This window comes from Manihot esculenta, chromosome 2, assembly GCF_001659605.2.
Source record: "Manihot esculenta cultivar AM560-2 chromosome 2, M.esculenta_v8, whole genome shotgun sequence".
NCBI classification, from domain to species: Eukaryota; Viridiplantae; Streptophyta; class Magnoliopsida; order Malpighiales; family Euphorbiaceae; genus Manihot; species Manihot esculenta.
The window spans coordinates 11545011-11614023 of record NC_035162.2 but is presented as its reverse complement, the minus strand read 5'-3'; the positions used below and the strand labels follow the sequence as shown (position 1 = coordinate 11614023).

The 69013-nt window shown below is 33.3% G+C and overlaps 13 protein-coding genes across 20 annotated transcripts in view; 9 read left to right on the top strand and 4 right to left on the bottom strand.

The window, feature by feature from the left end:
- The window catches only part of LOC110609812 (probable pectin methyltransferase QUA2), a 6495-nt gene extending 4995 nt beyond the window's left edge, over positions 1–1500 (bottom strand). The window contains exons 1-2 of one of the 4 annotated variants that reach the window (XR_006350034.1): positions 1135–1500; positions 1–409 (exon numbers count right to left, since the gene is read on the bottom strand). The exon at positions 1–409 is cut by the window's left edge and continues 312 nt beyond it. Coding sequence is in view for 3 of the 4 variants with exons in the window: in XM_021749632.2 (XP_021605324.1) it covers positions 1–401 (401 nt within the window). In the remaining variant the exon portion in view is untranslated. Of the gene's footprint in view, positions 417–1134 lie in introns of all 4 variants that reach the window. The other 3 variants (XM_021749632.2, XM_043954235.1, XM_021749633.2) reach the window with 3 other exon arrangements.
- Positions 1501–12914: 11414 nt separating this feature from the next.
- On the top strand, positions 12915–17472 carry LOC110608765 (RNA-binding protein 38). 2 transcript variants are annotated; one of them, XM_021748054.2, is made up of 6 exons: positions 12915–13578; positions 13676–13799; positions 13932–14064; positions 15576–15612; positions 15708–15969; positions 17006–17472. In XM_021748054.2, exons 1-6 carry the CDS (start codon positions 13396–13398, stop codon positions 17080–17082), a joined length of 816 nt encoding a protein of 271 aa, XP_021603746.1. In that variant the 5' UTR covers positions 12915–13395; the 3' UTR covers positions 17083–17472. The 2 variants fall into 2 exon arrangements, with proteins under 2 accessions (XP_021603746.1, XP_021603745.1); XM_021748053.2 differs by having other exon boundaries at positions 12927–13578; positions 17000–17472.
- A 1274-nt stretch (positions 17473–18746) lies between these two features.
- LOC110608816 (protein TRANSPARENT TESTA 1) lies at positions 18747–20331 on the top strand. The gene is made up of 2 exons (XM_021748108.2): positions 18747–19610; positions 19713–20331. The coding sequence occupies exons 1-2, from the start codon at positions 19194–19196 to the stop codon at positions 20136–20138; spliced, it is 843 nt and encodes a 280-aa protein (XP_021603800.1). The 5' UTR covers positions 18747–19193; the 3' UTR covers positions 20139–20331.
- A 3885-nt stretch (positions 20332–24216) lies between these two features.
- Positions 24217–26015, bottom strand: LOC110610071 (7-deoxyloganetin glucosyltransferase). Its single transcript, XM_021749940.2, has 2 exons — positions 25444–26015; positions 24217–25347 (listed from the first exon to the last, which is right to left on the bottom strand). The coding sequence occupies exons 1-2, from the start codon at positions 25958–25960 to the stop codon at positions 24392–24394; spliced, it is 1473 nt and encodes a 490-aa protein (XP_021605632.1). The 5' UTR covers positions 25961–26015; the 3' UTR covers positions 24217–24391.
- A 2055-nt stretch (positions 26016–28070) lies between these two features.
- On the bottom strand, positions 28071–29421 carry LOC110603857 (protein PHOSPHATE-INDUCED 1). Its single transcript, XM_021741838.2, has one exon. The coding sequence runs from the start codon at positions 29246–29248 to the stop codon at positions 28304–28306; it is 945 nt and encodes a 314-aa protein (XP_021597530.1). The 5' UTR covers positions 29249–29421; the 3' UTR covers positions 28071–28303.
- Positions 29422–33713: 4292 nt separating this feature from the next.
- Positions 33714–34983, top strand: LOC110603856 (protein PHOSPHATE-INDUCED 1). The gene has a single exon (XM_021741823.2). The coding sequence runs from the start codon at positions 33812–33814 to the stop codon at positions 34763–34765; it is 954 nt and encodes a 317-aa protein (XP_021597515.1). The 5' UTR covers positions 33714–33811; the 3' UTR covers positions 34766–34983.
- A 1205-nt stretch (positions 34984–36188) lies between these two features.
- LOC110606915 (protein PHOSPHATE-INDUCED 1) lies at positions 36189–37514 on the top strand. Its single transcript, XM_021745925.2, has one exon. The coding sequence runs from the start codon at positions 36373–36375 to the stop codon at positions 37336–37338; it is 966 nt and encodes a 321-aa protein (XP_021601617.1). The 5' UTR covers positions 36189–36372; the 3' UTR covers positions 37339–37514.
- A 1169-nt stretch (positions 37515–38683) lies between these two features.
- LOC110605742 (protein PHOSPHATE-INDUCED 1) lies at positions 38684–39996 on the top strand. Its single transcript, XM_021744369.2, has one exon. It carries the CDS (start codon positions 38836–38838, stop codon positions 39793–39795), a length of 960 nt encoding a protein of 319 aa, XP_021600061.1. The 5' UTR covers positions 38684–38835; the 3' UTR covers positions 39796–39996.
- A 1850-nt stretch (positions 39997–41846) lies between these two features.
- LOC110606550 (protein PHOSPHATE-INDUCED 1) lies at positions 41847–43121 on the top strand. Its single transcript, XM_021745408.2, has one exon. The coding sequence runs from the start codon at positions 42000–42002 to the stop codon at positions 42957–42959; it is 960 nt and encodes a 319-aa protein (XP_021601100.1). The 5' UTR covers positions 41847–41999; the 3' UTR covers positions 42960–43121.
- Positions 43122–46801: 3680 nt separating this feature from the next.
- Positions 46802–48052, top strand: LOC110606471 (protein EXORDIUM-like 2). Its single transcript, XM_021745279.2, has one exon. The coding sequence runs from the start codon at positions 46813–46815 to the stop codon at positions 47947–47949; it is 1137 nt and encodes a 378-aa protein (XP_021600971.1). The 5' UTR covers positions 46802–46812; the 3' UTR covers positions 47950–48052.
- A 2175-nt stretch (positions 48053–50227) lies between these two features.
- LOC110609608 (F-box protein FBW2) lies at positions 50228–53021 on the top strand. Of its 3 annotated transcripts, none has more exons than XM_043954234.1 (3): positions 50228–50251; positions 51524–51840; positions 52225–53021. In XM_043954234.1, exons 1-3 carry the CDS (start codon positions 50249–50251, stop codon positions 52883–52885), a joined length of 981 nt encoding a protein of 326 aa, XP_043810169.1. In that variant the 5' UTR covers positions 50228–50248; the 3' UTR covers positions 52886–53021. The 3 variants fall into 3 exon arrangements, with proteins under 3 accessions (XP_043810169.1, XP_021605007.1, XP_021605006.1); XM_021749315.2 differs by lacking the exon at positions 50228–50251 and adding an exon at positions 50326–50713; XM_021749314.2 differs by lacking the exon at positions 50228–50251 and adding an exon at positions 50720–50946.
- A 7476-nt stretch (positions 53022–60497) lies between these two features.
- On the top strand, positions 60498–64577 carry LOC110609708 (phospho-2-dehydro-3-deoxyheptonate aldolase 1, chloroplastic). The gene is made up of 5 exons (XM_021749483.2): positions 60498–61154; positions 61361–61638; positions 62254–62530; positions 62942–63187; positions 64123–64577. Exons 1-5 carry the CDS (start codon positions 60612–60614, stop codon positions 64387–64389), a joined length of 1611 nt encoding a protein of 536 aa, XP_021605175.1. The 5' UTR covers positions 60498–60611; the 3' UTR covers positions 64390–64577.
- A 1889-nt stretch (positions 64578–66466) lies between these two features.
- Positions 66467–68694, bottom strand: LOC110606456 (40S ribosomal protein S6). Of its 2 annotated transcripts, XM_021745268.2 has the most exons (7): positions 68571–68694; positions 68383–68447; positions 67583–67640; positions 67387–67495; positions 66977–67249; positions 66603–66879; positions 66467–66537 (listed from the first exon to the last, which is right to left on the bottom strand). In XM_021745268.2, exons 1-6 carry the CDS (start codon positions 68574–68576, stop codon positions 66641–66643), a joined length of 750 nt encoding a protein of 249 aa, XP_021600960.1. In that variant the 5' UTR covers positions 68577–68694; the 3' UTR covers positions 66467–66537; positions 66603–66640. The 2 variants fall into 2 exon arrangements, with proteins under 2 accessions (XP_021600960.1, XP_021600954.1); XM_021745262.2 differs by having other exon boundaries at positions 66467–66879.
- Between the last annotated feature and the right edge of the window lie 319 nt (positions 68695–69013).

Sequence of the window (69013 nt, the reverse complement as noted above, 5' to 3'; positions counted from 1 at the left end):
AGTTGCTCCTGAAGTCGCCTATAGTTATGGAGTATTTGACCTCTTGACGAGGCTGATATTGAGATAGTCCACCATAAAGATCCCGTAAGAGCAAGAACTAAAATCACAACTAAGCTCAACTTCAAAAGTAACAATGTTAATTTGTGCCTGCTCCGTGGAGTCCCAATGCTGAATGGATCAGAAGCAAAGCCATTTTCTCTGCTTCCATATTTAGAAGGAGAATTATTATCAGCGAGAAGTACTTTGAGAGGAAACTGGAGGGATAAATAACTGTGATCCGAAGAGCGGTTCCTATCCAAATCTTCCTTTTCTGTTTTATCTTTCATTTGGGAATCCCATAAATCGTGGTTGTTCCCGGAGATCCGCATGCCGGATATGCCTCGATGCAGAGGCCTTGACATTTTCTAACCTGAAAACTCCGACAATCAAAGTAAAATTTATAATATCACCTGATAAACCCAGTAGCTTCTTCAGTGAAGCAAAGTCCAAAAAATAGAAATGGAGAAACCCATATAAGATTTTCACTAAAATGAGATAAAAAAAAAAGCGAGAGCTGGGAAATGTTCTTTAATCTATAAAATTCCTAAATAGCAGACAAAGTTAAAAACTCCGGTTTGAACCAAAACTGCCAATAGTTTACTCTAAAACTGGCTGAAACAAGAGAAAGAAGAAAATGGTATCATTACTGAAGATCATTTCTCAAGGAATGATGCTAGATCATAGTCCAGCAACACCAAAGTCGGTGACTGGAAAAAAAAAAGCAGAAAATTTTGAAAGATTTAACTTTATTTGTAATACCCAGAAGAAAGGAAAACGAGGCAATTGAGAATCAAAGAAACTAAAGAGCAAGTAAAGAGATACTTTTTCCCCCAATAAAACATTAGAATCACTTTCAATGAGGTCCTTAACCTCGAAGAAGCAGCCAAACTAAATTTCCAGTAAAATTTCACTTCATTGCAGCACCTCACACACATACAGCCCAAAACTAAAATCTATAAGAAATGAATGAAACTGATACATATCAATCAAATAGGCAACAGAAAGAGAGAAACAAAATCATTCGCAATCTGAACCAAACCAACAAAAGATAAAAGATGAGCAAAGTAGTCAAAATTAGCAAAAAAAAACAACTACCTTAAATGGGCAAAAGAGAAATGCTACTAGACTGGGGGTAGAAAGAGCTAAAGAAGATCCCCGAAAATCAGCGAGAATTGACGAATACTTTAAAGCTCGAGTCTTCAGCTTCTGTTTTAACTGGAAATCTGAATTACATGTATCCCTCTCCCTCATTCAAGTCTTTAAACCTCGTTTGGGTGATATGATAGAGTTAGGAGAGAGATTTTGTATGGATCCAATCAGGACAGAGCTCTCGTGAAACTAGAAAACTATTGTTTTTATATAAGTATTTTCTTTGGGATATGAAATTGCAAAATGCAAAGCAAATCTGTTAAATATTGGGTTATACTCCAACTCTACCTCCCAACGCGCTTCTACCCAGTTCTCATCTCCCCTCTCCCTCTCATTTATACTTTTGTAATTATTATAAATTAAAATCTAATTAAATTTTATTTCATGAATATGGAGATTTTTTTCTCAAAATAATAAATATTTATTGCTGGTCTTTCATATCATATGCTATTTTTATTAAGATAATTAATTCATTAATATATTCATATTTAATATATATGTATATTAAATAATTTTTTATAAGGAAATAAAAATAGTAACAAATGGAATTTACTATGGAAATGTGCAGATCTGAGGGACAGTACACAAACATTAAAAAATAGTAAAAAAAATTGAGATATGGATGGGCGTGTGATCGCATTTGACCTGCGCCGGAATTGACGCACTGACCTCTACCACCTATTCTTTTCATTGAAATTTCGTCTCTCTTTGCTGCTTACTATTGTTTACCACCGCAGTGGCTGTCACTCATTCCATTAATTCTATATAGATGACATGATAACGTGAGACATGGATTGATTTGCTGAACCTGAAACTAAAATGGTAAAAGAAATAGCCCCAAGATGAAGCAATCTGAAACGGAATTTAATTTCTGAAAGTTTCTCTCTCGCTCTTGTTGTAATGATTGTGTTGTTTGAGTTAACGTGCTTGCTGGTCTAAAAAGGTCTCAGTCCAAGACAGATTTTCAAACCCGTGCTATTAAATTTCACTACCAAGCTTTTATGCCAGTTTCAACTTCACTAGCACGCTGGTTATTTCATTATTTCCCTTAGTTTTGACACTTCTTTTCAAATTTTATATTTATATTAATTTTTAAAAAAAAATATATATAATCTATCCAACATATAAATTCCAACACTCAAGAATATTATTTATAAAATAAATTATATTAAAAATTTCACAATTTAAATATATATTTTATTTTGATGAAATTGAATTGATTCATATCAACTCTAATCTCAATATCCACTAATTTATTAGTTAAATAAAAATTGGTAATTTTTTTATAATTTATTATTTTAATAATCGAATTAATGTAGCATATTATAAAAATATAATTTATCTAAGTTCTCTCACTTTCTTATATATGTTTCTCATCTTCGATTCTGTCTTTCATGCATGAATATATGGGACCATATAAAGTCTTTTTTTTATTCTCTCTTTTACATTATGCATAATTTTTCAGTATATTATTCTTGATAGTAGAAAGAGAGCAAGATGAATTGGCAAGGATGCGGCCGATGGTGGAGCAATTAAAAGCTCATGAAAGAGACGCAAGCCACTGGGGAAGGTGGATCTCCTGAAGTACGTAAAAATTTTATTGTTTATAGGAGGATTCAGTGAACTCAGCAGTGAACAATAATAAAATATTGGAAGAAGATGATTAGGAATGGAAGAAGAGAGAGATGAGGAAATTAAGAGGGGAAGTCTCAAATTCGAATATTTCATATGTAAAATGTAAACCTAACAAAATATGATCATAAAAAAGATTTCAATAAAAAATTGTAAATATACAGATAATTATCTATAAATTTAAAATATCTACGGCATTGGATTCTCACTTATTTAAAATTAAGTAAAGTTAGTTAAACATCATTAATAATAATAATAAATTAGGAGGACGTAAGTAATTACTATTTCATGTATAGATCGAAAGCGCCAAACATATTCATTAAAGAATTAGTTAGATGATTATGAAATTAAAGATCTCATTAATATCACGCCATAATCATTTTTTTAATTTAATTCTCAAGACTCTCACATGCCACCCAAGTCTTTTCTTTTTTCTCCTTTTTGGTCGAGTAGGTCCACCATGCCGCGTTTCACTGTCGGTGGTGGACCGGCTACGTGGCGCGTCGTCTGTAGCTGTGGGTGCGCGTGTGGATTATTGCTCCTTACGCCGGTGGTGGTGTAAACGCGGAATTGGGAAATGAAGAGCTTCACGAGATGGATTGAATTCTGCGTCTGAGGTTTGCGTTTGCTAGATGCTGAGCTGGACACAATTTTTTGGTGACGATTATTTTTGGACTGACATGGCTAATTAGTTTTAAAATTTTGTTTTATTTTCGGTGCATACCATGGTGATAGTACGACGCCGTAGGATATGTAATTGAAAAAAAAAATGGATATATAGAACTTTCTTACCCACAGGATTTTATTAATTGAAATTCAAATTCGAGACATATCATAATTTAGCTATCGTATAGTGTATTGATTGGGCGGATGAATTTAGGTATTATTTCCAAGAAAACAATGTAGAAATGCCCATTCAGACCTTGTGTTCCTCTTTCTGTCTATTCTCATGACCCCATGCACGATATATGAAAACAAAGTCATAATGTGTTGTCGCATTGGGATGAAGTGATGTTTAGAACAGTGAAAGGATAAGGGCAAAGTGCAACAAATTAAACTCACAATCAAACAATTGGGAATCCATCAAGATAAAATTTTTACAAGGCAACGAGTGAATTGATAGGTTGCCATTAAAAAGTCTTGGTTACATTTCTTCCTTAGCAAGGTGTGTGGGCTTGATTCAATGAGAGTAGTCTCTGGAACCCACCACCAATACAAAGTTGTTATGTTACAAGCTTCAGCTTGATTCTTCTTGAGTGATTGCAACCCTACATTTTCACTTGTGCTTGTCAATATCTTGTCTGCAAACCACTGGGAACAAGCTTCCAACGCTTCTATGTAAGTCATCATCACAGTAATGTACAAGTTGATGAGTCACTGATTTATTAATATCTATATTTTCTTCTAAGAACTCATAGAATGGTTTTTTTTTTCTTTTTCCTTTCTTTCATTTTATTAAAATAAATATTTATATTTTTTTATAATAAAAAATAATATGATTCGTGTAATATATATTATTTAAATTTTAAAAAAATAGACTTTTTTTCTTTTATAAGAGAAAGTTTTTTCTTTTGAAAAAAAAAAGTTTATTTCTTTCTGATTATCATCGATATTTCCTGCCTCTCATTTGGACCGTAGAATTTCCCTACCTGTTTAGGGATTTTCTTTCTCAAATATATATAGTTTTTGTTGATTTTTTAGTAGTTGGACCTATCCACGGAGTTTTATATTAAATTACTTTTTTTTTTGGTCTATTGATTTTTTATTTTTATAAATTATTGAAAGTTTTTTAATAATACTTTAGTGTATACAATAAATTGATAAGACAATAGTTTATATATCTTCTCAATAGATATTTTTTACGGTATTTATCACATTCTCAGTGATTCTATTAAAAGTGTTAAAATCTGCTTTTATTTTAAATTGAAAGTGTCTCGATCCAATTCTTATTTTTTATAGCAACCTCTTTCCATTAAAGACTTAATTTGATTATTTGTGGTTTATTGGTTGAGAAGAGGATGCTTATGGTTGCTATTTTGTTGCTTTTGTATTTCCTTTTGAGCTTTAATAAGGGTGTTTAAGCTGGTTTCTGCTAGCTTAGTTTTGTTAGAATCATTATTTTTGGTCATCAGATGGTCAGAGCTCCAAAGCATAAGCGCTGCTATTTTGTTTGGTTACTAAATCTTGTCGTGTCATACTAGAAATCAGTCCTACGTTTCTAAGATATGAGTTTTGCTTTGTACCTTTTTATTCTTGAAATTAAGGCTAGATTTAAGGTCTGAGTATGAACTTCACTTAGTCTTTTTATGTTATTCTTAGACTTTAATATTGTTTCTGAAGTTTTAAGTGGGTCTTGCATCTTATAATTTTTTTTTTCCGTAATGAATATATATTTTTTATAAAAAAACTTTTAAAAGAATATTTTTTATATAATGGAGGAGAAATGACATCAGGATGATATCATATCATATTCAGCACATATAAAGCTTATTTCAAAAGGACCCACACATATATATCAGATAATTATAAATGCATACACGAATAGTTTACCTCCGTACTAAAAAAATAATAATAAAAAAAAAATTTCCACCACTGCATAAGCATAGGACAGTGTGTGCATTTTGTAATTCATTTTGCATGTCTGAGGTAAACTTATAAAAGCTGCCACTGTGGGGCTCGCCTGCTCCTATAATTCTCTTTTTATTTCTTCATATTCTTTTTCCTTCACTTTGCTATCCATATATATATATATATATGAAGGATTTGATCAGCAGATCGACATTTATGATCGAATCTCAATTCAAGTGCACGTATTCACACGCTCACATGATAATCAAACGAATTCATATTGAAAATTGCAAAATCCATGCTGGATCTTTGCTTCTTTGTTTGACTTCGCTGTAAGCACATTAATTAGTGGTAATAATAAAATAAAATCAAGCCAGTTGAAGGTCCAAAGAGGTCGGTGTTCTGCGGTGTGAGAATGAGAATCCACTTAAGAAGTTGCAAATTTACCAATATTAATTTTGACCTACGAAGCCTTGGATTTAACGCAAATCTACCAAACTTTACACACTAAGAGTTCGTATACGTAGTATAGTTTTATCGGTCAAACAATCAGCTACATCCATAACCAGAGTGGTCGTAGCTCTCGTTGGAACACTTCATCATGTAATATTAATATTATCTCCGTCTATTTATCGTTTAAAATTTATTTACTTAAATTAATAGTTTTAATTTTAATAAAGTTTATAATGATTTATTTAAAATATAATTTAGATGATTATAATTTTTTTTATATATTAATATTAAAAATAATTTAAATATTAATAAGGGTATATATAGAAAATAAAATTTAATAATTTGAGATAATTTTTTAAAGTAATTATGAGACGAAGATAATATTTACAACTCGTGGGCATTAGGAAGAGCTCACTCACGAAGGACAAAAATTTAAGAAGAGACATGAGAAAGACGCCAGTGGCTTAGGGATTCCTGTGTGGAAACATCACAAGGCCGCTGCCCGCTGGCTGGTCGGTTGGCTTCAACGGCAGAATTTCCCTACCTCACCAATTCACCAAATCATGTGATTGTTTCTTTTCATATTTCCCATTTGGCACTATGCTCAACCACCTTGCAGAAACATACATCATTATTTATTTATTTATTTATTTATTTTAAAAAATTGACATATAGTGCCATATTTAATGTTAATCCAATTCAAAACAACATCATTATTAAAAAAATAACTCAAACTTAGTATGCCAGTGAGGCATATTAATGAATTCTTTACCATTTTAAGTGGCCCTTGGTCCCTAATCCATGCTCCATCAATGTTCATAAAAATCAAATTACATGCTTCTCAATTCTCATGATTGGATTGCAAAGGAATCCACACCAAAAGGCTGATGGGGAATTGATCAGCTTTATTATTTATGGCCACAAAGGATCAACAAGCGGAAGAAGAGCACTAGACGACCCATGTTCCAAAGAGAAACTAAGGTGCCATTGCCTTTCAGCAATAATGGTGCAATTTTTGCAGCCATAACTCATCAGGTTAAGGCCCACAATCGCCCCTCAGCAAGAGCTTTCAGGATCCCACACTCCATGTGGGGTGCTTAAATGTGGGCACTTGCCCCTCTCCTTTGCATGATTTATTAGCCCATCCCCTTTCATTTCTACATAGTAACAATAATGGATCATGCATATGACCACTCATCATCAACCCGTTGCGTTGTCCCTTCAAATTAATCATCTCATATGCAATCTAGTCTCACAATTAAGTACTGATAATCGCCGTACTACCTACATCTAGGATGAGACCGGATCCTAAAGAAGAATACAAACTCAAAACCCATCAGGCTATTCTCACGCATACTGATCTAATACCGCAAGCTCTAGTCTAAATACGTGGGACGGGCCGGATCAACCATGAGCGTTGGTCCAAGAGAAAATAATCTAACCCGATGATATGATGTGAGGGAGAATAACTCAGCTCGGCGACATGACTTGAGGGAGAACAGCTAGCCAAATTATTTTGCAGCCTTAACAGCATGCGCGCCGGGAGAATTAAATGGTCGCATAATATAGAGGGGTGCTTTGACGCGTCCGTACGTACGGGTTTGAGTAACAGAGACGGTGGCATTGAAGTAGAGAGGCGGTTAGACGTCAAGATAAAAGGAAAATGTGATCTTCTCTAATCAAATTTACACACTTACTAAAAACTCTATTTTCTGAATTTCAGAATATCAAGTATTTAAATTTAAAACCGTTAAAATAAATTGTTAATTTTGTTAAAAATAACACCGATTTACTGTTACCCTTAAACAAATATGCTTTATCATAGTTTTTTAAGATATCTTAAGTTGCCAAAGTTATCTTCTTACTGGTCCCACTGGACTTTAAGTCTCGAACATCTAAACTTATAGCCAAGTTCAATGTGCACGAAGTTTATAAGGATGGTGGGCAGTGATTGATCCATCGTAGAAGGAAGGCTGCCCCATGCCATTATATCGTGAATAATAATTGAATCTGCATGGATAACATGTGACTAAAGATGGAGGAGTGCCCTCATTTCTTGCATCTCTCCTCTGCAAATCCTAAAAATTATATAACGAAGCGCTTGTATATATATTCAGCTTTTAAATTTTGAGATCCCATTTCAGACGGTAATAAAGTTGGCGGATATGACTGATAATTCCATTCAACCTACCTGATTAATGAACCTGACTCATCATTACACCCGTCTCTTTCAGTTGATGCAACCACAGCTTGCAATTTTCAGCGTTGGTTTTTTGGCGTTGTTCTTATCTGAGAACCAAGTAATTGTGTCTGTTCCTGGAATCCTGTACAACAAAATCAGAGAAAATTCTTGCTTTATACTCTGTAAGTCTTCTGTTGTATATATTTGCTTGTGGGGTTTGTAATAAACTCACATCTTTCAGTGAATAAATGCATAATAGATAGTACCTCTCTGAGGGAAAATGGTAGGTCAAAAACTTATAGGTCCTAATATCAGCAATTGAAAGCTTTAAGAGAATACGTACTTGAAATATGCACTTGCTAAGCAGGGGAAGTTGCTCAAATTAATAACCTTTTTGTTTTAATACGCTTGATTATAATTAAGACATGAAAACGATTCAGGGAAGGCATCTAATTAAGCAGATGACTATTACATATGTGGTTATAAGTTATATGATGTCCAAATGGTCCCAAAAATTGGTGGTAATGAAAAGGTCAGGCAGCACCAACGAGTATCAGTAGCAATGAGAAAAGCAGTCTTTTTTTTATTTATTTTTTCTTTTTTTAGAGTTATTTGAAATGATAAAAAATAAGGGTATAAAAGCAGATAATATGGTAAAGAAATTGATGGAGTTACTGGTGAAAAGAGTAAAAACAATAAGCAAGCATCTATGGCACTTGAGATGTGAAAATATTTCTAGAAAATTGGCGCATTACACGGTCCTTTCTGGAGAAGCTTCAACGAACCATGAAAACGAAGAGACAAAGCACCGACACAAATCAATGGATAAGAATAATGGGCTGTGAAAATGACAAACACGTTTTCTTTATTCATTGCTTAAAATTACAGGACGCAAATTGTACAGAAAGCTAGCTTCTTCTTCGGCCATATATACAAAATAAGCATCAAACGACAACACAGATGATCTTAAGAACATGATTGCTGTGAGAAAGGCTCCAACTTCCCGGAAAACTGTAATTTGAAACCGATGCATTCTAATGATTTTACCATAACAGTTGATCCTAGGGTATATTCCCAGCAAATCGATAAATTACTTTTTGTTGAATAATATTGACTTTGTCATAGTCACTAATATTAATTTGGATAATGAGACATTATTTTGATCGTTTTTAGAACTAAATAAACAATATAATTTTAAAAATATTTATCGAATGATGTTAATTACAAAACAAAAAGATAAAATATATATAAAAAAAAGATACGAATTATAAAGTAAGAGCTTATTTAGTTTATATTTAAAATTCTAAGTGTCTATTAACACAATTTTTAAAATTTGAAAGATTTCTTTATCTCCATTGATTTGGGTTTGTTTTATGTACGTCTCCTAACCAACTGGTCTGACTCCATTGAAATTCACATGCAGACTGAAGGGGGCGTAATCTTCATTAGGCCCATTGGACTCATTCTGAATCCTTATAGGAGTTGAGTCGCCCCTGCATAGTTCGACCAACTTTATTAGTTATTCAGAGTGTGGACTGCAGAGCATTCTCTTTCTAATCATTTGATGGGCTATCTCAAGTCTGGGCCGAACCCAATATTTGATTTGTTTCTTTTCCTTCCTTTTTTTAGGATGAGGTTTAGTTCGGCCTCTATGCTTTGCTTTGCTTTACCTTTGTAAAGTCATTGACAATGTTAATTTGAGCTTAGATATATCTAATTTTATCTTATATAAATATATAATTTACCATTTAATAGTTATTCTTTTATTTTTTTTAATCAAGAATAAAAGAGTGAGAACTCTGAATTACATAAGCATTTAGCTATTGAACTAACTCAAATTAGTCTTTTTTTTTTTTCTATTTTAAAATAACAGTAAAAGCATGCAAAACATATATACATATATATACAAAAGTGTCACTTGTGTTATTCTTTTAGCTTTAATAGAAACTAAAATTCAAAATCTTACAAAATTGATCTCAAAATTGCTCTGTACCCCTCTCTTCCTTTTTCTTTCTTTTTCTTTATAAAAGAAGAGTAAATTAAAAGTGCATAAATTATGGGTAGGTATTGCTTTCCAGACTTGCAGTATCACTAATGGGTAATGAAATGACAAGCAGAGAACAGTATTGAGCTTTGAAGTTAGGATAAAGCGAGTGGGTAAACCACAAATCTGCTTTGGTTTGGCGCTTCGATTTATTCTATTAGGCAATACCCACTAAATCTTCATCCGTGTTTGAACTAACTACAGCTGATAGTATCATTCACCCAAGGAGTTGGGAGCTAGTTAAGGTTACCTCTGAATTCTTAACAAATGCCTAATTAATATGGAGGAGTTAATACCTGAGGATGTGGATGTGGGCTCTTATTGCCTGTCCTAATCATGATTCAATATAGCTGATAAGCTCCTGAAGCCAACACACTGTCCATGAGATACAATGATGAATGATGCCATTACCCATCTGAAAGCATGCACTCTACAGTCTGCCTTGTGTACTCACAACACATCTGCACTGGTTTTTCATCGATGAGCAATAATATGAATGGGGGAAGCTGCCGGTATAGTGCTCAAGTAACGTGTAGATTAATTTTGTAGCAATGAGGGACCAGCAGATTTTGCATTTGCTTCCTCTTATTTAGCTGGATTAACATTACATGCCTAAACTAATTAAACAATCTCAAGAACTAGATAATTAAGATGGAACTTCATCAAAGCAATGAATCATTTCAACAACAGTAGTACTGCTTTTACTTTCCAAGAAAAAGGATCTCTCTCTCTTTATACTAAGTAGGAGACTTTAAGGAAAAATATATTAGAAAAAGATGGCTTTAAATTTATTTGGTGAATCCTGAATGCAACAGAAAGCGGGGTAGCAAATTAAATACAGAATTGATTGGTGGCTAGTGTTGCTCTGAAGTGTGAAGGAGGAGGAGGAGCTATAGCAAGTGGGGGTGGGTCATGTCGCAAGAGAGCGTAAAAGAAAAGGAAGAAGATGAAATCCAGCTCATGGCTCTCAAAGAGTGATAGGACCCCACGTGGAGAGGACCTGCATGCCAGTTCACGGACTTGTACACTTCTCATAAAACTAGACCTCCTTATAGCTGTCTCCTCGTCCCTAACGCTGGCAACAACCACCAAGATAATCTTTCATCCTTTCTTTTTTTTTTTTTTTTTTAAAGAAAAACAATGTCTTTCTCTCTCTCTGGGTGCATGTGTGTGCCTGTGGCCTCAAGTTCCAGGGAAAGCTACTAGAGTTTCAGCTTTTTAATAAAACTTTTAGGACATGGAGATGACAAACAGGTATGTCCAATTGGGAATGTGGGCAGCGTGGGAGAATCCTTCAACCTCATAAGTACCAAGTCCATTTACACTTTTCTCTGGACATTACAATTAATAAATATCAATTTTTGCCTTTTTTTTTTTTAATCATTGACCTTACGATGTTCCCACTGCCCAGTTCCCATGCCTCATCAACTCCATTCTTAATCATTGACCGTCTTTTCTTTTAAGGAAGATATAAATCAATTTTTGAGTTTAAAAAAATTTAATTAAAATTAAAACTGAATTGAAAATAAGGCTACCATCCAATTGAATCCTAAACTATAACCGTTGGTTCTGATCCATTAATCTTTCCATCATTCATTGCTTATAGTACAAGTTTTTATTATTAATTTTTTCAATATTAAATTCACTCATTTTGATTGAGGAGAGAATGATGGATTGGACTAAATTTTGTTTAATTCAAATGTGTTACCTTTTGAAAATTCATTTTCAATATATAACTTAATTAAATTGGGTTAGTAAATTACTTTTCCATAATTTTTATATTTTAAATCTTAAATTGGGTTAGTATACTACAAACATGTTTGTGGGTTGAAAATGATTGAGTAGACAGTAGTAATTTTGATATGGAGTTAAGGTCAGCTGCCGTGCCGGCATTGCTTGGCTGCATCTTAGATTATTAATTTAATTTAACGAAATACCTTTCACCAACTGCCATTGGTAACTTCATAACCTCATTGAGCTTGCGACTTTCGTGGATGTTATAAGCAGCTATGCTTCATTTGGCGGTTTTGAGTTTTGACTATGGGACTCTCCACTGTTAAATTTAAGAAATTTGATAGATTATTAAAATTATTTGTTATCCATGTCCCATGTGTGCATGTATATATAATTTTTACATTTTTTTTAAAAAACTAAATATTAATTTAACTTTTGTTTTCATCGAAGGCAACCATTTATTTTAATTAAATTTTGTTTTGTAGTATTCAAATATTTGTATGTGCACGAAGATAACTACTGTCGACATTATGATGGTGTGCTATTGAACAGAAAAATCAATCAATATTAGGTTTTCTTGGAACTAATTTCAATATTTAATGATTGATTAGGAATATTTTGAAGGGTATATATGAATATTACAGGCCGTCCATGATGATTATTATATTTATAAATCAAATGGTTAATTTTTTAATTTTGGAAGTTGGCTTCTTAACTGCCCTCTACTTATAGGAGGTTAGGGATAGGATTAGGAAGATGGAAGCATGTGATCATGGAGGAATAATTAAGTGCCTGATGCTATATGTGCATTATTGAATTAAGAATGATATGAGGTTGGCAAACTTAATTTATTTCTTAAATTCTATGGCATCTGATGTAAAATTTCTGATAATCACAGAGACCCCACGATGGGTGAAAATGTTGGTACAACTAATATCCAACTAGACTAGTAATTAGCAAATAAACAAACAAGTTATTAAATACTAAATACTCGTGAAAATTAAGACTAAGTATAAGGATGTCGAAACCTAAGGCAAGATCAGAAAGAGAATACAGAGAAGAAACAAAAACCAACTGATTAAACAGATGGGGTTGATGGATTATTGATTGGAGGGTGGAAGTATATTAATACAGAGACAGAGAGGACAGATTCAAGTGCTTAGTCACGCAGCTGTCATTCGATATTGCAAACCCACCCCCTCATTATCTTCCTTTGTAGACAGCAAATTAGAGTTTGCAGCTGTCGGATCTCTCTCTCTCTAAAGGCCACCACTTTTTTGCCCTTTTATTTTTAATTTAACCAACCCAAACCCATTTGTTGTCAAGAAGCTCATCAAGTAATAAACAGCATCATAGACTAGCTCCATCTATCATTTTCTTTGTCTCAAATCTCTTGTAATGATTCTTTTGTGTTGAAAAAATGGTTGATGATTGAGGACAGAAGCACGCATATAGAGCAGAAGCGCAGACAATATAATGAGGTGGAAGAGGAGAATGACAGGATTAAGAAGAGATATACTGATATGTGAATGATATATCAGGAGTTCATGCATGAACAAGGATACCCATTTTCCATTTTGATGATTTGCATGCCATGGCTTATCCACATTATCGATCTCAGTTTGGAGACACAACGTTCACAAAAGTGTTCGTTGGTGGCTTAGCTTGGGAGACCCCCACTGAAGAAATGCGTAGATACTTTGAGCAGTTTGGAGAGATTCTTGAAGCTGTTATCATCACTGATAAGAACACAGGAAAATCTAAAGGATATGGATTTGTAGGCTCATTTCCCTACTCAAACATTTTGTTTCCGGATATTTTTCTATCTTATTCTTAATTTGAAGATATTTTCTTTTGTTCATAAATATATACAGGTTACTTTTCGTGATCCTGAATCGGCCAGAAGAGCTTGTACTGATCCAAACCCTGTGATTGATGGAAGAAGAGCCAATTGCAATATTGCTTCTCTTGGACGGCCTAGACCATCACCTCCCAGAGGTCCAATCCATGTTTCCTTTCAATCTTTATATAATATAATCAAGTACTGTATTATTTTATAATGTGTTAACATACATCAGCTACGTTGCTATTTCTCTTGGTGACTTGCTGCTATTTTTGCTGTTAATTCAGGAAGACCACAAGGTGGCACTCCTTACCAGGGAAGCCCATCATATAGTGGAGCAGCAGCGCCATTGCCTCCTCCATTTCCACCACCACCACCCCCGCCTCCGCCGCCACCTCCTGTTATCTATCCACATTTCGGGTTAGTTGTTGCTTTCAGTTTCACTAAAGCTGTGATTTTCCTCATCACTTGCAGAAAATTAATGGTCCATAAAATATGGCAGGCATAGGCATAACGCTTTTTTCTAAGTTGCATTTTGTTTTTTTTTCTTTCCCATAGGGACAGTTGGTATCAGCCTGTAAACAACAAATCATATAATTGACTTTAGCGACGTGCCACCACAAAAAATAAATTGATAACCAATAATAAAGACTTCGTAATTAAGAGAGTGCAAATATGCAACACTCTCTCATCAACTCCATAAGCTTACATATACTTCAGGACAGCTACTATACAACGATGTGACCCACCTGTTCTTCACGTATGGGTTGGCTTACGTGCACATTAAATAATGAATCATACAAACTTAGAAAAAAGAGGGTACTGCACTGTGTCGAACATACTTGTATAGTCTTCGGATAAGCAGATAATTGCATATGCCATGATTAACCAGTAGAAAATTGATAGTTGCTGCATTATTTTCTAGTGAATCTGCATTCTGCAGGAATATTGAATAATTTTTTGCATGAAACTAGGAGCTTGATCACATTTCCTTGTCCTAATATAATCATCATTATATGCAAATGAAAGTCCTAGTAAAATTAAGCAAGGCGAATCAGAAGAAGGGTTCGTGCCATGCACATATGTAATTTGTGGTCCTGTGTGTTAAAACATTAATTATTTTAATGTAGACACAGAACAATGCATTTTTCTTTTATGCAATATTATATTGTAGTCTCTCTTTAGTCAAAACCAAGGCAGTACATTATCTTGGTTCCACAGGAAACACAAAACGATAGCTTTGTCGCTTCCTTCTATCATCTGTTCTCGAAGTGTTCGGTCACAGTCCCTCTTTACTTTCACAGTTAACGATACCCTCGAAATTACTATGTATAGGACAAACTCATTTGTCTTCTTTTCTTTCTGTTTTGGTAAATTTTGTTTTTTTTAAAAAAAATAGACGAGTAAAATTTAAGCTCTCATTTTTTCATTATAAAATAAATATTTAATTTGGTCATTGAATAAGTAGCATAAAAGTTTACTGAACGTTTCTTTAATTCCTTCTCTCATAATTAAATCGTACTTATATAACAAAACAATTCTTATTTAAATTTGATTTACATATATTCTAAAAGCATAACTAAATAAGATTTAATGATTTTATGTAGACTTATGATATAAATATGCATGTAAAGCAATTTCAGACAAATTTTTTGCGTGTATGATATTGGTCCAGAATATGCATGGGAAATTGGGATTGGGATTAATTTTTAGCACCCATAGCAACAATATCGTTGGTAACAGTTGGCATCATGGTAGGTCCCTATTGGTTACATCACAATAACTTCATCATCCTATACCCTTTCCTTTCCTTTTTGCAAAGAAGCAATTTTTTCAGTAACTAATTACTTTTTTCAGTCTTAAGAGAAGAAGTGTTTAATTAATTTTCTCTTATATACTCTCAATGCCATTGATTAATTCAACTTTTGCAGGTATCCACCTTACACTCCTGACTACGGGTACCAACAGGTTAATTAATTAACAACCTCATTTTCTTAGTTGGGTGTTTAATAATATATTAATATTGTATGTAAACCCTAATAATAATCAGCATCTGGCTGCAGGCTATCTATAATGCACAAGCTCAACAGCCTCAATACTATCAACAAGTGTACGGAACATCATCGTCAGCCATGGGCTCACCATACTACTATCATGGCTACTCTTTGCAACCTATAAGGGGAGCACGTTCTGCCCCCCATCCTCAACGTTTGCTAGGACCCTCATTTTTATACTATCCCACCAGCACTTTCGACCAATCCTTCTCCACATATCCTCCTCCGCCTGCTATGCAACCCACAAGGCATCCCTTTACCTCTTCTACAGGTATGCACTCTTTCTTTATCTTATCTTTTTAGATCGTTCTTTTACACGTATTAGCTTGTGAATGTCGATCTCCTAGGATAATAAGCTGTTAAAAAATTTGTTCTTTTCGTTGCATGATTGAAAGAACAACATGTTAGGATTTTTTTTAAAGGAGCAATCTTGTATTTGTATAACATAAGTGTTGATAAATGATGAATATGATTAGATGTAAAAGGTTGTATAGGGCAAGAACCAGGAAGGGGGCCACGTGGGTAAGCTCAACCATGTGGGTGAGCTGTCTGGTTATTGGTATGACCCAAATAATGGGTCAATGTTAAAGTAGTGACAGAGAAGCATATAGTATAAACAAATAGTGAGTCCATGTGGTTTCGGTGTCAAGATTATGGTTGATTCTGAAGATGAACTTCACTGCTCTTGTATACACTGGCCCACTGCGCATGTTCTGTGTATTATTAACTCAATGCTCAAGTATGCTTATATCGTAATTTCATATTTAATAATTTGTTTTACTTTTATATTCTTTTATTGAAAAAAAAATTCTATAAATTTGTGATGCTATGGGTACAATGGATACTTGAAGCTGTCACGTTATGCATTTTTCACGATTTTTATAGTTTAAGGCAATTTTGACATTAACTCGATTCATGGCTGTGGTTGATCAGTTACTGTATTTGCTTAAATTGCCAATAGAAAATTTCCTTTCTTATTGTCATGCAGAGACCTGCTATAAATCATTAGTTCTTTCATGTATTTGGTAATCTTCGCTTTTTAGGATGGAGTTAAATTCCATCAATTTTATATAGTATTTAGAGTAAATAATTATTTATCAATAAATTTTATGAATGATCAGAAGTCTTGAGATCGAATTTCAATCGAAGTTGATTATAAAAAAAAAAAAAAAAAAGATTATTTCAATGTTGACAACTTGCAGATTACCATTGTTACACATTTCTTCCAAACTTTTATCTGTTAACTCTTTCTTTTGAGTGTTTGAGTTCTTGATTCGTTATTTCCTTGACTTCCTGTTTAGCTTCAGATTCACAGCAGACTCCACAGCATCCCGCAACAGAAACAGAAGCTGGTGTGGTTACTTCGGAAACTTCAAATCCTTAGCTTAACCAAGAACTCATCATCAACATATATACACACGATTCGGTGAAAAGCTTATTTTGTAAAATCTCCATAACTTGATTGGTGGGTCTTCCTCTCACTTTATCTCTCTCCTTTATTCTCAAAACTCCCATATCTGTCGTCTTCGCAGAGATAATTCATTAATCTTCTCTCCCCAGCTGCTGCAGGAAAGATTTCGGACTAATCGACCACCTTATGCAGATCTTTCTTTTTTTTCCTTCAAAAAAGAAAAATCATCTATTATTCTTTTGTGATGTTGATTTGAGTTAATTATTCTAAATTATAAAATATAAAAATCTTAACATCTTTTTACAAAATGTGTATTACAGGGAAGTAGAGTCCCTCAATAATAAATTTAATTCGTTAAACCTATGAGGTCTCTTATTTCTGTACTGCCCTTTCTTTGTTTAGATATAAATAACTGGATCTCGATTATCTGGGTAAGTTTAAATCTATGAATTTTATCAGCTGAGTTTTAATTTATTACTATAAGATATTATTAAAAAAAATTCATAATGTAATATAGTAAAATACATAAATTGACATTTATATTTTATTTTAAATTATTAATTTGCATAATTTTATTTAAAAAAATTTTAATGCGAATAAGTTTATTTATTTATTTATTAGTATAAAAATATAGATACAGAAAGAACTTTTTTGAACTTTTAATTATTGTTTTATCATGTCTCTCTTATTGCTTTTAAAAGCATTCTTATTCACATTAATATTGTTGCCAATATTTTTATGATTATTTTCATTTTTTGTACATACTAATATTAATTATGCTAAAATTAATTTATATACAATAATTGTATTTTAAAGTTATTTTCATTTAAAAGGATGTTGATATCTTAAATATTTCAATTTCAATTTTTATATTTATTAAATATAAAATTTTTTTTCAATATTTTTTCTTCTCAATTACTAAATCTAAATCAAAATTATAATAATTTTAACTATACCCTTTTAATATTATATAAGTCTATACAAAAATTTAAAATTTTAAAAGATTAGCGCACAGGGCATTTTTGATATTTCACGACGTTATTAATGTTTTTTTTTTAAAGTCTTTTTTCGAAACCATTGCTGGATAGGCTACAGCAAGAAATGGTCGGAAGCAAATGGGCTGCTAATCAGAAGGCCTAGTTTATTTTGATTTTCTCCATTTGGGAGGTCCAATGGACCTAGGCTGTATAAATGTATGGGATAATTTCAGTTTACCCATTAATAATTATTATATTAACAAACCTAAAATTCATTTTTTTTTAATGAGAATCGGAATTAAAACTTTTCGTTAATTTACTGTTTAGGATGTTATTATTTAATTCATGAATTATGAAAAAATTTATTAATTAATTAAAGTATAATACTTAGTTTCTATGTATTAAAGAAATTTTAATTATTTTATAAAATTTAATGATTAAAATTAATGAAGTGATCGGTTAATACGCTTTTTAAAATTAATTATTAAATTTTTTTATATAAAATTACACCTGCATGTCTCCTCGACGAAATTAAATTTATTTTTTTATTGTAATTTATATTTATAATTTTATTATAATTTCTCTATTAATATAATAAAAAATTTCAAATATAGTGAGAAAGTATAAATTTTTTAAGAAAAAAATATAAAAACTTTTTAATATGGTGTGATTATAAATGAGAAGTCCACATCGAGCATGTTAACAGTTAGAAATGAATAATGACTGTCCTGTGATGCAATCCCTCTCTAGATTTCCTTCTCTAATGCTTGAGCTGTGGAGAGAGAGCCTAATACCGTAATGCATTGCCTTAGATTTGAAACTTTCTGTAGAGCAATTCTTGCCAAATTCAGCTCCCTGGGCCATAGAAATTAAGGTATTTATTTTCCACCCCAAAAATTGATAACCATGATTACAGAATAGATTTATGACGCCCTTCACAAAGGTTGTTTTCATTCAACCATGCACATTACTCTCCAGCCACCCTACCCTTCCCCTCTACTCTTATTCTCCTCGTCACCTTTCTGCTGTATCTGTAATCTATTTATATGTGTATAGACATATAAATCAGGCTTCATCTTTGTAATTTATAGCTCTTAAAAAGCATGCATGGAGTCTTCACATCTTGTATGTGATGCTGATTCCTTATTACTTTCTTCAACTCCTAGTACTGATATTAATACTAATAGACACACCGATATTGAGCCACTCGAGCTCTTTCCCAGTGCAAGTTATAGTTCTATTCAGCATACGCCATTGCTGAGCTCCTTTCTTAGCTCACCACATCCATCATTAATTGAAAACCCTAAAGCAAGCAGTACTGATGGAGACAAAGAGGAGGTTACTGTGGCCTTACACATTGGCCTTCCTGATCACTCTCATAGCTCCATCAATCCAAATGTTAAAGTACATGCAAATGTAGTCACCAAATATTGGATACCGACTCCTGAACAGATACTCATTGGCTTCACTCATTTTTCTTGCCATGTTTGCTTCAAGACCTTCAACCGCTACAACAATCTTCAGGTTCAAAATCTTTTGCTGCTTTTAGTGTTTCTTTGTTCTTATAATACATTGATTAGAAAGTTCTTGCAGTGCTCTCTCGTGATGAGTTTTAGTTAGTTTCAGATGCACATGTGGGGTCATGGATCACAATATCGTAGAGGACCTGAATCGCTCAAGGGAACTCAGCCACGAGCTATGTTAGGAATCCCATGCTACTGCTGCGCAGAAGGGTGCAAGAACAATATACAGCACCCGAAAGCGAAGCCTCTAAAAGATTTTCGAACATTGCAAACGCATTACAAGAGGAAGCATGGACTGAAACCTTTCATGTGCAGGAAATGTGGGAAATTCTTGGCTGTGAAAGGTGACTGGAGAACCCATGAGAAAAACTGTGGTAAACGTTGGCTATGCATTTGCGGTTCTGACTTTAAGCACAAAAGATCGCTCAAAGATCACATTAAAGCTTTTGGTTCAGGCCATGGCCCTTTTCCTCCATCATCATCATATGATGGGATTCAGCTATTTGATGATGGGTCTGCTCTTGCTTAAGAATTAAGATTGTGTCAACTTCATGCTAGGCTTACATTTAATTACATGTTCCCTTCAGCATAATCCAGATAAATCATCTCATGTATGACGTATTATCTCTGTTTAATCCTGCATCCTGTGTTGTGAAATTTAAGAACAAACAAATGAATTGACATGTTCCCCTTCAAACGAAAATGTTGATGTTGTTTTGCGCCATCGATCGCCTCTCTAATCTCTTCTGCAAAGATATCAATCTTATGTATATTTCAAATTGATCAATTTGTCATTTCACCCAGAGACGTCAATCTTTGGATTCGTGATTGTATGACACATAACAAAATATGATATTTAGGGAAAAAAAAAATTCTAAATGTTAAGAAAATGTCACACTCAAAAGAGTTGAGAAAGGAAGAGGACTGTAAGCCAAATAAAAGGCTTTCTTTTTTTTTTTTTTTTTTTTCTTTTTTTAGTTTGTAATTCACTTTTTGAAATTACATATTTATATTTCTCTCGTTATTCTTACAAGAAATTACTAAAAGAAATAGATTTATAAGTAGATATGAATGCAGTCTGTGGAAATTAGAATTAAATTAAATTAAAATTTTACTAAATGGATTATATACGTTTGGAAAAAAGTCTTGCTTCTTTTTTCTAGGGAGTCATTATATTTTTTCTAGGCTCAGAAATTTTTTTTAATAAATCAGAATAAGAGATTATAACCAAACATGCACTTAAATCAAAACCAAACTCACATCAAAGGATAAATGCAAGATTATTATAGTCTTAAATTATAAAAAGAGAATCTTTAGAAAAAAAAAAAAGGAAAACTAACCTCTGACTATTAGATCAACCAAAATATAAGATTGTGTAGAGGCTTCCAAGACTTTCAAGCAACTTGAATCAACACCCAAATCTTCAAAACCAAATATAAACCATTTAAAAAATTGATTGATCTTTTTAGCATAGAAAGACGGAAAATAAAAAAAAAAGTATATGTTACCTTTAGTTAGAAAGAAAAAAATTCATGAGATTTGCGATTGCTCTTCTTTTCCCGGCCAAATACATATACACTCTGTGAGTTTTCACAATATTATTGATTAATTTCATAATAAGTACTGTTTTACCTACTCCAACTCCCCCAATTGGTCTGATTTTTTTTTTCACGGCGATAGGAGGCTAAAACATCTACTACTTTATTTCCTGTTTCAAAAATAAATAATTTTGTATCTAACTGTATAAAGTTAGGTCTTGGAATATGGGTGTCTGAACCTTATGGATTAACTAGAAAGGTACAACTTATAAGTCCAGCATGGGGTGTGGAAGGTTTTGATCCTTTTATTTCGTGAGGAATAGCTTCTCACCCTAAGAATGAACTATCCTTTCTTTCGCGGGATAGATTTAATTAACATGGATAGACCAGAAATGATCTTCGAAAGCATATCACTTTCTGTTCAAGAATACATAGCGATTTTAAGAAAGATTACCGAGCTCCACGATAGATAAGCGCCTATAATCTCTATGCAAATTCTGACTTTTCGTCTTTGATTAGTATTAGAAAACGATTAGTATTAGAAAAGCTCACTCGACTTAATATTAATATAATAATAATAAAGGCTTGGTATCATCCTCTAATAAAAATACTCGACTTAAGTATCCGATTAGCTTAGATTGACATCGATAGTGCTAGCCCTTGAGTTAGACTTCATAAAGAGGTTTTGCCTTGCCGTTGATAGTGAGAGCGCAGCCTAACAATCAACATTTATATATTTCGATGCAATAACAAGATGTCACTTAGAAGCCCTACGAGATGAAAATCCCATGCACGATTTTGAATGAGAAAAAGAAGTGAGGAATCCTCTTTTCGACTCTAACTCTCCCAGGATACTTAACGCGTTAGTTACTGCTCGGGTCGAACACACAATGCCCAATATCCATTTAGGGGTGAGCATTATCGAATCAAACTCGAACACACAACACCCAGTATCCATTTAGGGGTGAGCATTATCGAATCAAACTGAAAATTGAAATTTTGATATTTATAAATATCAAATCGAATCAATTTTGGTCAAAAACTGAATCAAACCGAACCGATATGATTCAATTAGATTCGATTCGATTTGATCAATTTGAATTTTTAATAATTATTTTTATTTTTAATATAATCTAATCTCTCTATATTATTTTCAATAATATACTATTATCACTAATGGGTTTAGTTTGATTTTTTTTATTTTTTCGATTTTTTCTTATTAAAATTGAATCAAACCAAAATAATTAAAATTTTAAAAATTAAAAATCGAATCGAACTAAAATAATAAAAAATCAAATCAAAATTTTAATTAATTCTGAATCAAACTAAAATAATTAAAATTTTAGAAATTAAAAATTGAATCGAATTAAAATAATAAAAAATCAAATCAAATTTTTAATTAATTCTGTTGGATCAATTTTTTCAATTTAAATCGAAATTTTTATATTTTTTAAAAAATAAATAATTTTATATTATGAGCATTGCCAGCTACCAAACGGCTCTACCCGCCATCATTAATGCAAACAATGCAATAGTTTCGATTATCCCAAAATGGCGTTTTGGTAAGGATGGATTTCTAGTCACGGAATGGATCAAAGAACTAAAGACATTTCCAATACCGACAGCAGCTCCCACCAAAGCTATATTTCTCTCAAATTAAAGTTAGAGGCCTTTATCTAGGTGTCGATATCAAAATGACGTCCTTCAAAAATCTAAGGTAGGACTTTAGTGGGCTGGAAATTATTTTTTTACTATTTTTTTATAAAAAAATATTTATAAATAGACCATTTCATCTTTGTCTATGATTTTCCCCACCAATAATTTATTTGGGATTGTCAAAATTAAAATTTAGGTGGATATTGCATCTGCTGTCTTGAAAATCAATCCTCCATCACCAACGAATTATTAAAAGAACCAAAGCTTAAAAATATAACTCTCTTCTCATCCAAGTTAGATTTGTGACAAAATAAATCATAATTACATAATTTCTTTTCTTAATCGAATTATTATTCAGGGTCTACATCTTGTAAACCCACCAATTTCAATTTATTAAATATATTTTAAAAAGTGTATAAATTAATTTAATTTATTAAATTATATGTAAATTAAAAAATAATAAAAATATTTTAATTTATCTTATTATTATTATAAAAATTAAATAATATATTAATTAAAATTATAGGATTAAAAAATTTAATTTAGTAGAATATAAATATAATTTAATTGAATAATTTTAAAATGTAAAATAAATTATTTTTAAAAAAATAAATTCAAAGACTCTTTATTTAAAGAAAACAGTCCTGTGAAGAAATTTAGATTTTGCCCCATAAAACTAACAATTTTATGAAATAAGATTGACTGGATTTGTGGCTTAATGGAAGTAATAATTGCAGATAAGTTATGAGGACGTGGGTTTCAACTGGGATTGGTATGAGCATTAATAGTTGCAGAAGATGGGAAGAGAGAGAGAGAGAGAAAATGAGATAGTGGGACTAGACAGCAACATAAATTCTCACGATGTGGATTGCTTGTTTGATATGGGAAATTGCATTTTGGGGAGTGAGATAGAGACAGAGGATAAAGATGGAAACACACCACAGAAAAATAAATATTTGAGGGATTTTATTTATTTGTTTGTTTATTCTTTTGTAATTTGTCTATTTGGGGAGTACCCTGCATTTTTAGACAGAGAATGGCCTTCTATTTTTCGCTTGGACGGTGAATTATCCTTGTCCTGCATTTGTTGATGTCCAAATCACTTGATTCACACCTCCTTATTAGCCGGCAGAAGGATGCATTGCAGAGTAACTTTTTAGGCAGTGGCTTAATAAATTAAAATAATTCTTTTTTTCTTTAAAAATAATAGTAATATTAAAAACTATAAAATATGAAAAAATTCAAGAATGTAAGAGATAACAAAAAGATATAATTATCCTCACTCTATAAAATTAAATGCACCCTTTCGTGGTTTGGTGGCTTTAATATAAACATATCAACTGAATTGGATTTTCAACCGCCAAAGTGTCACTAATAATAAAAGTGGTCAAATGTGGTAATAGCACCTCCATGTCACTAAATTGGATTTTCTACCAATAGAAATAGAAAAAATACATAGAATAAAAGAAAATCTAGAGAGAAGAAAGAAAAATAGGAAGTTAGAAACAAACAAGTAGTGTTATTATTAATTTATAAATTTTTAAGGCCCATTTAACTGCTACTGATTTTTTATTACATGAAAATAATCCTACATCCCGCGATCACTATAATTTTTCGAAGATAAGAGCACTTGGTTGATCAAGTTGTCCAAATTCCGAAAAGATGAACCTTCGAGACTAGCAGCAGCCTCCTCTGCCATCTTCCTCCATTCCATGGCTTTCTTTTTCATTTCTTTACCCTTGTCTGCTTCCATTAACTCTATCACTAGGCTCTCAATTTCATCTCTCTTTACATTACTGTTTATCTCCATACCTATGCCCCATTCTTTGCAACAGTATCTGCAATTGGTCTGTTGCTCCGCGAAGAAAGGCCAGCAAATCATAGGCACTCCTCCACAAATACTTTCGAGTGTAGAGTTCCATCCATTGTGTGTTAAGAACGCCCCGATTGATGGGTGGTTTAGTACTTGTTCCTGTGGGCACCAGCTAGCTAGAAGACCTCTTTCTTTAGTCACCGTCAAAAACTCTGCTGGGAGAACCGCTGTGTCCCCAGAAACAAGGTCTGGTCTAATGACCCACAAAAATGTTTGGCTGCTGTTAGCAAGTCCCCAAGCAAACTCCACCAATTGCTCAGTTGTCATGACAGTGATGCTTCCAAAATTGACGTAAACAACAGAGTTGGGTTCTTTTGAGTCTAGCCACTCAAGACAACCAGATTCCTCCTTCCATAAATTTGATCCTATCAACTTTAAGTCCTCATCATTAACGTTATTGAGGATAAGTTGAAGAGAACCAATGGAGTACACAGGAGGCAACAATGAAGAAAGTGCAGATAAAACGTCATGCTCTAAGGCATCAAAGGTATTCAAGATAATTGCAGAGGCTTTCTGCGCTCTTTTTGTCTCTGAAAGTACAAAATCTAGCATACCATCTTCGGGATCTGTAGTTCTAATAAAACTTGGAATATCCCTCAAGCGGATACCTTTCATGCCTGGAATCCAGTCTATAACAGTATCCAAGTAACCATTTGTCAAGTAGCTCTCATCTGAAAATTGAAAACAAACAACAAACAACTATTAATATATCATAAATAATGAATCTAATCGCCTCATGAAGTACAGAAAGAATCAACGGAAAGAACCTTTCAAAGGTGTGAAACCCTTCTCAATTAAGTGGCGATAGTGAAGATATGCCATAAAGCCACAAGCACTAGTTGTCCAAAACAGAACCTCAGGAATGCCAAGCTCTTGTGCTGCATCAAGGGTGAAGCTCATGACCCCATCTGAAACTATGCAAGTAACAGGAGGAACGTTGGATGAAGAGGTGTGATTGAGCTTAGAGAGGAGGTCTCTAAAGGGTGACAAGCAAGTTTTCCTGGTAGACTGGCACAAGGACGGTATGTCCTGGGTAGCATCAGTGTCAGTAGGAGGGAGACCATCGGGGATGGTACGAAATTGAAAGGAAGGGAGGCCATTGAGAGAGTCTGGGCCTCGAGATTTGAGGAGGCGATTGTGGTTGTATTCGGTGTTAACAAAGGTAATATGGAAGCCTTTGTGGTGTAACAATTTGGCTAGTTTTAGCATGGGATTTATGTGGCCTTGAGCTGGGTAAGGGATGCAGACTGCATGAGGCTTTTCAGCAAAGGTTAAGGAACCCATTCTCTAAATTAAAAATCACGGACAATAGAAAAGAATGGGATGCTTTAAGCAAGATGCAATGAGGCCTTTATAGAGAGACGAAGAAATCAAGTCAAATCAAAATTTTCATACTTATTTTAAGTAATAATAAATGGAAAAGCAATGGGAAAGGGTCAAACCTTGCATGCAGTATGTACAAGAAAGAAAAAACTGAAAATAATATATATTAATTAACTTGTCATTTTATATCAACCGCTTCAGTGTGTATGATTTTGGTGACGGTTGCTAACTTTCCTAATTTCCGGCGAAAGGGAAGACAGTCAATCACGACAATTTTAATAATGGATTAATTAGCTGGGGTAAGCTCATTGGCATTTACACGGCTAATGACCAGTTTTACATTCAAAATATTTTAGAATTTTTAATTAAAATTAAATAATAAAAAAAACCTAAAAACGGTTATTACAATTAGATTTAAATTAATTCAACAGATTACTTCATGTTAGAAAGAAAATCCTTTACTATTAATGAGTGCTCGATTTTTTTTTTTAAATAAGCAATAGGACTTTAATTTAATTAACTGAAAAAACTAAGCTAGGCCATTATCTGTATAAATCTAGTTAAATTGATCACTTAATACCTCCAATATAAGACATAATAGGCTTACGGTTGTATCCTGAACGGCATGAATGACGTATTGACTTAAATGGATATTATTATTATTATTATTTTCTTTTTTCCAATGGAGCTTCCTCTTGCAAAATCCCCATACGCAAAGTAACTAAACAATCTTATAGAGTTGAAATTGCAATTTTATAAAAAAACGTTTAAAAAATTTATAGATTAAATTAACGTGATATAATAAAAATAAAATTATAATAAAATTTATATGCGATCAGAAAATTATATATTTATGCTTTCAAATTTATAACGATATTAATTCTAAAATCAAGTATTTATCAGAATGCAAAACGTTTATACTATTATAGTAGAGATGCAACTTTAATTTTTAATTTTGTTCACACGAAATTCTCAACTTAATACTTTGGTGTTTCCAAAAAAATTACGAAAATGGGGATGGAGATTTCGGTTTTTGAATATAGGGCATCATTGTAAGTAGAGACATTATTTTCAACAACAAGAAAACCATGAAGACAGCTTGGCCTTTATGTCGACTGGCCGATAATGGATTATTTGTTGTATTTTCCTGAAATCGTCTTCTGTTGTATTTTCAAGTACGATGGCTGTTGAATGCTCATAAGATTAGTGTCATAAAGTAATCAAATTTGTTTGGACGCCTGATCTGACTTGAGAATTAATTATAATAAATTAATTATGCACCCTTACTTTTTTTAATAAGTATCTATTGAAAATTGCAATTTTTCTTTTCTTTTCTTTATAATGAAGATAATAAAATTTTGTCACAATTCTCTATAATGCAGCTTTGCTTTTTCTTTTTCTTTTTAATAAATATCAGTTTTTCCGCCATACGCAAAAATTGGTAATATCACAAAATTACAAGGCAAACTCAGTCCTTTCTAAAAATCAAACCAAGACGCCAACCATACATTGCATTATATATGTTCTATTTTGCAGATTGTATTAGAAAGTATACTTTTTCTAACTAAAATTTTGTAAGAAAAAAATGTTCATTTCATGGTTGATTTTGTCATTAATTCTTTTAATTACTTTTTATCATATTTATTATTATTATTTGTTTGTGGTTAAATTAAATATTATTTAATTATTGTATTTGTTTCATTTTTATTGGTCATTTACTCATAGAATATAGAACTACTTAATTACAGATAGCAGTAATAGGAAGTAGGCAAGTTTTTTCAACTCCCGTACTGCTGTTATTCAACACCCGTGATGATTCTTCATTCACGCCACTAAAAATAATCATTAATTTGGTTTCGTATATTGTTTAAATTTTTTTATTTTACCATCTAGCTTAGCTCAGCTAAGCTACAATTGACTCGTATGCGGAGCAGTTAATGACTTTATACTAGAAAATCTAAGGATTCGATTTTAGAAATATAGATATTGATTCGTTAATTAAATTAAAATATAATTTATTTTATAAAACATTAATTCTTCTGATTTTTTTTTAATGAAAGGTCCCACTTGCACATTTTGCTATGGGCCACATATAATTAGTATATACTGCATGGCCCAATAGAAATGGACGGCCCGCCCAAGTTTAATAACCCTAACCAGAAACCCACGCAAGGAAATACTTTTTTTTTAATTTGGGAATTTATTTATTTTTACGGTTTTCAGATACATACACATGTACAATAGCACAGCTGTAGAGCAGACCATCACCAATCGCAAAGTGCCACGATATCCGAAGCACCTAGCTCACACAATAGGAGAACATTCGGAAGTCAAAGGATTAAACAAAGCGGGTAACAGATACTTCCTTCCATGGACGCCCACAGCATTATAGCTAGCACCGCTGCTAGAATCCACTAAAAGCTCCCCAGCATAACCTGGGTATGCTCCTTTCCCGTACATCCCTGTGCAAGCCGAAGCCGCTTCCATTGGGACGCCACCGGAGTCTATGTAATAACCGTTCCCGAATGGGTTCGTTATAGTACCTGCTAAACTACCGGCTATATTTATGATCATGCCATCTACACCTACGTCGCCGTTCGGTGCACCTAGTGGTGTCGTTTGTGGTCCATATATAGGTTGGTGAAACGGCCATGCACATTGACCAGGGCATTGAGTCACCGAGTTCCCGACCCATATAAAAGGCGACTCGTGTTTAGTGTTTGAGCCATGAAACCCGCAGTTACTCATGCAAAATCCTTCGACGGCAACGTCTTCAGCTGTTAAGACGAGGGTTAAACCACCGGGTTTCGAGTTAACCTTGGTGGCCAACTCGGTTATCTGAGATTTCTCCAAGATTTTGCCTAAGGAGCAGTTTGTATCATAAATTTGGGTTGACAGAAGTATATGAGTCTCTCTTTTGCCAGCTTTTTTGAGGTAGGTTTGGATTAATTTCCACCAGTAAGAGACTGAAGGTTGTGTAGAAGAAGTTGAAGGAGCCGATGGATTTAGAGAGAGAAGAAAATCTGCAATTATAGATTTTTGAGATGGTGAAAATTGGCCATACCAGAGAATGGAGACATGAAGGTTTCCTTCAAGCAAAGCACCGTTATGGTATGTCAGAGACAAGGGTGGCGGTTGGTACAATGAAGTTAGTGTTCTTGCAGCTAGACACGAATTAGCTAAGGTTAATAAGAGAAAACTTAGAAAGAAAAGAGGGACTACTGTTCTCTGAAATCGAGGGATACCCATTTGGAAAATCGAAGATTAAAGAAATTTGAAATTTTTGAGAGAAAGATCAGAAGGTCTGATTTTGGGAGTTGAAAGAGATGGTATTTATACAAGAGTATGGTGCATGAATAGGGAGCAAGTGGAGGTTGGTGGGTTGCTTTCATGAGCAACTTCTTCACACTGTTTTTTAAACAACATAGATCACGAGAACGTAGAAAGATAAGATAAGAGGAAGCCATATTATGGCAATATTCGTTTCCTTTCCTTGAAATCGTTTTCATTTGTATGGAGATTGGGCAACTTTTGGCTGATGGTCACATCAGGAGCGCACAAAATTGAACATTAACGGACCATGTCTACAGGCTGCCCATTTCTGGGCTGTTTTCGCATTTCCATGTCAATAATAAAAAAAAAAGAGTATTTTCTTGTACGGACGATGCCATTCTATTGCCATATATATATATATAAATATTATAAGGTCACTGGATAAATTAAGTGTCTTCATTAGAACAAGGGCTCAACTCTCAAACTTCTATACTGTTGTTAATTGCAGAGACTCTTACTTCTCAGCCAAATCTTTGCTGCCTTCAAGATATTAAAATTTGGCACTGATTTTATAGGAAAAAAAATTTAAAATAACAGTATTATAAGAGAAATATTATGGGATTTACAAAGTAAAGCGTGTGATATTAAATAATCTATGGAGCCTGGTTCATACATAATCATTAATTAATTAGTTAATTAATTAATATATCGAAAGCAGAAGTGCAATGCACTTTGAATCCAATACAAAAATGCAGTGAACTTGAACATGATGGGATTCTAAAACTTTTGTTTTTGGTCCCTATCTAGGTTTCCCAGAAAAAAGAATATGTACCATACTTGTGTGGGGTCACATGCAATGCCTGGTAATTTGAGTAGCTCACCTGCTTTATGGTTGCTTAATCACGGGTGAACTGTACGCTCCAGTTCAGTATGGACGTTATGTTATGTTTTGTTTGGTATTAGCAAATCCCTCACCCCAGTCTACATTTGCATACTCTGTTAATAATGACTGGAATTAGATGAGTTTGACTTTATAAATATTTTATTGGTTTATGAACTCGTGAACTCATTTACATATTATTTGTTATTGGTATTGATGATGAGAAGTTGGTAATTGAATGGCAATTTCAAGTCCACGCCGTTTATCTGCTGCAACTATATGCTGGCCATGACCATTATTAATGATAAAAATAAGGGTGTATTGCCAAAGCATCAATGACTCCATCTCCATGCCATATATGAAAATGGGGACAAGCCTTAATACTAAGGCTGGATGCTCATGTAGCATCCAAGGTTTTATGATTACCTCAAAAAGCTTTGACTACAAGGCTGTCTCATTTCTTTATAAAATTTCTGATAGTATTCGTAAGTGTGCTATTAATATGGCAGACTAGTAGACAAAGGCAATCAATCTGTGCAGTGTGAATTTGGAATATGGGTATTCAAATTAAATGCTGTCATGTTGGGCATTGCTCTCTACAACTTTTAGTCAATGGAACCCAAAAACATGTCACGTTTGATGTAGCTTTATTCCTCAACAATGCCATGTAGCATCCAAGGTTTTATAATTTAGCAGAAACTTAAAATATAAATCACGGTGAATGAAAAGAAAACTTAATTTTTTAAAAAATAATTTCATTTTTTTACATAGCAAAATAAAAATTGTGAATCACCCTAGTCTGAAATCAAAATGGTATATGTAAGTTAGCAGACAAGAGGAATCCCCGAAAGTATTCGAGGAAATGAAGTCAAAGCTGCAGCGCATAAGCAAATCTATTAAAGATACACAGAATTGAGTATAGATTTAGGAAATAGGTATAGCTAATGAAGCTACAAACCACTCGTGCACCTACAAAACCATCTAACCCTGTAGGATGCTTCTACAGTTGAACATCAGACACGACTCTTCATCCGCCGGAAACTCAGCCCACTGTTAGTGGAGGCATTGCCAAAACTCTTCAACATTCATTGCTTGGCTAAGGCTAAGTTATATAATTATGATTCTTTTTATTAAAGTATTATTTTATTATTGTTGCCCTTTTAAGGGATAGAATAACTTTTGGATATTAGCTGAAAGTAGATCACGGTTGTAAAAATTTTATTAAAAAAAGTTATGGGGCCAATAAAGCTCTATCCGCACAATAGTGGACTAAACGCTCATGATAACATTAAAAATAAAAAAGTATAAGCTCGTGAATTTAGGTTTTAGATAGGATGAGGACAGCTATCTCTCTCTACATATTTCATTTTAGGTTTAGTGATTTGATTTGTTTATGTAAATGAAAATAAAGCATAGAGTTGCAAACACTAATTATATTCACAGTTTGACACTCCATTTTTTAATTATAATCATTTTAAATATATTAAATTTTATAAAGATATTTAGAGAAATTTGTTGAAAATAAAATAAATATAAATAGGATTATAATAATTAATTTATATGCTATTACTGTCTAAAAACATGAAAGTGGATAATAATTTTGAGAAAAATAAAATAAAAAAGATGGACAAAAATATTAAATAGAGAGAAATATTTTTAAAATATAATTTTTGAGATATAATTTCAAATGATTTTAAATTTTTTTATGGTTTTTAGATCTCAATAAATTCTTATTGCTTAACATGAAAGAAAATTTTTTTCTAAATAATATTTGAAAGCTTTTAAGATTCATCAATTAGGTAGGTTAAAATTAAAAATCGTCAAAAAACTGTACTTTAAAAAAAATTAACTTTCTCTTAAATATAAATTCAAAATTTTTAAATTTTACAAACATTCCATTACTTTAAAAAATTCATAGGTTTAATTTGGTGATAAGTGTATGTAAATAAAAAGTAAAAATCTGTTTTACTCAATATCTCCAATTCTTATTTAAAAAAACAAAATTCTTTCCAAATAAAGAGTAAAGGTGTAATTTATTTTTTAATATTTTCCTAAGACTACAATGAAAATCGAAGGTGTGATGTACACTTGCTTTTATATAATATAAATTAAATTATTTATAATCTAAAAACTGAATGAGTAAATATGTACACTTGCTTTTATATAATATAAATTAAATTATTTATAATTTAAAAACTGAATGAGTAAATATAACGAATAAAAAATTAAGGAGTAAAATATTTTTTTTAAAAGAAAAAAGATGAAATAGGCAAATTATTCATTTGACTTAGGTTTTTATATCATTTTTAGTATTTTATATACTTACATTTTAATATGATTTGCCCTTTTAATTTCGTCAAATATTCAAATGGGTTTTATACATAGTTTTAAAATTTGGTATGATCTGGGAATTGATAATTTTTTAAAAAATATAAGATTTAGTTGAGTTAAAATTTTTATAAAATGTAAAATTTTGATTTATAAATTTTTAAAAAAATATTCTCCTTTTTATGGCGCTGGTGTCTGACTTATGAAGCTCACTTCTATCATGCAGTGAGAAAAAGTCATGTCACACACATACATTACATAGTTATCACGTTTATCATGCAAGGATAATTAGCGTAAAAATAAATAATATTATAAAATAAATCTCAACCATATTTACATTAAATATTTTTGTTAGATATTTCTTTTGTAAATATTTTATCTATACCAAGAAATGTCAAAAAATTCAACTATTTTAAATTTAATTATAAAAATACCATAATTTTAATACTATATTATTTTTGCGCATATGGAAATTACTCGATTCTCGTAATTCTCAAGTCTCACAGCTCCTATTTATTGTTTTACCAAATAATTACACTTGCTCTGATAATACAAGCTACGGGAGTAGCTGCCCTTGCTGAATACCTGACCAAATGCCAGCTGGACCAGTCCAGTCTGCACTTCCCCATATATTAAATAAATAATACTCCACTTGTGAATAGCTGCCAGCCTGTCTATTTAACGTCTATCCACTTCCCTCTTTTTCTTTTGCTTTCTTTTTCTTTTTTAACCTTTTTGCTCAACTCAGCAATGCTTAACTGTTTCGCTTGATGGAGAGGGCTTTTTCGTCAATGTGAGAATCTGCTAACTGTGATCATTAATGTTTGGGAAATATTCACGTCTGGAACTCATCCAAAGTTATTGGGTATATTTGGTTTACTAACTCCCCATACTAAGGTCATATCCAGTATTATTAACAATTAAAATTTTAATTTTTTTAATTTTCATGTAAAGAAAAACTTTTGTAGTGGTGTAGATTTAATGAGTAATGCATTTATTTTTAATTAATTATCACGTAATATAAAATTTAAATTCAAATCCGATTAAAAAATTGGGTCCACTGGTAGTAACTCAATGCCAGACCATCCCCCTTTCTTTCCTGCCAAGTTCCCTTTGCTCTTTTTTAAACTTGATCTCATTTCCTCCTTTATATTAAAAAAAATAAAAAGAAATAAAAGAAAAAAAAAATCCTCTTATTGGACCTGGACCTGTATAAATAGCCTGATTCTACCCCCTCTATATCACATACATAAACACAAGCTATCTCAGCTGCTTCTTCTTCTTCTTCTTCTTCTATTTTATCCACATTTTGGGTATTTAATTTTTAAAAAATGGTTTCTCTTGCTCCTAATTGTGTTCTGAAACTGTTCCTCCTAGTCTCTGTCTTTCAAGTCTCTTTTGGTGCTAGAAAGCTTAATGAGCTAGTGCAAGATCAGCCTCAGCTCTTGAGTTACCACAATGGTCCTCTTCTTTCTGGTAAAATCTCAATCAACCTCATCTGGTATGGCAAATTCAAGACATCCCAGAAAGCCATCATCTCAGATTTTATCACTTCATTGTCAGCTCCATCACCCCAAATTGTCCAGCCCTCTGTTGCTACCTGGTGGAAAACCATCGGCAAATACTACCACCTCACCTCCAAAAAGTCCACCCTTTCCACTGCTTTGGGGAACCAAATACTAGATGAAACATATTCTCTAGGAAAATCACTCACTAATGAACAGATTGTTCAGTTGGCCTCAAAGGGAGATCAGATGAATGCTATTAACGTTGTACTCACGTCCTCTGATGTAGTTGTTGAAGGGTTTTGCCTCAACAGATGTGGGACTCATGGTTCTGCTTCTGGATCCAAATCTGGTCATGTTAAGGGCAAGAACTATAAATTTGCCTACATTTGGGTTGGTAACTCAGAGACTCAGTGCCCTGGTTTCTGCGCCTGGCCATTTCACCAGCCAATCTATGGACCACAGAGCCCATCATTGGTTGCACCCAACAACGATGTGGGTATTGATGGTATGATAATCAACTTGGCTAGCCTTTTGGCTGGGACTACCACGAACCCATTTGGAAATGGATACTTCCAGGGTCCAAAAGAGGCGCCATTGGAGGCAGCATCAGCTTGCCCTGGGGTTTATGGGAAAGGGGCTTATCCGGGTTATGCCGGCAACTTACTGGTAGATTCCAGTACTGGTGCTAGCTACAATGCAAATGGAGAAAATGGCAGGAAGTTCCTGCTTCCTGCTCTGTATGATCCTTCTACATCTTCTTGTTCAACCCTGGTCTGAAAATGTTGGAGGCATTTGATTTAGGATTTCCCCTAAGATTAGATTTGGAGTTATTAGTGGAACTAATGTATATGCTGCACATATAGAGATTAGAGAGAGGGATGTTGCAATTGATTTATTTTTATTTTTATCTTTTTTTTGTTGTTGTTGATTAATAACAGAAAAGCAATGTATCTTGCTTTGCTTTTTAATGAAAATGGCTTTCTTCAGCATTTGCAGCTTTGCTTGCATATTAGGAGTTAAATAATTGTTTAGTCCAAATTTACTATTTTTGCATGCCAGCTAATTTTCTTGCCTCCCAAACACTAATGAAGGGACGTTAGTTGTCTCGTTTCTAGCTACTGCTCTTTTATGACTAAGCTCGTCTCTTTCTGTAGAAGAAGGAAAGAAGAAGCAAGAAAGCTTTACATGGGAAATATGTGGGCATAATTGATTTTGTTTAAGGAGTACAATTTTCTAAGCCACTCAAAGCAACGAGTTTTTTTTTTTTTAATTATTATTATTATTATTATTAAATATATCTAGAAATAACAACCAAGCAAAATGGGACCAAAATTTATAATTTTCATCTATGTCACAGTAATAAGACTAATTTATATTAGAAGGTTAATGATGGACATGAAGTGTCTTGTATTTAAATCTAAAGGGTCGATAATGGGCTTAAAATATTTATTTGTATATTTTACTCATAATTTTATTATTTTTAAATTTCATTTTTATTGCCAAAAAGAAAATAAAAAAAATATAAACCGTTGATTGTCTTTATGCAAATCACTGCTTTCAATTTACTTTGATTGATAAAATAATAAGTTTTTAAAATATGGATCATCATTTTTATTAGGGAAAAAAGTCTCATTATTTATGAAAAGCATGCCCATATTCAACATTTAACTTATTTTTAATTAAAATATAAAGTTGTATGAGGATTGGTGGCCCCTGTTAGTCATTTAAATCCATAATTGAATGAGATACATAAATTAATCTACAAAGGAAAAATTTATTATCTGTTGAAAACATGAATTCGTTTTATTAAAAGAAAAAAACAAAGCCAATTGTTTAATAGATAAACCAAAAATAAGTCCAAAGAATATTAGAAAGAGACATGAATAGAGATATGCATGGAATATTAGAATCAAGCTGTCCACAGCGGATATGTGAGACCCATTGCATTTATAGTTGCACGGTTTTTGTCAAACTTTAAGGTGGATGCTACCTCCTTAACAAAAATCAGCTGCCCTTAAATCTACGGCATTTTCACGTCACTATAACTAAACCATCAAAACCAATAATAATAATAAAAAAATCCCCAATCCTCCAGGGCACGGCAGGGCTCGGCAGGTTGCTTATGGAATCCTTAAGCGTGTCTGCCTAATCAAATAGCATTCATTGTTGTGTTTCTATCCTCCTCGTTCCCATGCCCCGTCCTAAATCCTTATTAGCTGGCATCTTCAAGCTCATCATAATCACAAACGCGTTCTCTTCCTGTCGTTTTACTGTATTTCTCTTTGCTATACTCTATATAATGCAATATCCTTTTCTGTTTCTCTTCATTCCAAATCAAATATATCCTCTAAACAAATCCTAAGCTCATCACCTCTGCTTTGATAATGGCCTCCTTTGTTTCCTCCCATGTTCTACTCTTCCTTGTTCTGATAGTCTCGTTGGTTGATTTCAGCTCTTCAGCAAGGAGTCTCGGTGAGTCATCCGATGCCCCCCAGCAACAACTGCTATTTCAGTATCACAATGGTCCACTTCTTAGTGGCAAAATCTCCGTCAATCTAATCTGGTATGGCAAATTCAGTCCTGCGCAGAGGGCAATCATTACAGATTTTATCACCTCTCTATCATCTTCAAAAACCAAAACAGTTCATCCCTCTGTTGTCACTTGGAGGGAAGCCATTGACAAATACTACCACCTTGTCAAATCCTATAAAGCGTCTTCCCTTGCCCTTTCCTTGGGTACCCAAATCCTCGACACGAACTATTCATTAGGCAAATCCCTCACGAGTAAGCAAATTGTTCAATTGGCGTCAAAGGGTGGCCAAAAAGATGCTATCAATGTGGTTTTGACTTCATCTGATGTTGCAGTTGAAGGGTTCTGTTCAAGCAGGTGTGGTACACATGGCTCTGCCTTGTCTGCTCGGAAAATTAATAATGGCAAGACCTCTAAATTTGCTTACATCTGGGTTGGGAATTCTGAGACCCAATGCCCAGGTCAATGTGCGTGGCCATTCCACCAGCCAATCTATGGACCACAGAGCCCACCACTGATTGCACCCAACAACGATGTGGGTCTCGATGGTATGGTCATCAATTTGGCTAGCCTCTTGGCAGGAACTGCAACAAATCCATTCGGAAATGGATACTTCCAGGGTCCAAAGGAGGCACCATTGGAGGCTGCATCTGCTTGTCCTGGAGTATTTGGCAAGGGAGCCTATCCTGGTTACGCTGGGGAGCTATTAGTGGACGCTACAACTGGTGCTAGCTACAATGCAAATGGCGTAAATGGCAGGAAATACTTGCTTCCAGCTTTACTTGACCCCTCAACCTCAGTCTGTTCAACTTTGGTCTAAGAAACAATTCATCATATTACTTACCAACATTCATTTTAATACGTATACCTGTATATATTTATTTTGGAGCTTGCATGAGCACAAGGGGATAATAATGAAAATTCATTGATATATATTGTTTTATTATCATTATTTTTTACTAATAAATAATAATTACGAGAATTTCTAGCCCTCCAGATTAATTTTCTGAACAATTTTGAGCTTCATATATATATAATTGAACAAATATCAAACATAACTTATAAAACTTTTAGGTACCTAATTCAGGATTTAATAAAATTCTCTTCAGTCGTAACCATTTTATCAGAATAATATTTCATCTACATATTTAACTCGAAATTTATTTAAATTAAATTTAAGTGAATTTATAATATAAATATATAAAATTTTATATAAATTCTGTTATCAGTAAATTCGATTTAGACTAGAATGTTTTTATTTATTTTTTATAATTAAGGATAATAAAATAGAGGTTGACTTATCACTCTTATATAAATTTATTTTAAAAATTAATTTTATTATATTTATACAAATATAGATTGTGGTGGAACTTCATTACCTGTCACCAGCTATGGATTATGGGCGGCGAAAAAGACATGAATTTGCTTGAAAAAAGTTAAATTTGTTTTTTTTTACTTGCATCATATTTTAGAAATTATGAAAAACAAAGATTTCAATTAAAAAACAATTAAAAGTTTTATCAGTTTATTATTAAAATAATGGTAAAATAATCATTTAATCAATATAATGTGAAATAATATTTATTAAAGTAATTTTGTATATTAAAAAATGCTAATTATATTAGCATTTTCATAAACAAGTTGTCTCATTAGAAGGCATATTTAAATAAAGAATTTATTAGTTTAAATAAATTATATATATATATTTTTTTATATCCAAAATTAAAAATTAGAGAAATAAAATTTAAAATTTCTTAAATTTATTTAAATATATTTATTACCAGATTAAATTTATGAACATAGATATTTTTATTTTTAAACTATTAAAAAATCTATTGAAATTTTTAAAAATATTTTATACCAAAGTTCGGTTATAAATTCTCTTGAACTAATCACACAAATTATAATTTTTTTTATTTAATATATTAAAATTTTTTTTTATTTTGTTGAGATTACAATTAAAAAAAAAAGAAAAAGAAAAAGGAAATGACCTTCTCTTCTTTCAAATTCATTAACATCCCCTTTGATTTTAGCTGGCGAACTCATTAATTGGAATATAGACGGAAAGCGAGAGTGCGAGACTGGCAGCGCGCTCTCATTAACAAACCAACGCGCAAAATCTGGCTGGCATTTCCTTCATCATTCACCCACTTACAGTTGTTTGCCAACCTCAACCGCGTAGCTTCTACTTTGCCTCACTCTCACCCATCATTTTATATAAATCTCTTCTCATTCTCTACTTCCTCAATCCAATCCTCCACTCTTCTCTACAGCTATTGTGTCTTCGTCAATTCTGTTCATATCATCAATTCTATCAATGGCCTCTTCTGTTTCTGCTAATTTCTTTCTCCATCTACTGTTGTTTGTTTCTCTGTTCCATTTCAACTTAGCAGCGAGGCTACTCACTCATTCCACTGAAACCCAACAAAACCTTCTGTTTCAGTACCACAATGGGCCTCTTCTTACTGGCAAAATTTCTATTAATTTGATCTGGTATGGTAAGTTCAAGCCTTCTCAACGCGCAATTGTCTCTGATTTCATTGCCTCCCTTTCTTCTCCTATGTCCGCCATAGCCCAACCCTCTGTTGCTACTTGGTGGAAAGCCACCGAGAAATACTACCATCTCATCAAATCTCATAAAGGTTCTCCTCTTGCCCTCTCTTTGGGTACCCAGATCTTAGACGAGAGCTATTTATTTGGCAAATCGCTCTCCAACAAACAAATTCTTCAATTAGCGTCAAAGGGTAGCCAAAAAGATGCTATTAATGTGGTTTTGACTTCAGCTGATGTAGCGGTTGATGGGTTCTGCTCTTCTAGGTGTGGCACTCATGGCTCTTCTATGTCTGCTAAAAAGATCAATGGCAAGAACTCCAAATTTGCGTACATATGGGTTGGTAACTCAGAGACTCAATGTCCGGGTCAATGTGCTTGGCCGTTCCACCAGCCTATTTATGGACCACAGAACCCACCACTGATTTCCCCCAACAATGATGTAGGTCTTGATGGTCTTGTAATCAATTTGGCTAGCCTTTTGGCAGGGACAGCCACCAACCCGTTCGGAAATGGTTATTACCAGGGTCCGAAGGAAGCTCCTCTGGAAGCTGCATCGGCTTGTCCTGGGATATATGGCAAAGGAGCCTATCCTGGTTATGCAGGGGATCTCTTGGTGGACTCAGCAACTGGTGCTAGCTATAATGCACATGGTGCCAATGGTAGGAAATACCTGCTTCCTGCTTTGTTTGACCCTTCAACCTCAGCCTGCTCTTCTTTGGTTTAAAGAACACTAGATATGCCTCTACTTGTTTGTAGCTTTTAGATAATTTAGAGAAAATTATTTGATTCTTTATAGTATCAAGTATTAGCATCAAATAGGCAAAAGAAAATTCTTTGATTCTTTGTACTTTATCAAGGATTAGCATCAAATATGCAAATTTGTCACCAGATAATATGAATAAAATTCAGTTATTGATCTTGCAAACCTTTACCTTTTTTTTATTTTCTAATGTAATCTTTGAACCATTTGTCATCTACATACATAAATTTATTGTTTATTTGAAAGCTATTTGTCTTCTTATGGGGCAATTCATTGTCCCTGAGATAAATAACTATGCAAGTATCATTTTAATGGCCCTCCTCATATCCATAACTGCAACTAGTGTCCTTGAAATGCAATGGGGAGGATTTGGCATTCACGGCTGATGGAGAAATGAGCAGTTTTGGGTGATTGTTGACACCGCATGCAAACCTATTTGCTATCTTCTAGGGTCTGCTAATGGTATTGGCAGGTGTTAACAGCAATTCTTAGGTTCTTCCGAAGCAGGAGATGATGGAGAATTTCGGAGCTCCACCTTTTTAAATGGTGACATCTTTGTTAATTCCTCCCATGACCTTAATCATCATAAACATTATTGGAAGCAAAGGGGTTGCAGGTGTGCCATAAATAATGCTTATGATTCATGGAGTCTACTCTTTGGCAAGCTATTATTTGCATCCAATTACCCATATGTTTGATGGCTAAACAAGACAGGCCTCAGACCATAATTGTTTTCTGGTCAATACTTATAGCTTCTGTTTTCTCATTATCAACCCATTCGTGTCTAGATTTTTTTAAACCAATTTTGCCTAGTTTCTGAAGATTTTTTTAAAAAAAAAATATTTATGCAGTTCCTGTTTATCAGATTTGTCTGTTAAATGAGAGAATAAGCTTTGCTTAGCCTATAGACTTCCTTCTCAATAAAGGACAAGATAATAAATAGCCTTCCATTGTGGGAATTTTCCATAAAAAAATAGGGTTATTTGTGGCACAACGATTTGGACCTGATCTTTTAGTACATGATAAACTTCAGGTATTGCTCTAATTTAGTTGTAAATCTAATCATTCTAGCCTTTTTACCAGATTTTAATGCTAAAGTTGGCACAAAGAATATTAGGACTTTTTTTCTTCTTTTTGATCAAATGGAAATCCAAATTTAAAATAGCGTGAAATAGCTCTAGCCTGTGAATACGAGTGATCGAGGGGGAGAAAAATTCACAGGAAAAAAAAAAAGTATGCAAAATAAAACAACTAGTTTGTGGCTTTCTTGTATAAAAAATTTGGTCTTGAAAAAGTGAAAACTTGTAGACAGTGTAGTAGTATGAGATCTTCGATCCCATTGAATAGTGGACGGCACTGATTTTTCAGCTAGAAAATTTTATAGCACGAGTAACAGAAGCAGAGAACAATGTTTTAAAGAAGTAGAGCACCCTCCAATTCAGAGATGGTGCAAGACTCGGACAAAAGTGTCAGTAATAGCTAGCGACCCATCGTCATTGGCTTGAAAACCGTGCCTGATTCCGTGACTTTTAGAACCTCCTGCAACCGTATTGTGATTGCGGGAGCTAGAAACTAGAAACCTTCAACTGGGGTGGCCGGTGGCTCACAACTTATTTGTCTAACTCTTCAAATGTTGGTGGTGGAATTTTGCCTAATCTGTGAGCTGCATTCATATTTAGAATTGCCAAAATACATATGGTCTGGTATTTATCAAAAAAAAAAATTATGAAGTTATTAAAATTTTATTTACCTATGTATACACTTTAAAAATCTTTAATATTTTCAGGCATTGCATATGCCCGAGTGAAGAGGGTCTGACCAAATAGCAAACTCTTTTGTCGTATTTCCCTTACACATTGGCACGTCTTATTGTTTGTTTTTTTCCCCCTTAGCTGTCCTAACACTGTATTCTGCTGAACTTAACATTAGATTCGCGAGCTACTAGCCGCACGTTACTTGGGGAACCAAACAAACACCGCGTTATTATTCAACTCCCACTCCTTCCACCTAGTTCCAGGTAGTTTCCCTCCCCAAAAAGAACTCTCTCTCAATTCTCAACCCTATTTATACCCATCTTCTCATTCTCTTCTCTTCACTCCAACTCCAACTCCAACTCCAACGCTCTTCACTTCTTCTATTTGCTATAAGTCTTGTTTAAACCTGTTATCATGGCCTCTTTTGTTGTCCCCCATTTTCATCTTACGCTTCTTTTATTGGTCTCTCTTGTTCATTTCAGCTCAGCAGCAAGGAGACTCGCAGAGTCTGACCAAACTCAACAGCCCTTGCTATTTCAATATCACAATGGCCCTCTCCTTTCTGGCAAAATTTCTATCAATTTGATCTGGTACGGAAACTTCAAACCTGCCCAACGTGCCATTGTCTCAGACTTCATTACCTCCCTTTCTTCTACTCAACATTCCACATCCCAACCTTCTGTTGCTACCTGGTGGAAATCCACCGAGAAATACTACCATCTCCTCAAATCCAAGAAAGCCGCTCCTCTTGCACTTTCCTTGGGCACTCAAATCTTTGATGAGAGCTATTCATTAGGTAAATCGCTCTCGAGCAAGCACATTGTTCAATTAGCGCAAAAGGGTGGTCAAATTAATGCCATCAATGTGGTTTTGACATCATCTGATGCGACTGTTGAAGGGTTTTGCTCTAGCAGGTGTGGCACTCATGGTTCTTCTATGAGTGCTCAAAAAATCAATGGCAAAATCTCCAAATTTGCTTACATTTGGGTTGGGAATTCTGAGACTCAATGTCCAGGTCAATGTGCTTGGCCATTCCACCAGCCAATCTATGGACCACAAAGCCCACCACTTGTAGCACCCAACAACGATGTGGGTCTTGATGGTATGGTCATCAATTTGGCTAGCCTTTTGGCTGGGACAGTGACCAACCCCTTTGGAAATGGATACTTCCAGGGTCCAAAGGAGGCTCCTCTTGAAGCTGCTTCAGCTTGCACTGGGATATATGGCAAGGGAGCCTATCCTGGCTATGCTGGGGATCTGTTGGTGGACTCAACAACTGGGGCTAGCTACAACGCACATGGTGTTGATGCCAGGAAATACTTGCTTCCTGCTTTGTTTGACCCTTCAAGCGCAGCTTGTTCGACTCTGGTCTGAAAGAAGATATTACAGGACGTGCTCACATATATTCTTTATGGAACATAAGTAGGCTGTAGAATTGCGAGACAGAGAGATTCTTTTATTATTTATAATCATTAGCTCATTCATTTGTAGCGCAACGTTCATGAATAATGAAGATGTAGGTTTTCTTCCAAATAATTATTTATATTTTTTTACTCTTTTATTTACTTGTAAATTTACAAGGATAACTACTCACATAATCACTTTCATATGAGTTTAGGGTTAGCTCCATTGATTAAAAGGTCATTCTCAGCCTGATGCACACACATCCAACTCTAACACGACCAATTGTTTTTCATTTGACAAGAAAATCATAATTAATAGATTGTGAGATCTTAATGTTTACTCGCGGCTAAGTAAGCTTGTGTTGCTCCAATTAGAAGTGAGAGGACTAGAGGCTAAATTGTTATGAAGTAATTTAATCAAGTCTCGGAAAGTAATTTCATCCCTATTAAATAAAGTTTGATTTCTCAAGAAATAAAGAAAAAATATATCCAACAGACAAAAATTTATCATTTTTTAAGAATTTAAAATTTTTTTAATTAAATTATGATGACAGTGGGACTTTTCACACCCTGAATAGAGGAGAAGGGTACGGGTCAAAATTCATCAGGCTGCATTCGTGTATGCTGGTTCAATATCGCGCAATTCAGTCTAGACTATGCACGCAAGTCCACTAGGAGATAATCTAGTCCGATGATTGTAATAAGAGATAAAAAGAATAGGCTCAGTTATCTTGCAGTTCTGTCAACACGTTCGCCAAAAAAAATTAAATGACCACCTGGTATGGAGAGATGTTTTAACTCTTTCGTACGTACGCATAATTTAAATGATTGAGACAAGTAACACTATAGTAGGAAGTGTTATACGTCACTAACGGACAAAAAAAAGATAAATATAAATAAATTATAAACTCTATATTTTAAATTTTAGAATATTAAATTACTTCTATTAAAATTCTAAATATATATAGCGTATTTAGTTTGAGGAGCAATCTAAATTTTACTAACGGGGAATAAGGGTGAGCAGTATTCGGTTCAAATTGAAAAAATTAATCAAATCGAATCGATTTGAAAATTTAGTTCGATTTTTTATATATTTCGGTTTGATTCGGTTTTTAATTTCAGAAATTTCGATTATTTCAGTTCGGTTCGGTTTTGATAAAAAAAATAAAAAAACCGAACCGATTAGTGATAATAATATATTTTTTCAATAATATAGAGAAATGAAATCATATTAAGATTAAAATATTTTAATTAAATTTTAAAATATTAAAAATAAAGTGTAAAAAATAAAAAAAATTATTAAAAATTAAAACCGATCAAACTGAATCGAATCGAATCAGACCGATTCGATTCGATTTAATTTCTAATTAAAATCGATTCAGTTCGATTTTTATAAACTATAAAATTTTAATTTTTAATTTATTTAGCGTTAATTTGATTTTTTAAATCAAACTAATCAAATACTCACGGTAACGGGAATGCCAACAGATTAACGGTCAATCTTCGCATTTCATGATGTTTGATGTACTATAAAGTAAAGCAAAAATTTAGAGAAGTAGGCTCCTCTAGCTCCTATCTCTCCCATCTTCCCAACTTCCATTCATTTTCCATCTACTCCATGCCTCCATTTGTTTCAAAATAAAATAACTTGTAAATAAAAAATAATTTTCATAACAATACTTTCTGCTATTATTTGCTAGTAATATTGAAAGATAGAAGATATTAATAAATTTATATATATACAGTTTAGTTGCATTAAATAAGATTTTTAAAATAAGAAAATAATATAAAAAAAGACACTCATTTTTTAAAAAAAAGATTTTAATTTTTTAATTAAAAAATAATTTTTATTAATTAATTTTTAAGTATTTTAAATATCAAAATATATATTAAAAAAAACGTTTTTTATAAAATAGACACAGGCTATACACCGAAAGATATACCGAGCAATTCAGCAACCGAAAGGTTATAAATTGTGAAGCTCTCTAGCCTTCCATCCAATTTTTGTTGGGGAAAATCCATATGGTAGGTCCCCAGAAACGCGATTTCTGCGAAAGCACTCAACACTGTCCACGGACCACTAACACAAACCAACGCATGCATACATACATTTTCCTTAAACCATATTTTGAACCACACGCTACGCATTTAGAAATTGGAGCAGAAGCCACCTCTCCCACCGTGAATCCACTGGCGCTTTCTCATTACAAGTGGCCTTCATAATCATCCAATCCATGGCCACGTATATTCTTCCCCAATTCCAGTCTCTAGAAGCCCACAAATAACGTGCACCGTCCACCCATTACCGATTGGACGGTTGCCCCTCCTTTTCTTTGATTTTCTCCCACCATACAACCAACAATACCAAGTGGGTCTCATTTTCTATGCTTTGTACTGCCCCCACTTGTGGTTTCAAATTTTACCTAAATATATATGTAACCATAATAGTAATTATTATTTTTCTGAAAAAAAATTGAATGAAAGTCTATTTGAAGTGATTAATTGGAACTCACTATCAAAAGGTTACTAACCCGTTGCTTCTCCCCCAACCCAAGATCCACGAGAACGAAATTAATTTTATTTTTATGTCTTTATCTTTTTGTAATCTCTGAATTTTGTGATTCTTATTAATAAATTAGAATTTTAACTAAATGCATGAACACACACTACCCTAATTAAAAGTGGTAGCTGTTACTTGTTCCCGATAAGAAAATCCAAATTATGAAGCATTATTATCAGCTTTGCATGGATTAAGCATCATCAACTTTGAACCTCAAAGTGTGTTCCCACACGTGAGAATGTTCCCTTTCTTATTTTTTTTCTTTTCTAATTACTGGCTTAAAATATATGCGATAATACTAAAGATGATGTTCACTTGTTAATTAATTTATGTTAAGGTCGGGATTGATCTCTGCCTGAAATTAATGTGAAGTTCATAATCCTCAAACTGCGGATCTTTAACTAGCTTATGCTAGACTAAAGTGGAATATAATGGGAATGTGTTTAAATTTTTATTTGAGATAATGTTATTATTTTGACAAAGGAATATGGATGGATTCCATTACAAGGGAGCTGTTTTTTTTTTCAGTCACTAACATTAATAATAATGGTAACTTAAGAGAACAGAATCCATAGTTTAGAAAAAGAAAAGCAATAATACAGCAATCACACAACAGTATACAAGAAATTAATTAATCAATTATTATGTTGAGCATCTTTTTTTTAATCATTATCTCTGCATCGTTGGTGTTGGAGTAAAGAAAGTAGTGGTTTGATGCTCATAGTTTAAGACCAAATAATTGCCTTCAAGTACATCCATTTCGGATAAATTTGATATATAGTTGTATGATGCTTTCCTTTGCATAAGATAAACAAAATGAAAATCTCAACAAACTAAATTTAAAAGGAGGTAGAATATTTATTTTTATTTTTATATATTACTACTAGTATTTCTGCCAATCATTTATTGCTCCTCATGAAAAATTAAAATTCTTGTTTGTTTTGTAAAAAATATTTAAAAAAAAAATAATTTACATATTTTTTAAATTATTGGTTGCTATTACTTTCGGTGGACATTTTACAAGTTGCAAGTGTCCGCTAATCTCAATAAAGTGTTAAGTAATTACGTGTTGAAAATTATCAAGGGACTAATAATCATACTAAAAAAGCTACCGATAATATTAACCTAAGAAATAAACGAAGGTTCCAAGCAGGAGGCACTTGTGTGCATCTCGCAAGGCCAAGCAATACATGAAAAATTTTCAATGGATCAGATCAAAACCTCACAAGTAATTAGCCCCTTCCCAGGACATTACCTACCTTTAATGGCCATGTCCAAGTCAACTAAAAATTTCAGGTTCCTCGCAGGATACGTATTCGACACTCAGCAAGTCAACTCCACGCGTTACAATCAAATCCCAGCTGTAGCCAGGGACGCAAGCTCCTCTCGCCACTATAAATACTCTTACCAGAGCCGCCTCCTCGATCAAAATCACAACATTCACTCATCCAAAAAAAAAAGTGCTGAACTTCACCCTCTCCCTATGGCTTCCATTTCCCATTTCACCATCTTTACTTCACTTCTTGTTTTATTCTCCGTGCTTCACCCTGGCCTAGCCACCACAAGAAAACTTGCTGCTCTGGTTCAAGAACAGCCTCTCCTGCTTAAGTACCACAACGGCCCACTTCTTAAGGGCAACGTCGCCGTTAATCTAATCTGGTATGGCAATTTCTCTGCTAGCCAGCGATCCATAATCGTTGACTTTCTCGACTCTCTTAATTCGGGTAAAGCTCCATCGCCTTCAGTGTCGTCCTGGTGGGAAACGACAGGGACATACAAAGGTGGCCCATGCACCGTTGCCTTGGGCAATCAGGTCCTTGACGAGAACTACTCTCTTGGAAAATCACTCAAAATGATACAGCTTGTAGCGTTGGCTTCCAAAGCTGGCCACGGGTATAATTCAGTCAATTTGGTGTTTACATCTGCCGACGTGGCGGTTGAGGGATTTTGCATGAGTCGATGTGGGACACATGGATCTGGTAAGGGCAAGACGGGCAAGTTTGCCTACGCCTGGGTGGGTAACTCGTTGAGTCAGTGCCCTGGTCAGTGCGCGTGGCCTTTCCACCAGCCCATTTACGGACCACAGAACCCTCCTTTGGTCTCTCCAAACGGCGATGTTGGAATCGACGGCATGATCATTAATTTGGCTACGGTTTTGACGGGAACTGTGACGAATCCGTTTAATAACGGGTACTTCCAGGGGAGTGCTGAGGCTCCACTAGAGGCAGTGAGCGCGTGCACGGGTATTTTTGGGAAAGGAGCTTACTCGGGATATCCTGGGGAGGTTTTGGTGGACGAAACGACAGGAGCTAGCTACAACGCATTTGGTATAAATGGACGCAAGTATCTGCTCCCTGCAATGTGGGACCCGCGAACCTCCACGTGCAAAACCCTCGTGTAAATAAAATAAAAATGTAAAATGTCAATAGTCGAAACCATGATAATTTCTAGGTATGTGCTCATTTTTTCCCCTGAGAATAATATATGTAGATATGAATCGAGAACGTCACGGCTCAATTTGGAGTTTTTTCTTTTTCCAAGTATTAGAACATTGCATGCAACACTTCTTAACAAAATCGGTTCAAATCGGTTGATTAACCAAACCATTACATGAATCCGTTTCATGTACATAATTATTAAAAAAAAAAAAAAAGCTCAATCCCTTGATTAATCAGTATTTGCCAACTCCAAGTGATGTTATGATCATAATCCATAGGCCAAGGTCATAGCCGTTTCTTGGTATTGGGCTTAAACGACCATTTCCCGTTGGAATCCACATACGGGACTTCTAAATCAGGAGAGCCCAACAACACTATCCGGGCCCACATTTTAATGTTATACAATACAATTTTGAGTCTGTATGAACCCTCCATACCTTAATGTCATCATTATTTATGTGTTTTAATAAGAAAACATTATTTTTGTGTTTCCCACTGAAAATAAAAATATTTAAAAAAACGAAATGATTACCATAGTGTTGGCGCCCGATGAAGATGAAGGTACTAGTGAGGAAACGGAGACAGATCCAACGGTAAATATGGGTTTGGCTTTAACAAGTGGGCCCAAAGGATAAAAACAAGTGGAATATAAGGACCAAGACGACCCCACTGTCAGGCTCAGAATGTCAGCTTTTACTCTCCATCAGCCAGCCAGCCTCTCAGACTTCCCACCCTCTGCCCCCACCCCCACTATTCCTCTGAAGCTTCTGCCCCGTGCAATTGACGCTCCAATGGTCAATTACACATTTTTACCCTTTCATCCACCTAGACCTTTCCCAAGGACCAATCGGACTGAAATCGATTGATCATAAAATCAAGATTTTTGCAATTGGATCCTCTCTCTACAAGTGCCCTGTAACTTGTGAGGTTACAAGATGGCCTCGTGTGATTAAGCTGACTGATCACTGAAATTGAGTGAGGACCACTTGTATGACCTGAAACACTCCTTTATAATTGAGTTTGACATTATCTATGATATAAAAAATTGTTTAAGAATTGAATTAAGATAATATAATTAATGTAGTTAAAATAATAAATTTTATATAATATTTCTTAATAATAAATTTATTTTTATGACAGGAGGAGGAGGGAGTGGTACATATTCTGTGCTGTATATTGAAAAATAAAAAATAAAAAAGACAGTAAACAAAATAAATAAGAGAATGTGTTATCGGTATCAATAACTTTTAGGAGGAGATAAAATTCCATTGGCTTTTGACGTGGCATAGATGTTGAGATAAAATAATTGAGGACCTATGGTCCCAATCACCATTTAAATCAATCAAAACTAAAACACAAGTACATCAAACAGCAACCATGTCTACCACTGGATTCTACTAATCTTAATTACTCGTACAACCCCAAACTGATTCGTGGGAACAGTCACAACCACTTCATCTTTAGAAATCAAACTTCCAACAACCAGGAAGTTATTCATCCTTAGCTAATTTATGATGCTTCTACTCCCCTAAAGGAATTGAATCTTCTTCTACAAATGGACCACCATCAATTCTCATTTGATTTCACTTTCAATTGAATTTGCCTTCTTCATAGTTCAATCAAAATCAATTTTGACGACATTGTAAAATTTCAAGAATTGTAATTAGTTGGTGTGTTGGTTCGAAACTTTCTTAGTAATTTTTTTAATTAAAAATAATAATAATAATTCCCAAGCACCAGCAGGATACCATATAGTATAGGGTGCATTTAATGCTCACTGACCGTCCATCCTTGTACGACTCTGATTTTCCACCTCAGGAGTGGATCCTCATTCTGAGCTCAAATCTTGCCATTGGCAACTCAGATTACCCAGGTCGCATTCAAACCTGAATTTCAACCTTTTGAAAAAAAAAAACGCAAGTCCAAAGGTGACATGGTCTTGGGCCTAGACCTTTATCTTCTTCTATTAACTCCCTGGATTGCTCTATCCTGTCGGTGCCCCTTTCTACGAAGCCCATTTGGAACTTGTAACCATCAATGTCTCTAAATTTTGCACAGTTATCAACCCACTCAAGTGCTATTCAAACTTCTTACATATCTTTCAGAGGAGAAGTAAATATACCTAACCAATGTTTACCAAACCTCTCATTAACATTATCTTTGAAAACCAACAAAAAAAAAAAAAGAGCTTCACAATTCCAAATCCCAAAAAGGAAAACTGTAAATTACAATTCCCACCTTCGTAGTTTTTATCAAAAATTTATGGTAATTAAATTTCTTTTAAGAAATCTTAAGTTATCCAAATACTAATTATATAGCTATACGTTTTCTTTTGTTTCTGGGTTGTCAGTTGTCACTCTCTCCTCTCTGTTTTTTCTTTTACTGTAAATATTCCTTGTTGGTTGTGAGTATTTAACTCGTACATTTACGCATCCAGTGTTTCTCTTTTTCACTCTGTTTTTACTTGTTGGGTTCTTGTTCTGTATCGCATTGATGCTGTTTAGTTGTGTGGGTAGATGGGGGCTCTACTAATTTTCTAGCTCTCTCTCTCTCTCTCTCTCTCTTTTTACTCCTCATCCTCTTCCCCTTCTCTCTGTCTCTGTTTTCTTTTTGCCCTGCGTTTGTGGCGGATAAACCGGTGATCTGTTCCACTATCCAAATCCCAAAGAAAACCAAGAAAGCCAGTCTTCCAAGGGTGAAAAAATATTAGCTCCTCTTTTCTTCCAGGTGTATATGCAAAATATATTCAGATTTATATACTTTTTCTCTTTCTTTCTTTGTCCTTTGCTTACCCAGAAACGCACTTTCTGTTTCTCGGTGTTTGGATTGCAGGAGCATGAGATTATCTTTTTCTTTGCTTCTCATTCATTTTTTTCATGCAGAGTTTTATCTTAATCTCACCCTCACCCGATACCCTTTCTAATATACATGCAAATGATGTTTCTGAGCAGTTTTCTTGTGTGAGTTTAGTTTTATGGATCTGTTAAGTTACTTTTCATATTTTCTATTTGGGATTCAATTTGTTGTTTATTTCTTTATTTTCTTGTGCAGATCGATTAACTTTAGCCATTTCTTTCGTTTTATCCAGAAATTGGTTCTAGATTTTTTGTTATTGTAAATTTTAAATCTTTTTCTTCTTAATTTCTTCATTTGGTTTTGTGATGTTGAATGTTTAATTGAGCTTTTTTCTTTTTTCTCATTTTTGGAAATTTAATGCTTCTTTCTCTTATTTGATCTATATCTATCGCATGTTCTCTGTCTACCTGCTTCTATCACTGTCATTTTATCTTTTTCTTTTTGCTAGATAAGGAAAAAATGTTTTTGTTGCCGCAAAGTGATCGTGTATGCAACTCAGATCTTTTGCTTATTTTATTTTCTTCTTGTATTATTGAATTCTGCACATTTTCCTTCAAATTTCTCTTGTAGGATTGACCCTTTCTGGTGATATTCATTTATTCTAAAAGGTCTATTTCGTGCTTAAGGACTTGGATTTTTGGATTTCCCTTCTTTAAATTTCTGGTCTTTAATTTTGTACAGGAAGGATATATGGCAGATGGGAGTGAGTATCGCTGTTGGGATGAGCTGATACCAGATGCTCTTGGGCTTATCTTTAGAAATCTTTCCCTGCAAGAGACATTGACAGTGGTCCCAAGGGTTTGCAAATCATGGAGCAGAGCAGTTTCAGGGCCATATTGTTGGCAAGAGATAGACATTGAGGAATGGAGCAAAAGGCGCCAGCCTCATCACCTTGATCGCATGCTACGGTTGTTGATTACTAGAAGCTGTGGATCCCTGCGCAAGCTATCTGTCACTGGAATTCCAAATGATGCCATTTTCTCATTTCTCGTTGAGCAGTAAGCTGAACCAGACTTTTTTTTTTTTTTTTTTTTATCAAACTTCAACTTTCAATTGCCAAGCTTATTATGAAACCTTGTAATCTGCTCATAGGTTCTAGTTTAGTTGAGCACAGATAGTCTTATAGTTCATCTTGATTGTGTCTCTATTCCTTGTCCATTTAGGATCTTGTCATTGCAGCAGAAAAAGCATTGCTTCTTATTTGTTTATTGTTACTCTTGCATTGCTTAGCAAATTCAGTTGTGGTATTCTTCATTGTAATTGCCATCTCTAGATAGGAAAAGGAGCTGGTTTTTTAGCATCATTTGTCTTAGTGACTCTAATGGTACCATTCTTTAAGAGGGCATTTAGTGACTTGGGTATTTTTCTATTGGTTTTGCAAGTGCTGGATCCCTTCAGACTTTGCGGATGCCAAGAAGTGAAATAAGTGATTCAATTGTTGAACAGATTGCTGGAAGACTTTCAATGATCACTTTCTTGGATGTGAGCTATTGCAATAAAATTGGTGCTCGAGCTTTAGAGGCTATTGGAAAGCGTTGTAAATTGCTTTTGGTGCTGTGCCGGAACATGGAGCTATCATCTTCAGCAGATCAGCTTCCGCTAGATGATGAGGCTCATGCCATTGCTACCACGATGCCTAAGCTGAAGCATTTAGAAATTGCCTACCATCTTCTCATCAGCACAGAAAGTGTGTTGAAAATCCTTTCAAGCTGCCCTGAGCTTGAGTTCATGAATTTGACAGGATGCTGGGATGTGAAACTTGACGGGAATTTCCTCAAAGAGAAGTTCCCAAAAGTGAGAATATTAGGGCCTCATCTCCTGGAGTATTATGATATGAATGACTGGGGAGATTATTGCTCTGAATATTCAGATGCTTCCGAGTACTTTGCTTGGGAAATCTTTTCTGGCGATATGGGAGATTATGATGATGATGATAGTTTTGATGAAATGTGGGATGACGAGGAAAGGCTGGAGGAGCTTGAGCTCAGGTTCTATGAAGGCATTGAGGATGCTGGATTATATGGTTGGCCTCCATCTCCATAGCTACTGTTTCCTTTTTCTTTTTTTCCTTTTGTTCACTTTTCTATCTCTAGTGCTAAATGCTTCTACCGGGTACTTTCTTTTATGCTCTATGAATATATAATGTTTCAATAGGAATGAAGTTGTATGCTTTGTGTCACTCCCCTGTTACCTAAATTTTCTCTTAAATAAAAATAGTGCCATGGCTTCCTGCTTGCATCTTGCAGGCAAGGCAAATACAGGACAAATGGTCCTTGATCTAGTTGAAAATTTGGCAGAGTGTGATAAAGGGTAACCCAGTTGATATTTTATGACAGAAGAATTGGCCCACAGATATTTTTAGTGTAATTATTGGTTTGTTCACTGATGATTTGTGCCCAGGTTGCTTGCCATTAAGCAAACAACTTTAAATCCAACCATTCAATTCTAATGCTGTCAATTCCAATTGCATCAGTATTCTACAAGATTGATGAATGGGGTCACTCAAAAGGATTAAGCAGCAGGCCTGAGAAGCTTTTTGACTTCACTACCTGAGCTCTTTAAATTAGTTTCATCATCCAAAGAGCATCTGTGGTTAATGTATGGACACGTGGAGTCCTTTGTGTAATATAGACATTTTTATATGCATTATGCAGTTTTGAGGTGAGCAGAGAAGGCCAACAAAAAACAGTATGATTAGTTTTAAAACTAAATAAAAAGTCTACAAAGTTTGAAAAATTGCACTTGACATTTCATCACTCAAATCAATCCCCGGAGATTTCTCTGCTTTTGTTTGATATCATGATTATTTACTAAAACTGAGAAGCCTTGAGGATTCATATTATAATGGGTAGCTGGAATTAATCCCTAGCAAAATCCTGATACTCTTGGCTTAAATATGGTGATGGGATATGATCTTTAAAGGCAAAATTGTACTTTGGAATGTCTGATTTGTAATCGCATGAGATGTTTGTCTGTTACTGTTAGATTCATTTATATACTTAGAAGATAATTAAGGATTTAATAACTTCGCACGAGTTCCTAGTTGCTCACATGATTACATGTGACAGCTCTCTAGTTGGATCTTGGACTCGCTCAACCGCGGCATAAATTCAAAGACTTGTTTTGAGATGTGGGTCTCTGTCCACTTAAATCTCTTTCAAAAGAAAACTAGAAAATCATAAGAAGAAGATGAAGGACAAAGAGACAAAGCTTCAGAATTGGCATGATTTACAAAGCCATCCCCTGCTAAGCAGAAGAAACTTTTAAAACCAGAGTGCCCAGCAGAAAATATCTAAAATTGCTAAGATCCAATTTAAGGAAAAAAAGTGGTAATGGAAGAAAACGCTCTGCTACTAGTAATAATAATAAAAATATCACCATATATGAAGAGAAGACGCATAAAACTGTAGGGTAGCAATCCCTTTCGAAGGGCAAAAAAACTGAAGGAATATATGCAGAGGGGAAGTGGACCATATTTGAAATTCAAAAGGAGGAGGAGGGGAGGGGGAGGGGGTGGTCCCCTATGTGAAATGTGTTGGTGTATATGAGATATGGCCTACCAAGTTGAAGGGACAGAAGAAGCAGAAGCACATGAAGGAGTAGCCAAAATCATATGTATAATAACTTGTGTAAGGCTTGTGGTGTTACTCGTTTTACAGTGGACAAAATGGGTGTCATGTGGGATTTGTGCTTATAGGACACAGTGGGTGGTCCCTTTGTTGAATTACAAAGAAGCAATCATCAATGAGAAGATTCGCTTCCGCTTTTCTTTCTCCTTTTTCTCATTTGTTTTCACTTCCACACTCCATTTTTTTTTACCCACTCTTTTTTACTTCAATGTATTTTGTGTAATCTCCACCAAAACTTAATTAAATATACTTATTTTTACGAAATACCAGAGATTGTTTCGCCCCAAATCCCGGTTGGTGCTCAATTTTTCTTTTGAAGAAAAATTGGAGAACGTCTTGGGCTTTGCTGAGGTAGTGAGGCTGAAATAAAATGGACAAGCTTCCAATGGCCCAAATTCTTTATTTGCCCGGACCAACTAGGATGCCATGTGAGTTCCCAAAACCACAAATTCTTTATTTTAATTCATTATAATATTTATAAATTTTATTTATTTATATATTATAAATTTAAATTATAATAATTTAAGTATAAACAATAATAAGAATTTTAAAATTTAAATAATATCTTAATATTATACTAATAATCTAATATTTAATATTTTATTATTTTTTTAATAAATCAAATAAGAATATTCATTATCTTTAATAAATATTATATTATATTATTTTATTTTTTTATATTATGAAATTAAAATTTAAAATTAATATAGTAAATTTTTATAATTTTCTATAAAAATAGAGAATTAGTTTTATTACACTTAAATTACACTTTTATTAGTCCTTAGTATGTTAACACTGGTTTTGATATCATAATTTATCACTTTAATAACTTATAATTTTTCATTTTAAAATTAAATATATTATTAATAATTAAAACAACACCATATTATTTAAAAATTTTATATTATAAAATTATATATATTTTATTTTTCTTTTAATTATCAAATCATTTATAACATAGTTTGATATTATCAAATTATCACTTTCATAATTTATAATTTTTATCTTATAAATTTGATTGAATTATTATTCACTATTTTAAATATTATTGTTAATAATTTTAAAAACGATATATATATATATATATATAATTTTAATCTTATAAATTTAAAAGTTTTATTAAATAATTAGAATTATAATAATATTTTACTAATTTCATTAAAAATTTGAATTTTTATATATTATAGTTTATTATCCTACAATTATTTTTTTAATTTAAAATTTTTATGTAATAATTTAATATTATCGAAGTTAAATTTATTTCAACAATATTATCTTGATTTTGATATTTTTATTTATTAATATATATAAAAAAATTTTAAATATTTATTTATAATAAATATTAATTTTTTACTTTAATATTCAAATATAATTATTGATAATTAAAACAACAACATATTATTTAATAATTTTACATTATTAAATTATTTATATTTTTTATAATAATTTAAACTTTAATTTAAAATTGAAATATTTATTAAAAATTATATTTTATTATAATTAATAATATATAAATAATCTAAATTGAGAGAGTTTACCAAATAATTAAAAATGAGAGTCTAAACTATTAAACACTTATTTGATTATTAATGACACCGATTGATAAATATTATCAACTATAAAATATTTATAGTACTAAATTGAATATTATTTTTAAAATTTTATAATTTACTATCATAATTAAAAATAAATAAATATTAAAAAATAATAATAAATATTTATCTCACTTTTATTTATATTATAAATATATTTTACTCTAAATAAATATAATAAATCATAGATAAATTGAAAATAACCACTTTATTTTTTATTAATTATATTTTATTAGATAAAATAATTCAAATTTAAAATAAAAATATTAATTTCAAACAAATATTTAAAATAATTTACTTAGTTATTACATTAAATAATATATATAGTCAAAAAATACAATTTTAACACCTTTGATATTTACAAAATTTTCATTTTTAAATTTAAAAAAGAATTTATATATTTTGAACTAAAAAATTATATGTATTTTTTAAAAATTATAATTTGTATGAAAATTACATAAAATATAAAATAAAAATAAAACCAATCTAATAATTATAAAAATATTAAATAAAAACTTAATAAATATAGAAAATTAAATCTAGTATAAACTTAAATTAAATTTAGCAGAGAAGAGAACTTATAGAATTAATAAAAATCGCTAAACTCTCTATCAGTTTGTTGAATACATGAAAACAAATAACAATTCGGATATTTATAGTATATAAACCACAATATCATGAATTTATATTTTAATTAAATTTTACTAATTACAACTTCATCTCAATGTTTTATAATAAAATTTAATAAAAAATATCTTCGATCAATTTAAATTTAAATTAATTAATTAAATAATTAAAATTTTTTTTCCACTTTTCCCACTTATATATATATATATATATATATAAGACTGCACTGGAACTTACTTTTCAATTCAAGTTCTGGCAAAATAATGCATGCGACAATAATTTTAAGTTGGTTTCAGAAGCTAATCAGTCTGAAATAAAAGAAACCATCGAAAAACTAAACACACGCAACGCGTAGTCTGCCCCTGTTCCTTTCCTACACCTTAGATACTACATGAACACAACATGATATATCTTCAGTCTCAGGCGACAAAACCAACTCCTAACGACATGAATCTTAGTTTTCAAGCTTATAGAAACGAAAACATTGCAGCTTCGAAAACAAGAAATGGCGGCTCCCGGGGCTGTTATGGTGGGTATAAACTGTCAAGCATGACCAGTAGAGAAGAGAGTATTGGCATGGGACATGGTCTAAATGGCACAAGTCGAAGATACTGTTATTGCTCTGCATGTTCTTTGTAATTGGACAAGGAGTGATGGTTTTCCTGGGTGCTTCTTTTTGGTTATTTGAGGGGCCTTAATTATTTGGTGAATTGGAAGACGAAGAGAGACGAGGAAGACAAACCTAGGATTATAGCACTTTTAAAACGACATCGTTTCCACTTTTTGTGTTTATTTTAATGGAGCGAGCTCACCTTCACGTGAGATTTTTTAGTTTAATAAAAAATAAATTATACTTTTGATACGTAAATTTTAAGTTATCGATTTTTTTATTTTTAAAATTAACATTTAAACTCTAAAATTTTTATTAATTTCATTCAAACTAAAAATTTTATCAAAATTATTGTTAATAAAATATAAAATATATATAATATTCCTATTAAATTGAGAAAATACTAAAAAATAACTAATATTCTCGGATAGATTATCGAAAATATTTTATCAAATATCATACATGCATCAATTTCTATTGGAGGAGTATTTTGATTGTGGGAATATAGATGAGATTAGAATTTTGTAGGTAAAGAATGATAGGGTATTTCTAGAATTAAAAATATTTTTTTATTCTTTTTATTCTCAACTTAATAAATTTTATAAATAGAATGACTTCTTAATAGAATGGGACCAATTGGACCTTTGGACCTTATATAGAGACAGGAGAGTATTTATGTTTCTATTCAATTTCCTTTTCACTTTAGCTCTAAAATATCATGAGCGTGACTGCTTAATGAAAAAGCAATAAAGAATTTATTCACTGGGCCCTTGTCCGGACTGCTTCTTTTGACCCATTGGGCAAACATTGTAGCGGTTTTGTGGACTATCTCGAGCCGGGGAAAAAAGAAAGAAAAGAGAAACAAATAAAAATTTGGAGGGGGAAATCCTTGGTAGCACTGAGGTGGTACATTCTAGGCTGAGGATTTTTGCCGACCGGCAGGCTGCACAATCAGTTCCTGTGTCAAATCCTGCGTCCTCTCCAATTGTCCAGGATGCATGGGTGTGGCTGACGGGAGGTGCGCAGAATTGCAATATTGATGCAGGTGTACATGAGCAAAAATATGCAAATTTTTTGTGGCGATTATCTGGAATGTGAATGGCACTTTTTATACAACTCTAACCCGCTTTAGGAGGTTTCTTTTTGCAATTCACTTGGCTGAATTTTGTATTGAGAGACATCTTCTTGTAAAGATTTTTTTTTTGAAGATCTAACTAAATCTTATAATGAATTTGGTACAAACTAAAAGAGTTGCTCGTGTTATTGATAACAGTTGTTTTACTACATGTTAATCTCACTGAAATCTGAATAGTCTAAGTTTATAAATCCATTTGTAGAATTCTGTTATTTTAAATTTTTTTACTTTATATTTTAAATTTTAAATTGGATTTATATATATATGGAGGCCTATAGACGAGAGTTGAGTTTTTGATGGGAAGTGGGTAGGAGAGTAAGTGGAAGGGGGTAGGTGTGTGCGAATTGGACATCTCTCTCCCATTTCTAAGACTTCTATGAATTTATCCCATTGAAAAAATTATTATATAATCATTATATTCAGTTTTGCACTTTAATCATTAATTATACAAAGTAAAACTTACTTGAAATTTGTGATATTAATAGTTATAATAAAATTATTATACATAAAAATATTTTTATTATAAAATTCTTTGATATTGATTTTTTTTACGAAATTGATGAAAGAGTTTGCTTTGCAATAATTTTAACATCCACTCGGATAACACATCCACCAAATTACTTGGTTAGCTGATCTTTCTCTTCGATCTTCAGCTTATTCTTCTCCTTGGCTTGGCTTGGCTCAGTTAAAATTTCTTATTTTGCTGTTAAATTTCCCAATTTAGGTAATGCACTTGCAATTTATAAAATCAACTCACAAACCTTAAATCCAACAACAAAACTCAATAATGTTTAATTCACAGCCACAATCTATAATTTTTAAATTCAGAGTTAATTTCGATGAAAACACTGAAAAACTATACAAATTTGTATAATACTATTATTATTTCTAACAAAAATGAAAAAAACAACAACAATCTATAATTTTTAAATTCAGAGTTAACTTTGATGAAAACACCAAAAAATTATAAAAATTTATATAATATTGTTATTATTTCTAACAGAAAAAAAAAAAAAAAAAAAAACCCAAACGCAAGAAAATGAGTATCGAATGACACAACATCAAACAACATGTAAGTTAGACAAAGAAACGTAATCAGAGACAAAAAAAAACCGAAAATAGAAATTGGAACAACAATGAATGAAGCATATAAATGCGTTAATGTGAAAAAAATGATTTAATTTAATTGTCACTTTATAATGTTGAATATATTAAATAATATTAAAAACTTTAATTTATACGAGAATGTGTTGAACACATGCTAAAAACAAATAAAAATGTGGCTGTATCCCTACATTTAAAATATTAGTGGTTTTTTCATTTAATTTTAAATTTAGTTAGATTTTTTTTTATTTTTTTATTCAGTTTAAGTTAATTTTAATAAAAAATTAATAAAATAAAAAATAATATAAAAAAATTAAATCATAATAAAATTTAAAATATTTTATAAAATAAAATATTAAAAAATAAAATATCCAATCAATTAAATTAAATTAAATTAAATCAAATCAATTTGATTTAAATTAATTTATATTGACTAATTAATTTTTATAAATAATAAAATTTTATTTTTAATTTATTTAATTTTATTCAATTTTAATTCGAATTAATAATTGAATTCGACTGACTAACAATCCTAAAAATAAATTTTAAAATAATTTATATTTTTTTAAAAAATAATTTATATTTTTTTTAACTCGAAATTTATAAACCTTAAAAATAATTTATATTACTTTAAAAAATAATTTATATTTTATTGTCTCCGAATTTATATTTAATAGCCCCTAAAAATTTATATGACCATTACTCTAGACCTCCAGAGCAATGCGCGACAAACAATTAAAAAAAAAAAAAGAATGAAAGAAGAAGAAGAAGCCGCCAAGCAGCCAGGTGGGTTCGGCTATAAAGCTATGAAGCTGCCGTCAGCTGTGATAAGCGGCGATTAGTAGGTGAAGCAACCACAACGATTAAACAATTCAACTAAGATGTAGATACAATCAAATCCCTAAAATAACCCCATTCTCATAATATATTTCCCATCTAATACGTTGCCGTTGCCACTGCCACTACCGGGTTCTCTTTTCCTTATAAAAACTTTTTCATCTCTTTCTCTGACATTTGAAGCACCTCCCAAAATCTCCATTCCCTCTCTTTCTCCATTATTCAATTACCCAGAATGTCTCTCACTAGCACCTCCATTTTTCCCACCAAATCTTTCATTCCCTCCAACAAACCCCATCAACCTTCCTTTCTCACCAACCCTTCTAGATCCTTACTCCACATCTCCGCCGTCCACGCCGCCGAGCCTTCTAAGAACCCCATTGTCTCTGATAAACCTGGGAAACAACATTCCACAATAACATCTAAAGCGGCTGCCGCAACATCAGCACCACCGGTTAATGTGGTTCCTGGGAAATGGAGAGTGGACAGCTGGAAATCGAAGAAGGCTTTGCAGCTTCCTGAATATCCTGATAAGAAGGAGCTGGAATCGGTGCTCAAGACCCTGGATGCTTTCCCTCCGATTGTGTTCGCTGGGGAGGCTAGGAGCTTGGAGGAGAGGCTCGGTGAAGCTGCAATGGGCAATGCTTTTTTGTTGCAAGGGGGAGACTGCGCTGAGAGTTTTAAGGAGTTCAATGCTAATAATATTCGGGACACTTTCAGGATTCTCCTCCAGATGAGTGCTGTCTTGATGTTTGGTGGACAAATGCCCGTTATCAAGGTGAGCTTTTACTGTTAGCCTCTGTTTCCCTTTCTTTCTCAGTTCTATATATAAAAGAAGATATTGCTGAAACTAGAACACAGAACAAATTCTAGAATAATTTCAGAACACTATCACCAGGATAGTCCGGCAATTTATCTTCAAAGTTTAAATATTTCACTATTTTCTCCCGCTTTTAATTGATGAATTGGTTGCTATCGTTATAGGTGGGACGGATGGCTGGTCAATTTGCGAAACCAAGATCGGAGCCTTTTGAGGAAAAGAACGGAGTAAAGTTGCCTAGTTACAGAGGGGACAACGTGAATGGAGATGCTTTCGACGAGAAGTCAAGAGTTCCTGACCCACACAGGATGATCAGGGCTTACTGCCAATCAGCAGCAACTTTGAATCTCCTTCGGGCGTTTGCTACCGGTGGATATGCTGCTATGCAGAGGGTTACTCAGTGGAATTTGGATTTTACAGAGCACAGTGAGCAGGGAGACAGGTAGGATTCTGACAGGGAAACTTGAGTCTCACTGTTTAAATTTGTTTTTGTGCTTTTATTTATTTGTTTATTTTTTTGATGGATTGGTAATAAATAGAATTTCCTGGTTAGACACCAGTGAAAGTTGCTTTTGAAGTAAAATTGATCTTTAGTTGTTTTTGTCCGGTGCTCTTTTTATGTTTGATTGCGTGGAGTGGACATGAGATGGTGAAATTCACTGTATATGTGATAATATATCAGTTTCATGTTCGAAATTATCCGTACTCTTAAGTATATGTATGGCAAGCGCAAAGTTCTGTTTTGCTTTGATTGGCCTTTGGGAATTCTATGGAAAGCTTTTCATATATTTGTGAATTTGCTATGTTTTAGCTATTTGGTGTGACGTTGACATATGATTGAATCTACATCCTTGTTCTATCCCATCAAGATCAAATGGGAACTTGCTGCTCCTGAAATTATACTAGTGATGATTGGTTCTCTAAAATATATATATAAGAATCTTTTATGGAAGTGATTTTAGTAGGTTACTAGTTCTCTAATTCTAGTTAAGTTTTGATTGCTGCATATTTTTCGTTTATGTTAAAGATGTGCTTTTTCTTTCTCTTGGCGTAATAGGTACCGGGAACTTGCACACCGGGTAGATGAGGCCCTTGGATTCATGTCTGCAGCTGGTCTAACTGTTGACCATCCTATAATGACAACAACTGAGTTTTGGACATCACATGAGTGCTTGCTTTTGCCATATGAGCAATCACTTACCAGGTTAGATTCAACTTCTGGCCTCTACTATGACTGCTCTGCCCATTTTCTCTGGGCTGGTGAGCGTACTAGACAGCTGGATGGTGCTCATGTTGAGTTTTTGAGAGGAGTTGCAAATCCCCTTGGCATTAAGGTAACATACTCTACTCCAAGTTATCTAATTCATGTTTATAGTAATTTGTTGCTAGATTAAGTTGAACTGATGAATGAAACCTTATTTTCAAAATGTCGGAAGCTGGTTTGGTTTGTGGGCATTAAAATTCTTTCTTATCTGCCGAAATACCTGAAATTGAGCTGAAGGGTGGATCTTAAAAGTTACCAAGATTGGCTACAATTAATGAATTAATTGCATATTTACAGTGTTGGGCCTAGGTTTTTTCAGTTATGACATAATTTTTAGTTTTTTTTCCTTACTAAATTGTTATGGATAACTTGGCAATCAACTGAATTTCAACAGTAATGACTTTAAATTTAATCTACATGTGACTGATAATTTTATTTGGTGCTTATGACGTTCTTTTGTGATTTGTCTATTATTCTGTAGGTAAGCGATAAGATGGATCCAACTGAGCTAGTTAAGCTTATTGAGATTCTGAATCCGCAGAACAAACCAGGGAGAATAACAATAATCACAAGAATGGGAGCTGAGAACATGAGAGTGAAACTTCCCCATCTAATTAGAGCAGTCCGCAGGGCAGGGCAAATCGTAACATGGGTCAGTGATCCTATGCATGGAAACACTATAAAGGCTCCTTGCGGTCTAAAAACTCGCCCATTTGATGCCATCAGGGTATGCACTCGTATATTTACTTCCACTGAAACCATATCATTCTTTGCAAATTCATTTTATGAGAGGCTGAAAATTCTTGGAAGTTTAAATTATATGTTGTAAAGAGAAAGTATGAAATTAAGGAAGGAGATGAGAGACAATTTATATCGGGGAACTAGCAAAGATGAGAAAAAGAAAAGTTACATTGTAGTATCCAGCAACGTAGCCTGTATGCAACTGTGTAAATGATATTAACTGTTGATAGTAGGAGGTACAGAACTTTTTTAAGGAATTGCTAGAATGCATCCAAAATTCAAATACATAATAAAGTTTTAGAGATGGGCTACTTTTCTTCCTATTGTTTTATATTTTAAACTAGCTTCAGTTTTGGTGTAACCCACTTGAAGAAAGACTTCGATTCATAATTTGCTGTTGCTATATTATCCTACAGTCAGTGGCAGATGGAAACTATGGCATGAACTCACCAATCAGAACTTGCGGTTAATGTGGTGTCTATTTGCATACAGTTGTAAATGAGCCATTTATGATTTACCTCGGTTGAGCAAGTTGCCCTAGAACAAGAGTTGTATATGGTGATTGGTGGGGCACGGTTTAGCTCTTGAGAAGAGACCACTTAATTTCTAGAAATAGACTGATGTGAATGCAAATAAAAGTGGTAGGTGGGAAAATGACTAATTCTAAAAGATCTTTGAGGGGTAGAATAGCCAATTGAGGTTCCTTAAACAAGTATCAATGGTAAGATAGAAATTTGGTGGGTAGGTGAGTTAGGGTAGGTGGTTATGTAGATCTTTATCTTCAATTTGACAAAATCCATTTTGCAACATACGAATTTTCATGTTCTACGTTCCCTGTATGTTGAGAACACATGTATGTAGTTTAAGAGTTACATTATCCTTTCTAATGCATCTAGTGCTGCTTCATCTTTTATTGGGCAGGCGGAGGTGAGAGCATTCTTTGATGTGCATGAACAAGAAGGAAGCCACCCTGGAGGAGTTCATCTAGAGATGACTGGCCAAAACGTGACAGAGTGCATCGGGGGATCACGTCCCGTGACTTTTGATGACTTGAGTTCGCGATACCACACCCACTGCGACCCTAGGCTCAATGCTTCACAATCTCTAGAGCTTGCTTTCATCATTGCAGAGCGTCTTAGAAAGAGGAGGATCCAGTCACAACCCACTATCGCCCCAACAGGCCTGTAAAACGGCAGTGAAGGCTCACCTGTATGCTTGTTCTTTTTGCAAAATTTATCAAAGCCTGTATTAATAGAACATCCTTAAAATGGAGTTAATTTATGTCGAGTGTTATATGTGTATACTTGAAGACGGTAATGTTTGAGACCTGAAAAAGCAAAAGAAATAAATGTAGAGTTAAATGCTTCGTCCCAATATGAAAATTTGAGTTAATGGATTACATGTATATAATCTCTGTACTGCTTGCTTATGGAATATCCAGAAGCAATCTCTAGACTGTTGAAGAGGTAGAAAGATGAGCGCTGGCGAAGAAAAATATAGGCAAAGTACAAGGCTGTCGAAAGAAATCCCTCACATTTAGTTTTTGGCTAAATGTATTTTCTGCTGTCCACACCAGCAATATATTTTATGTATATATATATATATATAGCAAAAGAGAAAAAAGAAACGAAAATTGAGAAGGATGAATTTCAGAATAAATGACTGAATTATGAGTACATGATATCTAAATATTTCTTTTCTCATCAGTCTTATTACTCGTCATCAACTTATCATTGCTAGTTGATATTTAAGAATCATTGGTATTCTTTGTGGTCATTCTCTTATGTTGCTTGCATGAATGAAAATGCTTAAATATTTCTGCTGTGAATTGATGGTTGTATTCAGTGAAGAATGCAATATTACATTTAGGGGGCAAATGCAGTAAGGGATATGAATGTAATATTTACATTTAGGGGTCAAAGTATTTAATAATGCTGTATTTACACTTGATAAAATCAATATATATATATATTTAAGAAGTTTAATTTCAATACAATTATGCTAAATTGATTGTATTTAATTATAAATATCAGCCGTTTCCTTGTGTATTGGATGCTTTAATGCTTTCATGCACTGGTGGGTCCTTGCTAAAGATACACGCACATAACTGTGGTGTTGCTGCATCATATTCATAAGCTTAATGTCTCCGGGCGATACTGTATTTTTAACTTAATTCCTTGAAACTAAATCCTCTCTATTTTACAAAATTCTCTTTCACTCTATTAATATTTTTTCTCAAAAAAATTCTGGTACAACTGCAAAACATCATCTTCCTTACTTATAGCTGAAAAATAGAGGTACCCATTTGTGAATTTATTGACTCTAATGTTTGAAGAATTTACTGCTCCAAGAAGCAAGTCCACAAGGTTTATCCACTTGCAGCTACATGGAAAAACTCCACCATGATATGTCCATTTGCTGCTCATTTTCTTGCCAACTCAAAATCTTTAAGGCTAAGTAAATTCATGGCTAAATAAATTGGGATGACTAAGCAATATGATTTCAAAATCCAAGAGGCAAAAGTAAAACCAAGTTTAATTTCTAACAATTCTGATCTTCCCAGCTCTAACTTGGTTCCAAATTTCTGATGATTTGTTCTGGAGCTCTTATTGTAGCTTTATGCATGGTTGTCAATGATTAGAGATCCCTTCTATGCAGTTCTTGGTAGCAAAGTACTGCTACTTCTTTATTGTATTAAGCCAATTTTTAATTGTACTCAACTCTGCCTCTGAGGCCTTGATAAAATTACTTGTTTTTAGGGAAAAAAATACATTGAATTTCAGAAAATTTTGTTTTCAGAGAAAAAAAACACATTGAATTTTGAAAAAATTTTAGTGAACTGAATTCACTGTAAATCCAAAAAATAAAAAAATAAATTCTATTTATTTTTTTGTAATAAATTCATTTATTTATATCTTCAAAATCTTTTGGTCAATACCAAATCAAAGTAAATATTTTCCTATTGATTCCAGTTCTTTCATAACAAAGCAACTACTATAATGGCGGACCAAAAGCAGTAGTACCTTATACAGAGCTAATATGTTAGTCTTAAACTCTCCTACTACTTTAACCTATTGAAAAGTTATAAATTCTTCCACTTGTTCATATTAAGTTTATAAATTAATAAAATTTAAAATATAATTACCAACATTTAAAATACACTCGAGACTTTTTTTTAAAAAATAATTTATATTTAATTATAATAATTTGTGTAAGTATTTAAAGATTTTGATTTTAATTAAACGTTCAAAAAACAAACCACTCGTGCAAAATCCAATATAATATTATAGAAAATTGTCAGGACACAAAAATTCAGTAGACTAAGCGTCAAGGCATTTCCATAACCATCAAACTAAACGCCTGTTAAGATATTAAAAATCAAATAAAAAACCCGCTGGCATTTCATCTTGCTATCAAAACTCACAAGTAGAACATGGATCTAAGCTGCAACAGATGGTTTTGAAGCAGCAGAGAGCCTGGACCGTTTCTTGGCTAAGCTCTCACTTCGTCGTTCTCTCTGCTCCTTCAATCTTGTGGCAAGGAGCTTCTGGTACTCAGCAGCCTCTGCCTTGGCCTTGGCAATCCTTTTCTTTTTCTCAGCAATTCTTGCTCTCTTTCTTTGTAAAGTCAATGGAGTAACCAACCTCTGTATTTTGGGTGCTTTACTAACCTTCTTTCCTGCATCACAAAGAAATCCATCGTGCAAAATATTATAACCTGACCCTGACAGAAAACAACAAAAAGCAAGCACTTAATGATAAAAACGCAAATATACCAGATTTTGTTGTGAATGATCTTCGGTAAGTGTTCACGTACTTCCTAACATCATCCTCCTTTGAGAGATTAAAGAGCTTTCTGATTTTTGATGCCCTCTTGGGTCCCCTCATTCTTGGTTTCTCAGTATCAGTCAGTCCAGGCAGATCATTCTCTCCCTTCTTCACGATTACCAAGTTTAAAACAGAAAGGTCAGGACTCACAATGCATCCACGGACGGACTTCCTCCTGCGTTCCCCATTGCGCCTTCCATATCCACGGAAACAAGGGGTTCCTGTACGGATAAAAATCAATGACTTCTTATCATTGGTTTCCGAAAGCAAAGATTGGCAAAACAAGTTTCAGATGGCTAAGATGCACCTATTAAACATTTAGGGATTTCTTAATTCTAAAATATAGATATCCACCAACCTCTGTGAAGCAAGAGACGAACACGTCCAGGAGTCAACACTCCCTGCTTCATGGGAAAACCTTGCTTGTCACAACCTCCCATGATTTTGAAAACATATCCCTTAAATTCCTACACAAGGAAATGATAAAATAATGAATAAACAGAGACCACACACCACACAAGCATTCAACATATGCAAAACTGGTATATACATACCTCTCCAAGAGCATCTCCACTGACCTCTTGTGAGATCCTCTTGTCAAAAAATGCACGTCTACATATCAAAAGGAAGCAAAGGGTAAGATGAGAAGAATTTCAACTGATGTTGAAAACAGGTTTCTCTATAGATTATCACTTAGCAACATGTAATTCTGGAAAGCATTTTATGGATTAGCAGGCAAACAAACATGACAATGGAGCAGCTACAGATATTTGACAAGGATAATAACAAAAGACGGGATTAATAATTGTCTGCCAATAGCAGCTAACAAAATAATCCTCCACAAATGGATAACACCCCACATTTTGCTTTCACAGGACTTATGCTAGCCATCAGGACAGGATGATAAATGAAACCAAGACATATCTTCCCATCATTAGCATCATTCGCATTCTCCCTTATGTTAATGATGGAGCAAAATGAGATAATGGGTCCATTCCATCCAAAATGAACTCAGATTGAGTGATTCATAATCCCATTTGAACTCGAGAAAGAAAAGTTAGACCAGATATCGAGGCACCCGTCTCCATTGATTACTTGACTCGTACATTCACAAATCGCAGACCCATTTAACAATGTTAAAATATGTCATTCGAGCAACCTCTTGGGCACCTCCTCATCCTAATTTTCTAATAAACAAGCTCGCAATTCAGTGTCCAAAATTATAATAACCATTGCGATATTAATATAGCAGCTTAACGTGTCATGTTTATCTAATGGAGGGCTTTTTATGACTGCACACCCAAAATTAACAATAAAAACAAACACTTGAAGAAGAAGAAAAATAAAAGCTTACAGCTTCTGGTCATCATCGATTTCCAGTTTTTTCTGGCATCCCGTAGTAGGGTTCGCAATGTTGAACTACCAGCAAAAGAGAAAGAGTAATAAACAGGAAATAAGATTGGAAACCATATAGTTGAACAGAAGGGTTTGCTTTTGATTTCATAAATTGAAAGCCAACAAAGAATTTTCAAAGAATGGAACCTTCATCGTGGTCCGGTTGGAGCAGAGGCGACCCTGCGGAAAATAGAGCTTTCACTAGCCTTCTGCTTCTAGGGTTTTTGTCGCGGAGTTTAACTTGGTATTTATTCGCGGAAACAAGTTCACATCCAATATTAATTTTTTAAAAAAAAAATAAAAAGATTAGACAATGATTCTTGATTTTTGTTTTTTTTTTTTAATTTTTCGTTTTTCATTTTAATTTTAACTAAAAATAGTATATAAATTTAAATGTTTAAAAATTCTGAAAATAATATTTTATTATTTTTTTGAAAAAGAAATAGTTTATCGTGTTTGGATATATATAGCCATAAACTTAAGAGTTGTTGGTCTATTTTGATAAAATAAAATAAAATAAAATGAGCTTATTTAACTCTTAAAAAATATAAAAGCCAATTTAAACTTATTTCGTAAAATTTAATTATAAG

Bases quoted from the DNA above. Each gene is read 5' to 3' on its own strand.
- LOC110610071 (XM_021749940.2), bottom strand. From the start codon at position 25,960: ATGGGTTCCTTAACCTTTGCTGAAAAGCCTCATGCAGTCTGCATCCCT. The intron at 25,348-25,443 runs GTTCTTTCCGTT...TTCAATTTTCAG, and splicing joins GGGTTTCACACCTTTGAAAG to ATGAGAGCTACTTGACAAAT.
- LOC110608816 (XM_021748108.2), top strand. From the start codon at position 19,194: ATGGAGTCTTCACATCTTGTATGTGATGCTGATTCCTTATTACTTTCT. The intron at 19,611-19,712 runs GTTCAAAATCTT...AGTTAGTTTCAG, and splicing joins ACCGCTACAACAATCTTCAG to ATGCACATGTGGGGTCATGG.
- LOC110606456 (XM_021745262.2), bottom strand. The intron at 67,250-67,386 runs GTTGGTGGATAT...TTATCCGTACAG, and splicing joins TCGTCTCTTGCTTCACAGAG to GAACCCCTTGTTTCCGTGGA. The intron at 66,880-66,976 runs GTATATTTGCGT...TTTGTGATGCAG, and splicing joins ATCATTCACAACAAAATCTG to GAAAGAAGGTTAGTAAAGCA.
- LOC110603857 (XM_021741838.2), bottom strand. From the start codon at position 29,248: ATGGGTATCCCTCGATTTCAGAGAACAGTAGTCCCTCTTTTCTTTCTA.
- LOC110609708 (XM_021749483.2), top strand. From the start codon at position 60,612: ATGTCTCTCACTAGCACCTCCATTTTTCCCACCAAATCTTTCATTCCC. The intron at 61,639-62,253 runs GTAGGATTCTGA...TTGGCGTAATAG, and splicing joins CACAGTGAGCAGGGAGACAG to GTACCGGGAACTTGCACACC. The intron at 63,188-64,122 runs GTATGCACTCGT...TTTATTGGGCAG, and splicing joins GCCCATTTGATGCCATCAGG to GCGGAGGTGAGAGCATTCTT.
- LOC110605742 (XM_021744369.2), top strand. From the start codon at position 38,836: ATGGCCTCTTCTGTTTCTGCTAATTTCTTTCTCCATCTACTGTTGTTT.
- LOC110606550 (XM_021745408.2), top strand. From the start codon at position 42,000: ATGGCCTCTTTTGTTGTCCCCCATTTTCATCTTACGCTTCTTTTATTG.
- LOC110606915 (XM_021745925.2), top strand. From the start codon at position 36,373: ATGGCCTCCTTTGTTTCCTCCCATGTTCTACTCTTCCTTGTTCTGATA.
- LOC110609608 (XM_021749314.2), top strand. From the start codon at position 50,863: ATGCAGAGTTTTATCTTAATCTCACCCTCACCCGATACCCTTTCTAAT. The intron at 50,947-51,523 runs GTGAGTTTAGTT...AATTTTGTACAG, and splicing joins TTTCTGAGCAGTTTTCTTGT to GAAGGATATATGGCAGATGG. The intron at 51,841-52,224 runs GTAAGCTGAACC...TGGTTTTGCAAG, and splicing joins TTCTCATTTCTCGTTGAGCA to TGCTGGATCCCTTCAGACTT.
- LOC110606471 (XM_021745279.2), top strand. From the start codon at position 46,813: ATGGCCATGTCCAAGTCAACTAAAAATTTCAGGTTCCTCGCAGGATAC.
- LOC110603856 (XM_021741823.2), top strand. From the start codon at position 33,812: ATGGTTTCTCTTGCTCCTAATTGTGTTCTGAAACTGTTCCTCCTAGTC.
- LOC110608765 (XM_021748053.2), top strand. From the start codon at position 13,396: ATGGCTTATCCACATTATCGATCTCAGTTTGGAGACACAACGTTCACA. The intron at 13,800-13,931 runs GTCCAATCCATG...CTGTTAATTCAG, and splicing joins TAGACCATCACCTCCCAGAG to GAAGACCACAAGGTGGCACT. The intron at 15,970-16,999 runs GTATGCACTCTT...CTTCCTGTTTAG, and splicing joins TCCCTTTACCTCTTCTACAG to CTTCAGATTCACAGCAGACT.